Here is a 72,089-nt window from a genome sequence, read left to right as displayed (position 1 = left end):
AAATTTTTAGGCAATTTAGTAGGAGTCATTTTCGGAAAAAAGTCAGGAGACATTTTTTGAAAAATTTCAGGACATTTTCTTAAAAAAAATTTCATGACAATTTTTTTATAAAAGTTACAGGAGAAAAGCTCTTCTGAAATCTCTACTGAAAAAAAATTAATATAATTTAATTCAAATTCAAAAGAATTTTTAAGGAAAATTTCAGGAGAATTTTATTTTCATGTGTGAAACTGAGTGAAAAAAGGAATTACAGGGGGAAAAGAAATATTCCTTATTTTGTGAAAAGATGTGGAAAAAAATTTCAGGAGAATTTATTTTTCAGGGGAAATTTTTCTTCAGGAAATATTTCAAGAGAAATTTCTGAAAAGAAAAAGTTTTTTTTAATTATTTTTGAAAAAAAAAGATTTCAAGAGAAATGTTTTAAAATAAAATCAGTCCTGTATTTATATAAATTATTTAAATAAATTCTCCAGAAAGTTTTTTCCAGGAGATATTGCAGGAGAAATGTTTTCCAACTAAAGAGAAATGTATTAACATGTGTGAAACTGAGTAAAAAAGCATTTTCAGAAAAAAAGAATTTCAGGGGGAAAAACTGCTCCTTATTTTGTGAAAACTTTCAGTGCAATTTTGTTTTTTTCTTTCAGGGAATTTTTATTGTGAAAATTTTTCTCCTGAAAAAAAAAAGACTCAGAAAAAATGTTTGTTTCTCCTGAATTTTCGTCTTTTGAGGTTTCTCACATGAAAAAAAATCTACTGAAAAAAAAAAAGAATTTCACTTTTAAAAATGTTTTTTTTTCTCCTGAAAAATGTTTTTCTTTGGGACATATTTTCACAGATGGAAAAAGATAGATCAGACAATGGATCACCAGAGAAACAGATCCTCACTTGTCCCTCAGGGCTCCTGTAAAGATCTCTAAAAGTGTATAAGTCGTATCAGGATCAAACATCAAACCGATAAGAAAATACTTCGTACTTTCATGCAAACGCTTGACTCTATTTTTAACTTGTTGTTTCGTGTGATCTCGTGTCTTTGCTGCTTTCATTCACTGCAGAGGTGAGAGGTCATCTGAGGTCGTGCTGGGGTTATGAGAGGTCATCGATGGGACTGTGGTGCTGCTGGAGGACCACACACACACACACACACACACACACACACACACACACACACACACACGCTGGTAGAGTATCTCCTGTACTATCAGTGTTTCTCTCACACACACTCGCCGCTACACAAACTATCTGTTCATCTCTCTGCCCTTATTTCTGGTATCAGCGCTCTCTCTCTGTTTATGTGTGTGATGTTCAGGTTTGATAGTGTGTTCCAGCAGACGAGGAAGAGACGAGCGGCTAAGTATAGAAACAGGAAGTCGTTGTATAACGTAGTAGAACAACTTCCTCCAGACTGAGGCAGGTGAAAGAAGAGAGGAAGTAACGTTACAGGAAGAAGTCTCTCACACGTCCTCATTTCATTTCCTCCTTCGTGTCCTCGTTAATATTAGTAGAAACACAAAAACTGTAGTTGTTTTTTTTTTTTTTAATCCAAGAGTGATTCCTTATGTGTTCGTCATTTCTGTTTGCTTTCATGTCTCCATTATAGACAAAATAAAGGGATGAACTCACATTTCGTCTCGTGTTGTCGGTAGTTTTGACTCTAAGGAAAACAGGAAACGATCCGGTCGCCTTTGTGACACCGCGAAACGTGGCGGCGAAGCTTTCAACGCCGCCATCGCTTCCTGGTTGCGGTCTGGTTTGCATATCGTCTGGCTCCTGTGCGAAGAGATAGAGAGTTAAATAATCAGTCCATCAGATATCAGCGCGGTCAACGTTTCTTCCTCCACAAACACAAAGAGAAAGATGAAAAGATACGGAGAGAGAATAAAATGAAACTTTGTGTCTGTTTTTGATAAAGAAACAGGAAGTTAAACTTCGACCTCGTGAGTTTTCAAAGGCTCCAAACGAAACCAAAACATCAGTTACACTTTCAAAATAAAAGCTTTATTTCTGTTCCCTTCATGAATGAATCCTACATGTGTGTCCGCTGAAAGTGTGTGCACAGCGACGTTACTACACACACACACACACACACACACACACACACACACACACACACACACACACACACAGCGGCCTAATGAAGACGGATGAGACAGCACACACACTTCTCCTCGCCTCCTGGTTATTGATGAGCCCGAGAGGTCAAAGGTTACAGAAACACCGACTGTGTGTGTGACTTTCACTTTCTCTCCCTCATCGTCACACTTTCTTCACTTTCTTGAACAAAATCTACTTTGGTTTTCTTCTATAATTTGATTTTTCTTGATTTGATTTGATGTTTTTCATTCGTTTTAATTTAAATCACAATTTCTGTCGCCACTTTGTGACCCTTTGCCTTCCTATCTCGATCTATTCTCAGTAGAATAATAAAGGACTAAAGCTAAAACTGCAGGAAAAAACATTCGCTCCAGGTAAAGTTTCTTTTAAGCTAGCCTTACTGGAGACGACATGTAGCCGAAATATAGGAAAACAAACCTGGACTGGCAAAACAGTGGTTAGATTTTTACTTTAATGTTCCTATTTTCAAACAGTAAACTTTACTTTTACTTTCAAAATGTGAACGCAAACTCAACAGACGTTTTCCTGTTAGCCTGCAGTTGCTAATCTCTGATTGGACGCACTCTTTGGAGGGTTTCCTAAACAAATGTTGATTTTTGTGCGTTTCCAAACTATATACTACACTTATGCAAACATGAACGTTAATAAACACTTGGCTTCTTGTTTTCTTTTCTACAACTACCCTGATCAGCCTGAAATATCGAGTGGTGAATCCAATTTTTCCAGCTATCCTTCCCGAAACAGCTCCTGAAAACCCAGAAACTATCTGTTAAAGTAACTCGATTTAAAAACTGGAAATGTCCTCGGAGCTGCAGGACGACCACATTATTCATGTGCATGTCTGCGGTGACGCTCGGCCCGTCCTCTCTCCTCTCTCCTCGTCTCTTATCTCTTCATCTCTCTCACTCTTCATCTGCAGACAGTTTTACTGATATTCCCCCAAATATAGCTGCGGTTTACTACTGTCTGAGTGTGTGTGTGTGTGTGTGTGTCTGAGTGTGTGTGTGTGTGTGTGTGTGTCTGAGTGTGTGTGAAGCCCTGCCAGTTTTTTCTTTTTCTTTTTAAGTTTCTGACCACATTTGAAGAAAAAGTTGAATTATAATGGAGTCCATTATTAAAGCTGTGTTTAGAGATTGTTATGACGTGTGTGTGTGTGTGTGTGTGTGTGTGTGTGTGTGTGTCCTGGTATTCACGGCGAATACAAAAACATTAAAGTGTCGGGCAGCATTACTGTAATTGCCGTTGTAGATCTGATTCGATACAGACGTCTCCGGGGAAATTTTGGGAATAGTGTGTGTGTGTGTGTGTGTGTCAGCACGTATATGTGTGTGAGTGAGAGAGAGAGAGAGAGAGAGAGAGGGAGAGAGAGGGAGAGAGAGAGAGAGAGAGAGAGAGAGGGAGAGAGAGAGAGGGAGAGAGAGAGAGAGAGAGGGAGAGAGAGAGAGAGAGAGAGAGAGAGAGAGAGAGAGAGGGAGAGAGAGAGAGAGAGAGAGAGGGTTATCCAGCTGGGAAACTGACTGACTGATCATGGTTATGGTTTCTGGGAAATGAGCAGCGTTAGTGAGCACACAGTAACTAATTTGTTCTTGTGTATTATTACTGATGCAGTAGATTAAGTTAACTGTGTTCGGTGAGAAACATTTGCCATTTGCCAAACCCTGCCACCTGTCTATCTTCAAACAGTGTTCTGGACCTTATTTTCCTCTGAGAACAGCTTGTTTATTCACTTATGGAATTGTTTGTATCATTACCTCACTGATGTTGTAAATATCAAAATTCTGAGTTTGAAAAACTGCGTAGTGCCCCTTTAAAGAGAATAATCACCCACTTTCGTTATGACAGTGACGGTAGCTCTGTACTTTTTTTAAAGTTAACTGAGTAAGTTTGAACTTTTCCCGTCACACAATAAAATGTTTGAGACGTAAACATTAAAAGATGAATGAAGGAAACACAAACACACACACACACACACACACACACACACACACACACAGACACACACACTCACACACACACTCACAGCTGAGTCATTGAGCCCAGATGTCTTCATTTGCCTCTTCACCTCCGTACAACAGGCCGACTGTTGCAGTCACACACAAACACTCGTAAATACATGATTTAACACAAACACACACTCATACCAGGCGCCAATTAAATCGTTGTAATCGCGCACACACGCTCGCAGTGATCGTGAACCCGCTTGAAAGTCTTCGACACACTCACCGCGTTGACCCGGTGAACTGTGCGTTTGTAGCTGACGGCGGTGTGTCATCATGGGAAACTGATGCCGCATGTGTTATCTATAAACTCTGATTAACAACAGTGTGTGTGTCAGACAGAGAGAGAGCGTGTGTGTGTGTGTGTTGTGAACATGATGTTTGTGGGAACAACACACACACACACACACACTGTGAATCCCCCCTGTGCAGCACAGACTCATAGTTCAGGGATGTGTGTATCGCCTGGTTGGCAGCGAGCGGTGTGACTGCCAGCGGGAGATCTGACACCCCGAGGACACGCAGACGTTTCACAGGCAGCCGGGTTACGAGCTGTTCGGTGCTGCCCAGTAAAATGCCCGTCTGCGGTCGTGTCAGACGCTCTGTCAGATGTAATCCTTCCCTATCCATCAGAGAGACAGAACAAGAGAGATAAATCTACTTTTATGGCCAAATTTGAATGTTTTGCAAGAAAACAAATGTTGGTTGTTTGCGTGATGTGGTAATGTTGGCTGCTTCTTTTTTGACATTTACATATTTGAAAGCAATGACTGAAACTTTCCACTGATCTTAACCAATCTTTGACAAATTGATCCATTGTTGCAGAAACCAAAGAAAATACAGCTTTTGATAAAAACCAGCATGTTGTGTACACGGACAGCTCGCTCACAGCCCCAAAGCCTTAAAGGGTAAGGTCACCCAAAAGTGAAAATTCAGTCATCGACCCCATGTTGATGGAAAGTCAGGTGAAGTTTCGTAGTCCGCAAAACATTTCCGGAGCTTCACAGCAAAACAGCGTTCTACTAAACAACTGAAGAAGCTGGGGACCTGTTTTAAAACGTAAAAAAGACATAAAGCAGACGGACGGACGGACGGACGGACGGATGGACGGATGGAAGGAAGGAAGGAGGGAAAGAAAGAAAGAAATAAGGAAGGAAGGAAGGAAAGACAGAAAGAAAGAAAGAAAGAAAGAAAGAAAGAAAGAAAGAAAGAAAGAAAGAACAAATGAAAGAAAGAACAAATGAACGAAAGAACGAATGAACGAACGAACTCTTTGTCGTCTCTTTTACACTTTCGCTCATCGTTGCTCGTCTGGTCTGTACGAGATGAATCTACAGAACACTGTCAGTTTCTAACCTCCTCTCTCTTGTGGTGTAATTGCTGTCACATTTTCCCCTCCACGCCTCATTTCTTCTCGTCATTTATCACGTTATTTTGTCTTTTAAAATGCACAGACACACCGTCTCTGTCCTCCCAGCATCACACGTCTTCCTCACCCTGCCTCTTCATCAGAGGTTTAATTTGTCACATCAAAGGAGCGACTTTCATCCCTCAGTTTTCGTTGCGTCATCATGCGTCTCTGCGACAGCTGACGACGGTGGATTAAGGTCTGTCTGTGTCTCTCACACACTCAGAAGCACACAAAGAGATATTTCCTTAATTCAAACCATTCTCCGTCCCCACCAGTAGCGTAATGGTTCCCTGTGGAGCTTTAGAGGGCCAAAAAGTCAAAAACTCTTATGAAAAGGAGGAACCAAATTTTGGGTAAATGACTCAGAAGTCACACAAAAAATGGAGCCAGTGATGACTTCATTTCCTGTCTGTTTTATGTTTGGAAGTTAGAGCTCTCTGAGTAAAAGGTTTTGTTAAAGAATCTGCGTCTCATCATCTTAAATCACCAAGTGTCCCAATAAATTCCTCAAGCCGAAACACATTTCAGCTAAATTAAATTTAGTCGTTGGCAAACGCAGCGTTTTCATCTTAACTTTGTGAAATCGACAGGGAACGAGAGGCGTGATGGTTCTGAACGCAGTCAAGAACTCTTTTGTCCAATAATAATAATGATAAGATTTGAACCCACAGCCTCCCAGTTACCAAACCCACTCCTCAACCAGCTTTCTGAGCTACATCAGCTCTCACACAGATGATTATTAGATCTGGAGCTCAGATGAAAACATCAGATGAGATAAGAATGATAGTCAGACTCATCATACTCAACATGAAGACCTCTTTAGACTCTCTTCAGTTCAGAGATTGAGTCGAGGCCAAGTCCTGTGCAAATGTTCAAGAGACAAAGACGTAAAAGCTTCCCTATTAGGTCCAAATAGGGAGATGTTTCAATAGAAGTTATTATAAGACTAAATAAAGCTCTGGTTGTTTCCTGTTTTCTACTGACAGTCAACGTTAGCGTCTTTCAACCACGACCTGGTTGTTCTCTGACGTTAACAACGTGGTTATTATCGTAACTATCTTGCAAAGCCATGGCTGCACCCATTGTCATTCTGCTAGCTCGTTGGTGTTGTGTTCAACATGTAGTTTCATGTAGCTCGCTAACCCTACTTCATCTCTCCCACTGCTGACCAAGTTGTTTCTGTGCTTAACCCTAACCAAACCTTAACGAAACCATGAAAGGAGTTGTCCATTGTTTTTGTGGCAGCACGAGTTAAAAAAGATGAATTTGTGTCCATGTGCACGAATCATGAAGATGAAATTTTCTACAGTGTTTCATGACCAGATTTTTATTCGCTGACGTTAACTCATGTGAATCCAGTAGATTCAAAAGAAGAAAAGAAAGACTAAACATCCTGAGGCCGTGACCAGCGATACTACAGCCCTGCTCAAGGGTTCATTGATGTTTCTCGGGAAGGGACATTACCACAAAACTGAGGGGTTTAAAACCCACAACCTCACCGTTAGCAGAAACTTTTTATTTCTAAAAACCTGAATGGAGCCGTCTTCTCTGTCATCCCCGCTGCAGACGGGGAAACACACAGTTCGGATCAAATGAATCTCTAATTAAGTTGTCGCACACAAACCTAAACCCACATCCTAGTTCTACTCAGAAGTCTTCCCACAAGTCCCGATCCAGAAAATTTGGCGAGGAAGGGGAACGGCCACTTTGTACTTAATTAGTTCAAGGAATCTGCATGAAATCCTGCACTCTTTAACCACGCTTAGTCACTGACCCCGTATCCTGTGGGCATCAAACCCAGCACAGATAGTTTTCTACTTCCTCGGAAACTCATCGCCAAAATGTGTCTTCTGTTCAGTTTCTGTCTTTTAAAGGCACAGAACACTGCACACTTTCCCAAACTTTTCTAACTGCAATCATTATAAAACGTTATTATTAATTTTTAATAAAAACCAGATTGACTCTCTGAACTTTTACTCTCAACTCGTAAAATATGATCAGTGGCCTTAAACTTCAAACTAAGATGTTGTACGTCCAATCTAGTGTCAGTTTTTTGCAAGTAAATTGCTCTGCAGTTAAATTAGCAAAAATATGTAATATGGGACATCTGGTTAGACTTTCAAAATAAAGCTAGCTGTCAAACATTTCCCATAGCACAAAAAATATTTAGGTGTAGGCACAAAAACAATACTCGGTTATCTTTAGGCACAATAAACTACCGGGTAAGGTTAAGGCTGAAAAAAGACTTTAAAAAAAGGTTGGTTAGGTTTTTGGGACAAAAAATTCCTGGGTTAGGTTTGGACAAAAACAAAAATACTTGGTTAAGTTTAGGCAAACAAAAAAAGATTTATGTAGGTGTAGGCACAAAAAATTCTTAGTTTGGCAAGAAAAGATGCTTGGTTAGAGTTAGTCACAAAAAAAATATTCACTCACTCAACTTAAGGATGTTATGTCATTCATACCTAGAACAATTTGAAAACAAATCACTCTTGACTCTTCTGGTCATCTGGTCTTCAGAGGGAAAGTCCAGAGTATGACCCATCCAACCAACCCCTGACTCAGCCTTTTCTTGCTCTTTTCACCGCTGCACTAGAGGGGCGGTTCAGGAGGCGACTACAGCGTCAAACTTAAATGTGTAGGGCCACTGAGCAGGCAGCTGTGTAGTTCATTAGCAGCATAGTTAATGCATTTGACTCCACGTTCACACGGTGATCCAAAACAAAGAGCACCACGTGTAAAATCTCCATCTGCTCAGTAAAAAAAAACATCAGCCACATCTGTAACTACTGATTGACTGTAACGTTTCTGGTTCTGGTTCTGTTTGTGTGTTCTCTCTCCACGGTGGCTTCTCTGTTGTTTTGTTGTTGTCCTCTGTGGCTCTGCCAGGTCATTTTTATTATTAATCCATCACCTCGGGTCTGCAGCTGTTCCTCAACAGCTTTTATCTGGTAATGACGGTTACCTAAGAGCACAAATTATGATAAAATGTGCAAAAGCTAATTGGCGCAGCCTGATTACACAGCGAAAGATTCACTTACCCGTTTCAAATTAATAGAATAAAAAAAAAGCCGTGCCGATGATCGTCTTTTTCCACATTCACGACTGTAAAGCAGGTACAATTTTATGTTTTATTTGTCTGCATATTTAAAAAGTTATCCAGCATATTTTAGCGCTGAATTCAATCGAGTTCCCTTGCTGCTGCCTGCCAAGCTCACCTAAATTTGTCCTAATTTTTAAATCGCCTGTGCTCCATCAGTAGATAATAGCGACCCTCAGGCGTTGACCGATCGCACTGGCTGTGACTTCCCAGAATCCTCCACCCACCCCCTTTTTTTTTGTTTTTTTGTAAACGCTGGAACACCCACAGATCCAAAAACCCGAAAACAACAGCCTGGTGATACAAATGGTTTCTGAAGAATATAAATGAGTTAAATAGCTGTTTGCCTGTAAGTCAGTGTGTGTGTGTGTGTGTGTGTGTGTGTGTGTGTGTGTGTGTGTGTGTATCTTACTGTAAATCTGTGATTCGTGTGTGTGTGAGGTGAGTCAGTAGACATATGATGATGTCATAGCTCGTTGACCTCATGCGGAGGGTGAGTGCTCTAATGTAACCCAGGTTGTGGTGTCATCAGGGTGCCACTAATGTATGTATGTGAGAATGTGTGTGTGTTTGTGTGTGTGTGTGTGTGTGTGTGTGTGTGTGGTAATGAGGTCGTTATTGACCGTCTTGGTTTTGATTCTCTTCCATCTCAACTCGTATTTTTAAATATTGAGTCGAGTTCAAATTGTTTGCATCACATCTTGACTGTGTTTCCTGATATTTGTTGTTTTAATTGTTTTATGAATTTTACATAAAATTAGTTTGTTTGTACCGTGTTTTGTTTTTGTGTTACGCTCTCGATAAATCAACAACTGTGCAACTTTCTTGGCTGGTTCATTGATGTACTCTAAGATGAGCGTCTCTATTAATCATGTGTCATTAGTGGTACGATAAGAACATCATAAATAAATAAAATGAAGAAATAAATCATGTAGGACTTCACATACATGCAACATAACAAAGAGTCACAAAAAAGCAAATGATTGGTTGGTAATCGCAAATATAAATATAAACAGTTGGAGATTAGAGTTAGAGATACACATCAACATAATAAACAACATATTAAATAAGTAAAAAAGCAAGATATGAACATAAGAACATAAAACAGTAAGAACAATACTAATTATATAAACAAGAAACAAACTCAACAGTTAATATTTCACCAATTCATGCAGGAAAATTATTGATTTTACCAGAAATGTTGACAACGTGCATTAGCTGATTTTTGCAGTGGGGGGGATGTAACTAAGTAGATTTACTCAATTAAAATTTTGAGTAACTTCTACTTCATTTGAGTATTTACATTTTCTGTGACTACAAATCAACCTCACTAATTTGAGAACTTCGAGTCACAAGTTACTTGTCAGATTTCGTTTATTGATACAAAATATAATCAACAAATAAATCATGACGTGATATTACAGATTGAAATTAACAAGCTACCCAGCTGGTAAAACCACCTTTAGCAGCTGCAACATTTAACATTATTCTGAATAAGTCTACCTACTTTTGGTACATTAAGTATATTTTGATGCTAATAGCTCGTACTTTACTTAAACTTGTAACAGAGTCATTTATTCACACGTCCGCCTGTCTGTAGTGTGTACAGGTGTGCAAAGATCTTCTTCTTGTATAACTTTATAAAAACACTTGTTTGCATGTTTTGTGGCTATTTTTGCAACTAAGTCATGTATAAATTTTTCTAGACAGAATAAAACCAACCAACTCTTTCTACTGTCTTATATATGTGTGTGTGTGTGTGTGTGTGTGTGCTCATATTCGCTTCCTGTGTCCCACTAAGCCCCCTAAAGCCTAAGCTAAACACCTCGGCTGTGAAAGGTCGTTCCAGGGTCGGAGGAAATTGAAAATACGTTTGCTAGCAAAACTCACACGCATCATCATACGCTCACACACACTCTTCTCTCCCTCGCCTACTGTCTCCAGTCGGGCTAACTGAGGTGAGCGAGTGTGTGTGTGTGTGTGTGTGTGTGTGTGTTTAGGTAAAGTGTTAAAAGCTTAAACGGACATAGCCAAGGAATGTAAAGATAAGGCGTCTTTGCTTATACAAAGAAACACACACACACACACACACACAGTCGCGCCGTAGCCACACAAAAGCGGTAATTACCTAACTTACACGCATAATGGTGTTAATGGGTTAAGCACCAAGAAATCTTCCTGTCGCTGAATCTGGGATGGAAACACACTGATCGTCTGATACATTATACAAGAGTTCGTGACCTTGTAATGGACTAGATGAGGTCACCTAAAGCTGTTTTCAGGGGGTTTGGCCGTGTGTTAATGAACCTACAGCTACTTGAATCAGAGCTGGTTTGAACCTCTGCTGAACCCATCACCCCCGTCACAATCTGTTCAATCAGAGCTACAGCAGAAGTTTGTGAATCAGCTTTGAATCAGAGCGGCTATTATCTAAATCATCAACTCTCCCACATGACAGTTGTTTTCCTCTACAGACTCTGAGATTTACTTCTGGGCGGGTGTGACTCGTTCAAATCACAGCTCTGTTCATTACAGCTTAACTTGATGCTCTTTGGGGATCAAAACATTTAAACAAGCAAAGTGCAGCTTCAACTTATTTAATATTCTTATCCCCAACATGTCAAATACAGCAGTCTGGTCAGTGGCCCTGTGCTTCTAAGTTTGGCAATGCTGTGGTTGAAGAGCAAGAAAAGTCTGAGTCAGAAGGCAGTGTATCCATTTTTGCTACTTGTCTGGTGCCAGGTCACAGTAGATACAGGACAAGCAAGGTCCCTCACAACATTTTTCAGCTTCCAGCATGTTCTGAATCTTCCCTGTAGATCTTCTACCAGTTGGACGAGCCCGGAAAACCACTAAAGGGAAGCGTTCAGGAGACTTCCTGATCAGATGCTCAAACCACCTCAGCAGGTTCCTTTCAACACAAAGGAGCCAGTTCTACTCCGAAGTCCTGCTGGATTTCTAAGCTTCTTAACCTATTTTGGCATCCTGCATCTGTGGCCTCACTCTTTCGTTCACAAAAAGCTCATGAAGGTAGATCGACTGGTAAACTGAAAGCTTTGCTGTACAGTCCCGCACAACACCCATATTACTGATGATGGCGCACCAATCCATAGTTTTCACGCCGAAAACCATGGCCTCAGACTTGGAAGTGCTCCACATTCAACTACAAACCGCCCCAGGGTATCGCTTGAAGTCACGATCTGATGAGGACGGTATCATCTGCAAAGAAACATTTCTGAGGTCAGTTGCATCTTGAGATCCTATCCATGAAAATCACTGAATCGGTAGTACCGGAAAACCCTGGTGAAAGTCAACTGGAAACGTGCTCGACTTCCTACCAAATATTGACACAACCCTCACTCCGGTTATATAAGGAATGGATGGCTCATAGCAATGACCAAAGTAGCTTAAACTCCTACAGGGACTAACCTGGGGAACCTCCTTTCCAAAACCCTGGCATGAATAGTGTGATACCCTGATAATTGGAGCACACACTGATCACCCCCTTTTATATATATATATATATATATATATATATATATTTTATATGGGAGCCACCACTCCAGTCTGCCACTCTGCATCCTCAGCTTCTATCGACCCATTTCAACCAAAGCAAACCAAAGACTGGTTCTGGGCTCGTGCTAGTGCTGGTTTGGACTTGGTTCAACCTGCATTACTTCAAGAACTAGTTTGCTTTTCCACAGGCATGAGAGCCGACATAGAGTCACAGTCTATGTCTCCAATTTCCCAGCATTGCTAGGAACAGCTATGGCGGACTACACTGACTCTTTACATGTGTTGCTCGTGGCTTTGCATGCCTACATTGGCATCCAAATGGACCACTGTTGCTTAGATTTCGCATCCATAGTGAAAATCTTTTGTGTATTCCCCTGTGTATAGGTCCGGACATGCTACATTAGCTCTGGTTTTTAAAAATGGTGATTATAGTCATGATAAATCCACCTCCAGCCCTGACGTAAGCGGTCCTTTGTTCTAGACCAGTAAAGTGTTGGTGCTGCTCTAGAACCAGTTTTCCTGACCAAGAGCCAGTTCTTTGGGGGTTGAAATGCAAATGGTGCCAGAGTAGGAGCTGACTCCGAACCAGCACCTGAACCACCTTGGTCAAATAGGGGTATACTGCAGCCAGGACATCCTAAAAACGGCCAGAGCCTTCAGGATCACTGGAAGAATCTTGGCAGAGGTCTTTGAGGTTGTTGTTAGATCTTTCATCATGGAGACATTTCTCCTCTAAACATCTGAGATGGTTTCATTTAAACTGTCTGAAGCCTAAAGAGGTAAAATTATCCAAAATTAGACAGCAAACAAACAAAAGACAACCCAAAATCAGCAAACATTGGACAAAAAAGAAAAATGACCCTAAAGTTAGGAACAAAAGACTCAACTTCTGAATTGTATTTAAAGTAGTTAAATGAAGCGCCACTGCATCAGTAAAATGTTAGTTATGTTTCAAGGGCATTTTCCTCTGTGATTATGGTTTCTTTAATGCTGCCAGCGGTGTCTATTACATCATTGTCGTACCCATAATCACAGTCAAGAATTCCTGCTCGGGTATTAGTGATATAATACATGATCGTAACATTCAATCCAATGTAACCATGGATGGCATGTGGTTTTTAAATGTTTGCTGGGAGGCTGAAACAACGTTTGACTGACGAGACAAAAAAAACCCCTAATCTATATTAACCCTATCATACACGGATTTCTCTGAGGTATGGTACAGTATGTAAAAACAAATATAAACAAACATTAAGAGCATGTTTTATCAGCTTAAATAAAACTGCAGTGCAAACAATAAAAAGACTTTGAGTTCAACCATCCAGAGACGGAAGAGCTGCCAAGACAGGGTCCAAACAGTCCGTCCGTCCCATTCTTGTGAAGGCGATATCTCGAGAAAACGCTGAGAGAATTTCTTCAAATTTGGTACAAACGTTCATTTGGACTTGTGGATGAACTGTTTGAATTTTGGTGTCAAAAGGTCAAAGGTTAAGGTCATTGTGACCTCGTGGCGTCCCATTGTCATGAATCGGTATCTCAAGAATGCATTGAGAGAATTTCTTCAAATTTGGTACAAGTGTCCACTATGAGTCAACGATAGGCCGATTTGAATTTGGTGACAATGGTTCAAAGGTCAAGGTCACTGTGGCCTCACAAAATGCATTTTTGACCATTACTCAGGAATTCATACATAAAATTTGACAGACAAATGTCTAATAGGATCAAATAATGAAGTAAAGACATTCGATATCCAAAGTTTAGATGTTAAATGAACTGTGACCTCATAGTATTCTGCACAAAATGTTATGGTCATTATCTGCTGCTGCGCTAATACTCGTTTTTTAAAATGATCAAGCAATCTTCAACTTATATGTCACTCCAAAACCTAAAGATACATATTAAATAGTCAAAAGCAGCAAATCCTCTCATTGAGTGACTGGAACTGGAAAGTATTTGGCATTTTTTTGTCACTCAAGCAGCATGGCTCTGTGATGGTTTGGATTTTTGGTGAGCTATTTCCTGTTTTATTTTGTAAGGTTCATCCTCATGTGTACACATTTTCTTATGAGAATCAGGTGAGCTCAAATATTAACTTCTTCAACTTCTACTTCTGTCTCTCCTGTATGTAGTTATGTTAAAAAAAAGATATACATGACTTGTTTCTGTCTCTCTGCAGTGCTATGATGCTATCCATGGTGCTGACACTCCCACCACTTCACCTAAAGTTCATGTCTATGTAGCTCTGATCCCGACATTTGGAAAACTGTGCGAGTTGAACTTTTGTTTGTTGATCAAAAGTTCAATCCGAGGCCAACATTCGGACTTTTATTGTGAAACCCAAGTGAAACTGACAGAGGCAGGAGAGGCAAACCAGGTAAATGTTTGAGGACTTTGGGAAAAGGGGCCCCGATGTTCACTCATATTAGCACATTTGGCACAAAATGAAAGCCTTGTGTGCTTTGTTATATTGTGCAGTTATTCACAACATCAGACGACCTTTATAAATGCAAATTTAAACGCAAAGTGTATATTTTACCAGGGTGACCAGTTCCTATGTCGTCCCTTTTCAAGGTTTAAGTAACATTTAGCATAATCTGTCTAGAAAAACAGGCTCTTCTGTGCCTGAGTGTATGAATATGGAGGATTGTACCTTAAAGCTGTTCTCCTGGAGGATTTACATACGTTACATACAGTCTTTACTTTACAGTAATCCACGGGTCACTGGCGTGTTGGTGGAGGTTGAACGTGCTTCGTGTAGATACCGTATGTAAACGATGTGCATCTTTCATTCATGTCGAGTGTTTGTGAAGTTGTTATTCCACATTATTTGTTTGTGTTTGTAGTTTCTGCTTTTTGGTTTGATTTCTTTTTAAGCATTTTTTATTTATTTCTGTTTTTGTTTTTGTCTTTTTGTTATAAAAGTACTCAGACTAAAGTTACTGCATATTATGGATGAAGACAGACACAAGTTTAACATTTTAACGTTAACATTTTTAATGCTTTTTTTAGGTCTGGAAATTGGGTTTTTATCTTCTCTTTATAAATATACTTAAACTACACTTAATGATTATTATTAATGTAGAACTTGACAATGACCTAGTACAGGGAGAGGGTTAAAAAAGCACCACAAAGACACTTCTAGTATTTTTCTCGATGATGTTTAACAAAAATATACCTTTGAAAATATGTGTCACTTGGGAAGAACTTTGTGTGTTAAGAGAATAAAGTCATATTTCATCTTTTCCTTTAAGTGCTCTGAGAAATGGAAATGTGAACATCACACTGGGAAACTTCATCTCCCGAGGAAGATTGTGTGATATGATCAAAAAGCTTTTAGATGGATCTTTTGGTGAGACTGTTTTCCTAAAAGTATGAAAGTCCGACCTCTGATCGGCATCGTATCAGATTCACTAAACCGATTTGAACTCACAGTTGAAATCTGAGGCCACAAGAGTCAAGAGTTCTCCCCTTCACAATAAAATAACTAATGCTGCTTCAAGCCCTCTAAACCTCTTAATAACTTCTTATTTATTCACAACTCAATGATCCTTGAAACGAGATCAAGAATTAAAGAGGTCATGGCCAAAAAATCTATTGAGTCACGATCAGATATTGAGCCTCAGACAGTCACAGACGAGCACACTGACTCATCCAAAGCTTTCTGTCATGTCAGCACATCATTTATGAAATATCAGTGTGTGTGTGTTGAAGTGTGTCTCCACCAGAGCTGTAATTCTTGTGCACAACTATAAATTTTCACAAGAGAAGGAAAAACAGAGAGTGCAGACCTTTGACTTAAACCATGTAGAAAATCAAAACAATGCTCTCTTTCTGTTTTCTCTCTCTTCCCTCTCTTTCTGGCCGGCTGCCATGAGTTTCTCCTCCGCTAGGCGGCAGCATTGAGCCGCTGTCAGAGACGCTGAGAAGGAGAGAAGGAAAGAGAGAAAGAGAGAGAAAGACCCGGAGATCTACAGTGAAATACCTCTGAGACTTCTTCCTTAGTCTGTGCTGAACGAGGGCATAAATGAAGAAAAGGCAGAAAGAAGGAGGAAATGGGTGAAGAGGAAGGAGAAGAGGGGGATGGGAGGAAAGAGGAGATGGTGAGGAGAAGCTGAAGAAGAGGCAAAAGTAAACTAAGAAATAATTTGACTTAGAAGTTGTGAAACAAACTGCTGAAACTTAAATTTGTGCTTTTCTGAATGAAGTTCTGCAGACTAAGTTTGAGTCAGCCAGGGTCAGGGTCTCCACCCTGTTACATTCCTGATCACCATCAGAGGACCATATGAAGCCAGTCATTTTCTTTGGAAGGGCTGTGGCACAGCAGCTTGCCGAGAACACCCCTGACTTCCCCCAGCGCCCGCAACCGATTCAACCTGTTTGTGTTCTGAAGAACTGGGAAGACGTGACGAGTCGAACCCGTGACCTCTGAGTCAGGCGGTTCAGCCCGCAGGTCGTCAGAGTTGAAGTCACGTTTGATTCAGAGGAGAGAGACGGGTGATGAACCCGCTGATTGAACTCAACAGTTGTACTTTTGTCTTTCAGTCTGACCTCTGATTTGAAACTTTTACCTGCTGAAGAAGTTTCAGTTTCAGATGTTTGAGATGAATTTTTGAAATCCGACAAATCTTAAGTGTGTTTTTTGTTCAAAGCGATGTTTGTTTGATTTTTATGAGGAATGCAGGAAAACTGAGGCCATTCCTTCATTAATTTGTGTCTGAAACAGTGTGATGAGTGAAAGTAAAGTAGATTTTGTGTCCAGATATTACGTTGGCAACAGTGAAAGTCACATACACCCATTAAAATCTGATTAAATGTACTTTAGTAGCAAAAGTAGAAGTAAAAGTACCTTATACATATTTTAAAATCTATATACATTATAATTCGACTGGTTATAAGAGCCAATATTCAGCATTTTTCTGATTATTTTTGAGTTTTTTAAAAACAAATCTTGTCACAGATTAAAGCAGTTTACTTAAAAATGAGCTACTTTGGCTCATGGAATCTGCAAAGTAACTAGTAACTAAAGTAATGGAGTAAAAAGTACAATATTTTCTCAGAAGTTTAGTGGAGTGGAAGTATAAAGTTGCAGAAAATGGAAATACTCAAGTAAAGTACCTCAAAACTGTACATAAGTACAGTACTTGAGTAAATGTAGGCTACTTAGTTACATTCCATTACTGCTAATCAGGGAACATGAACAGGAGATTTATACCCCTGAAAACACAGAACTGCTGGAAGAAGGAGGATGTTAGAGGTCAGATGATGAGGAGAGGATGCAACAATGTAAAGGTGAGTGAAGAAGGAGACACCTGGGAGGGAGGAAGAAAGAAAGAAAGAAAGAAATGACTCTTGATTCCTCTGAAAAATAATCAAAAAAAGACCTAATGAAGAAGGAAAGAGTCAGAAACAACAGGAATAATGTCAGAAAAATCTAAAGAATGTGACTGGAAAAGTGACTCAAAGTTAAATATGAAGAGAATAAAGTGATAATCCGTAAATGAAATCACTTTCACACTGTTGGACCAACGTTCCTCTCGTTTAGACAGATTTTAGCCTTTTGCCACGGACTCATTTCGGGACTAAATGATGTCAGTTTGGGGTCCGAGGTCCGCGCTTCGTGTCCCATGATGCGCCGGGAACACGGACGTGAGAAAACATGAAGATATTGTGACAAGAGGAGGAGAGTTTAAACTAGAAACACGCGCCAGGCTCCGTGCGTAAAGGCGCGTCTTGGATCCTTGGCGCTGTTTTCATTCTTTAACTAACTACAGTTAAATTTGTTACTGATTTGCAGTCTGGTGCCTCAGCTCGAGGGGAGAAATGAGGCTCCATCAGTCCTGATGTGTGCGCAGCGCTGCTTCAGCCTGCAGGTGATTAGCTGAGCAGTGCGCACGTCCCGCACGGAGACACAAGCCATAAACGCAACTGCAAGCCTCGCTTCTCTCTCACTGGCGCTCTGCCAGCTGCAGCACGCTCCGAGCCTCCTCTCCTCTTGCGCCGCTTGCCGCTCACTTTACACCACCCCTCCTTCTGAGAGGAGAGCGGAGGAAGAGGAGGGGAAAGGGAGGAGGAGGAGGAGGGAGGGAGGGAGGGAGAGAGGGAGAGGGGGGTCCTCCAGGAGTTGAAAGAGGTGGAGCAGAGGGGAGGGATGGAGGGAAGGGAAGGGGAGGGGAGTCTCTCTCGCTCTGTAGCCGACGCTGGAGTGAGTGAGGTGGGGTGGGGTTGGAGGGGGGCGACGGGAGCCCTTGGCTGCCTATTCGCCTTCCAGTTGCCTCCGCACTATATAAACACTCATTGGTGCCTCTGGCTTGACGCACACACACTCTTTTACGCACGCACGCACGTACACACACACATACACACACACTGAGGGTGACTTGTATAGGCAGCCAGAGAGAGAGAGAGAGAGAGAGAGAGAGAGAGAGAGAGGGGAGCGCTCTCAGAAACAGAAAGGTACACAGAGAAGAGAGTGGACGACAGAAAGTAAGAGAAGCAGAAGGAGGACGGTGGCTCCTGAGCATCTCCTGCGCACCTTTTCACTCACGGATCTTAAAAGTCTGCACTCTACTTTATCTTCCTCGTGCTTGTTCCAGACAGAGATTAAAACTTTTTGCAAAGAGGCTCTTTTCTTTTTCTTTTTTTAAAAAAAGAAAACATTTTTTTTTCTGGAAGTTGAGAGGAGAGAGACGCGATTCCTGGAAGACTTTTCCTTCATTTTTTCCCCCCAAACCAAGTCTTTCCATCCCTCGAGAAGTTTTAAAAAAGTAAAGCCCTTGTTAGTTCCAGGGCTCGGCTTCACTTTTTCCACGTGTCCCACGCTGTCCCAGCTTTTGACATAAACGTGTCACCTTGAGAGATTTTTTGTTGCTTTCAGACTTAAAAGAAAGAAAGAAAGAAAGAAAAAAACTTCATTTTAAGTCACTGACCCACAAACGAGACCAAAAATGAGATTTCAAACATCAGGACAGTCCCCAGCCTTGTGTGATTGTTGTCCTCAGTGCTTACATCATTAAAACAAAGTGAGTTTTAATGGTTTTATTTTTTCCACTTTACACGCTGAGGTGTGATACAGAAGACACGGGGAGCCTGGCAGCGCAGCTCACCTGTAGCATCTCCTCCGCTCAGCCGACACTTTGATTTGCACTTTTTTACGCACAGAAACGCCACTTTTGTGACTATTTGAAGAAGAGAGAGATTCAGTCTATCTGAAAGCAAAGCTCCTCACAGAGTTCATTCATTCTGAAAACACAACCGCCTGTTGTCACTTCCAGAGGGCTTTGGAGTGCGTAAAGGAGCGCTGCGCTTTTACGCAAAAAAAAAAAAAAAAAAAAAACTTCTAAAAATCCAACTTGGATCGAGATTTACACATTTTTCCACCAAAGTTTAAAGAAGCTTCAGCGCAGCTTTTTTTGAGAGTCGTCCAGAGCTCCAGAGAGACCGCCGGGCTCTCCATCATCATGCTGTTCGACAGTTTCGACCTCGTCTCGGCTCTGGCCACCCTGGCCGCCTGCCTGGTGTCAATGGCGCTGCTCCTCGCCGTGTCCCAGCAGCTGTGGCAGCTCCGGTGGACGGCGACGCGGGATAAAAACTGCAAGCTCCCCATGCCCAAAGGATCCATGGGCTTCCCTTTCATCGGCGAGACCTGCCACTGGCTCCTGCAGGTAAGCGCGCCCTCGGGGCGGGGAGGGGGGCAGACACGGCGTCTGGGTCAGCGCGGGTCCCGGTGTCTGCGGGGACGGAGCGGGACTCCGATGAAATCAGTCTGATCTTTTAATTTATTTTATTCTTGAAGACTTTTCATACTTTTTTTTTTTTTGCATTTTGAAGTTTCATTCATTGCATTTTTACACATTCTCGCTGCAGTGCGCTCCTGTAACGGATCTATTCCTGGAGTATGGAGTTACTGATGAGTTAGTCTGCAACGGTACAGTGAGATCATGTTGATATTGACCAGCAGAGACTTTTAATCGCTAATATTGCACATTTGTACACATTTTGCGGTGTTTATTTTTAAATGTGTGAACGCAATTTAGTGCTTTTTCCACTAAAATTCGTACATTTTTCACCACTTTTATCAGTTTGGCTCCACATTTCATGACGTTGAGTGTTGAATCTGCTCATAAAGTCTCACCACAGTTTGATTAATCACGATTTTCCTGTAAATTTTGTGTCTTTGAGTCAATTTGAGCTGGTTCATCCTCATCCTGCGCGCCTGTGCCCGCGCACAGCCACACACGAGACTTTCACTTCACTTTTGATTAGTTTAAAAGCCTGTAATCAATCCCTCACTCCACTGTGGCTCCACCGGGCGATCAGATCAGTGTTTATTTCATTATCATCTCAGACGGGAGCGCGTCGGGTCAGCCGGTCGCGGCGCGACTTTCCCTGCAGTCAGGCTGATAGGATATCGCTCATATCTGATATGGAGGCTATTAGTCAAATACAGAAGTGATTGTGAAGTCTTTTTCTCTGAGATTTTCAAATTAAAGTTCAATGTTTAATGTGCAGAAATGACAAGAATGTGCTGATTATCTGGGAAGGTGAAGGAAGGGAGAGAAAGTTTCGTGCGTAAAAGGGTGAAGGGTGAAGGTGAGGGTAAAGTGCGCACCCCCCCTTTTTTTCTTCTCCTGCTCCGCTCCCTGCGGGCTCATCTTTGGCTGCATCCGAGGAAAGTTTCCCAGCATGCTGCATGTTTCTGAATCATTACATGCGGACTGACAGGCGGTGTAGAGCTGCAGAAAAAAAGGAAAACCCCTGAGAGGGATAGTCATCATTTACTGGTGAGTTTGCTCCAAAACTTGAGGATCTGATCTTCTAATTTTCTCCTCATCAGGCAGGAAAAGTCAAACAAGTGTGCAGAAGGAACGATTAATCTTTATTTTTAGAGCAGAAGAAAGAAAGGGACGTTTATCAGCTGAGATTCTTGTATTTTGACCCCACCGGGAGTCCCGCCGCTAAGCAGCGGTTGTCAGCGCGCACTGATGGCTCCCAGGAGCGAGCCGACACTGAGGGTGGAGGGGGTGGCAAGTAAAAAAAAAGAGACAGAGCTGGAGGAGAGAAAGAGAAAAAAACGGGAGAAAAAAGGTCTCTACGAGCGGAGGCACGGGGCTTGAACTCGCGGTGCTCCTCTCCGTTACAATCTGACACCGAGCGAGACGCGTTCCCGGAATGCAAGCGAGGACCACGGCCAAGTTTCTGGAGGGAGGCGGGGTGGAGGGGGTGGAGGGGTGTCAGTCAGATAGAGGAATGAAAGGCTGAGAGTGTCTACACTTATGAGGTCTCCACGAGAGGAATCAGCAGCGTGAGGAGGAGGTTTTTTTTGACCTGATCTGAATGAAAACGCCTCATACATGTTGTCTGTCAGAGAGAGAGAGAGAGAAGCTGGGCTGCAGCCTGATGATCTGCTCTGTGGGAAGAGATGCAGATCTGATGGGAGCTTGCTGCCCAGATGCTGCTTCATGTCTCAGCTACCAGTCTGATGCCTGACTGCGCCTGTAGACGAGATGTCAGAGGGGCTCCAGAGAGAGTCAGAGAGGAGAGAGAGCTCCCCGAGTCAAGAATTTCAGCGGTTGATGTTTTGGTTTCTTTTTGTACCAAATGGTCTTGATTAAGAGTGTCAGGGCAAACCAACATGGCTGCAGACAGACCATGGTATTTGTTTCAGCTCATAACAGCAGACACATCCCCTGAAGTGAGGCGTTAAAGGGCAACTCTACCAGTTTTTACGCATTGAAGTGTGTTTACAGGTCTCGAGGAGTTCAACTGCACACGTGAAAACAGGAGTTTAAAGCCATTTGTGGCTCCAGAGGAAGCTGTGGGTGATGTGATAAACTGCCTCCGGTGATGTCACTAAGTGGCCCAGTTGCATTGTGGGTAATGTAGGCGCCATGTTTTAAAAAGCAGCCCACTGGTCTCCAACAAATAATCAAAATAAACACAGCAGAACCAGAGATATCAGCTGTTTTATTCCACGCATTCTTTTTCCTTTTCAAAACATGGAGCCTACATTACCCACAATGCAACTGGTTGAGTTATCCTTTGAGGCTTGCAAACGTTTTCCGGTCGAGATGAGTGACAAATTTGTCTTCACCGGATTAAATGACGGTATTTGTTAATGAAATTGTGGTTTGATTTGATACTTAAACGCACAATAAACGGATAGAAGCTGTGAACACAACTTTTTATTTTATATTGATACGGCATTCTTAGCACATATCATATTTCCTATCTAGCAACCTCTCGAAATGCTTCACAACACTTCTTCTTTCACCCATTCATTTGCTGACGGCAGAGGCTGCGATGCAACACATTCACACACTGACCGAACAGCCGTTGGGAGCAATTTGGGGTTTGGAGACACTTTGACATGCAGCCAGAGCCGGGATTGAACCATCAACCCTCTTGATTATAGGAAAGGACCTGCTCTACTTCCTGAGGCACAGCCGTCCCAAATCAAGCAATTATGAAGTAACACCGTCTTTATTTAGAGTCGTGTTTCTCTCTCTTTTTGCTCCATTTTTGGTCTCCACCACCAAATCCTGAAGGAAATATCTGACTCTTAAGCTGCTTAATGCTCCACTCTGTTCACCAGCTAGTCGCTAACTGTGTCCCTCTGCTGTTTGGAGCTGAGCAGGTCGTGAACAGTGAGTTAAAACGATGCTGTGAGAGCGGCGAGACTGAGCGACGGTGTTGCTGGACAGCTAAATAATGATGTTAAAACTCACACAGCTGCTTTAGTGAAGGATAATAATCTTTGCTCCTTTGTTTAAAAGTATCGAAACACTAAGTTGCAGATTTTGTGTGAACAAAAGGCAGTTTTGTTGTAGTTGAACATCAGATTTCTGAGTCGTGAAACTGCCAAAAAATACCTTTTTCATGCATCTTGAACGTGTTCAAGCTTCTTCAGTTTCTTTTTCTTTACTCCCTTGTTCTCTTACTCCGTCTCCTCTTTTCCAGATTTCCTACATAAACACTCTTTCTGTTTAAATGTGAGTTTATATACATACGGTATATATTTTTAACTACACACACACACACACACACACGTGCAGCAGCAGCAGCAGCGGCAGCAGAAGCACATTTTTGTGACGGATCCATTTTAAAGCGATCCGCAGTTAGGAATAGTTTTATGGTCACTCCGCCAGAGACCTGTCTGCTCTCATTAGGAGCCGGAGCTTTGTGAAGGGCCGGTGCCAAGCAGGAGCGTTACTACCGAGCACACACACACACACACGCACGCACGTGCACTGAAACACTACCTACATGGCGCGGATTCACGTATATATATATATATGTCGATATAAACACACATTAGTTATGCTTTCCATACAGGTGCATGGACGTCCACATGCGACCTTTAACCGTACGCTCATTTAAATGTTTGATTTATGAAACACGAGCATGAATCCAAACAGTTCTTTACGTTTAAACGGCAGCTCGTACCACATTTTTATAAACTAAACCGAAGAGTGACGTCGCTGCTTTCAGGAGAACTTGTGTGGATTTCTGTTTTTTGCGGATATAACAGCAAAATTCATCAAATGCTGGTTTGTTTAATTCTGTTTTTTTGGGGGGGTTAAAACATACTGTGTAAAAGTTACGGATACAAAGTTTGCAGCTGTTCAGACCAGTAATCGAATGTAACTAAGTACATTTACTCAAGTACTGTACTTAAGTACAATTTTGAGGTAGGCTACTTGTACTGATTTCCATTTTTTGTTACGTTATACTTCCACTCCACGACATTTTAGAGGCAAATACTGTACTTTTGACACTCTACATTTATTTGACAACTTTAGTTACTAGTTACTTTGTAGATTACATGCTGAATCAAATGTATTTTATTAGCAATCAGATTAAAAAAACATTGATAACGATATCAGATCCGATAACGACCCGTACAGTAAATACATACACGTAAATATACGTTTACTTTTGTTACTTAAGTACATTTAATATCAGATACTTTAAGACTTTTACTCGAGTACTATTATTATGGGTGACTTTCACCGATGTAATATTTTACCACGATATCTTTACTTTTACTCAAGTTTGAAGTTTGACTTTTGGGAACTTTTAACAAAACTGTTTCAAACGCAAAGAGACAAAAAATGGATTCAGTTCTTCCTGGATTTTAAATCACGCTGAAGATTTGTCTGATTTGAAGTTAAACGCTATGAAACTTCCTCAGCAGGAGAAAAGCTACAAATCAGAGGTCAGACTGAAAGAATAAAGTGGTTTCTAAAAAAAACATTCAAATTTCATGTGAAATACAGAATTTTCTTCACTAACGTACAAAGATTGATGTCTGAATTGGATGTAGTTACCGCCTGCTGCCACTTGGGGTCACCAACGTGCAAAGTTCCCGGATGTGGTTTCCAATTAATTGATGGTTTAATATGGAATTAAAAACAATCTTGTAGAGTATTGGTATTAATAAAGGCAACTAATGGAGTGCTCTAAGGATTCTGGGTAATGGAGTCCTTCAAACTTTCTTCCCGCTGCAGCGTACATTTCTGATATCGACACACGGACTCAAGGGGGAAACCAGTCAGCTATTCTGGACACAACTTCTCCTGAGCTGGTCCTGATACCTCTCACACAAACACACACACACACACACACACACATTCATACACAAATACACCACTGCACGCACACACACACACACAAATATACACACATGCGGTGCAGACGGGCTGGACTGAATCTGGGTCAGACCAGAGGAAATGAACACATGGCACTGAGACTCAGACTGTACTGTGTGTTTGTGCGATTTAAGTTTGTGAATGAGCCCGAGCCAGACACATACACACATGCACACACACACACACACACACACACACTGCAGATTTCTATGCAGAGGATGCAACATGTCATCAGTGATCGTTTCCTCTTATAATCAGTCAAATTCGGCCTTCAGCAGTTTGGACAAATGCTAGCATCATCACACACACGCACGCACATGCATTTATACTGTACACACACACAAACACACACTAATGCGTTGTCCCTGTGTCTGCCAGCCTGTCTCTTGTCTCTGTCTGTCTGCAGTGATGAAGTGTAAATGACGGTGGGCAGAGTAATAACAGTCCTGCAGAGCAAACACTCTCTCATCTCACACAGTGATGACAGCTCTCTCTCCCCCTCTCTCTCTTTCCCTCTCTCTTCTTCTTCTTCTTCTTCTCTTTTTCTTCTTCTTCTACACCTGCCCCGTCCTGCCGTCTCCGGCTCTCTCTGGCAGCACAAACAAACCAAAGTCCTCAATATCGAACAGGCTGCATCTTAACGGGTGAATTCGTCCTTTAATCTGACGCCACTCGTGGTGCCTTCAAGTGCAGTCGTCTTTATGAGAACGGTTCATTTGAACGAGCGTATAATCGTGTTTTCATAACTTTGCTAGTGGGAAATTTCTGAGAGCTCCAATTATGGATGTGTACTTTAACGTTTGATATTACTTTAAGCTACTTTTCTAGTTTTTTGAGCAAGTTTTCCTCAATGCATCTTGATTTTTCTTCACTATTGTTGAAAAGTCATCATTTGTTTTTGTCTTTAGTCGTGTAGAAACAGTGTTCTCAGGACTGATGACACCACTCAAAGATGCAATATGTAAGATTTAATCGTCTAAAATGTCTAAAAATGACTCGACCTTTGTCGTATATGTTGTCGACTTGTGTACGTACATTATACCAAGTGTTTCCAACAATGTTCAAACCCGGAGAATGCGTAATTGTGCGTTTCGTTCAATCGCCTGACGCTGTAACTTTTAGGAAAACATCAGATTATACGTCAGAGCGTGAGGGAGGAAGTTGGTGACAAAAGACAACAACTCCCATGAACCCACTCTACTTCACAGCTATTGTTTAGTTTTGATTGAGAGACCTCTAGCGGCAGAAATACATACCGAGTGTTTAAAGCAGACTGTTTTGAGTGTTCAGCTTGACATCTACAAAAAATATGTCACACGTTACATTTGAAGGCAGCTTTTCTTCTCGTTGCACTGAAGGAACGCAGTCAAAACGCACTTGTGTTGTAATGTGAACATGTCTCTGTTTGTTGGCAGTGTCACAGCTGATTTACTTTATGTTTCAACCAACTGTCTGGCGCTTGCTTACTTGCATGTTTTGGCATAAACTTCACTTTTGTTATTCTGAATATGAAAACTTGACAGTGTCAAACCGAGGTCGGAGTGATACGGGAACGATGAAGGAAACCAAGATCAAAATAAAAACACTGTTTTTGTCCTTTTGCTGGATGAAAACACAAGATTTTTTTACATCAGATTACTTTTATTTAGCTGATGCTTCTATTAAAAGTGACGTTCAGCCTTGAGGATACGACCCAAAAGTTGCAAGAAGCACATAAAGTACATAAAACTCCACCGAACAAGTATGATGCTTTAAAAGCTATGCTTGAGAGACAAGAGAAGGTTCTTCTTCTTCTTCTTCCAGCTGAAACTCCAAGACAAAGTGCTGATTTAACCAGTAAAAGAGACGACTGGTTGTTCTCTTGGAAAACAAAAATGCAATCCAGTCCCTCCAAATATAACAAAATGTAACAAACGAGGCAGGAAATATTAAAAACCCTTTATTAAAGTGGCTAAATCATTAAAAAAGCCAACACGAGTCGACCGCTGAGTCTTCGCCGCGGCTCCAAATAAACAGATTCCACCATTTTGAATAATTAACTGTTTGATTTAATGGTCACAGCTTCGAACGACGTGACTGGAAAAGATCCGAATCCTAAACCTCCTTTTATGACGAGCCGCTCTGTTTCTCGCGCACACGGTCGTAAAAGAAAACGCTCGTCGTGACCGAATCGAGGTTGGTTTTCCAGTCCGACTCGAACATGTGGGATCTTTGTTTTCTAGGCGGATTGTTCCTTTAACCAGCTCAGACAGAGCCGGGATTGTGAGGCCCGGTGGCTTCATCTGTACCGAGGTTCCATTACTGCGGTCCAGCACGCTGTGTGCTGCATAGCTGCGGTTACACAGTCCTGACGCACACACACACACACACACACACACACACACACACGGTAAATGGAAATACTATGAGTGTATGAGCACATATAGAGTATGTACATGCACACAGCTACACACACACACACAGCGCACGTGCACAGACGTGTGTGAGCTCAGTCAGATCATATTACAAATGATTTAACTCTTTCTTTCTTTCTTTCTTTCTTTCTTTCTTTCTTTCGAGTGTGTGTTTGTTGGGTGATAGGTACGTAGTTCATTGAGCGGGCAGCGTGCGTGCGTGTGTGTGTGTGTGTGTGCGCGCGTGAGTGTGTTTGTGGTGTAACAGTGTTAACATTCAAGGCAGGACCCTTGAACCTCCGAGGACTCGTCTTCTCACAACCCCTCGAACCTTTAATCCAAGCTTCTCTCCATCTCGTCTGCACGTCGGTCTGATTTTTTTGTCCCGTTCTTTCGCCTTTTTCTTTCATTTATCGATCGATAAACAATATTTCGGCGTGTTTCTGTGACTTTTCTTACTATAAGACCTGTTTTTTGACCTTTTAAGTCTCACAGGAACGTTTCATCGTTCCTCTATCGCCATTTCTTCTGCCGTCCTAGTTTTCTTTAAAAAAATGACACATCTTCTTTCCTCTATCCCTTCAACAGCCTCTGCCTTCACCTTCCTCCATGTTTTTATCTTCCTCGACTCAGAAAATTGTGCTGAAGGACAAATCGGCCGCTGTAACTAGATATAATCTCAAAAGAACCTGGCGACAACAGCGACAAATCAAAACAACCTGTTTTGGTAAAAGTATCGCTCCCCATCTCGCTTTTTATCTTCCTCCCTCTCCTCCGTTCTCCATCTGTCCATCCATCCCTACCTTCCTCCTCCTCCTCCTCCTCCTCCTCCTCTTGTTCAGATTAGCAGGAGGTGCTGGCAGCGCTCTCCCTTGCCCCTTCTTTCACCCCGAGAACACACTGCTCCCTCCTCCAGCCCTGTTGTCCTGGGCCGAGTATAGAGCACAGCGCTAAGCCCTTCTTTCTCAATGAGTGTGTGTATGTGTGTGAAGCCGAGATCCCATTTTCTTTTTCTTTGACCACTAATAAACTTTGTATATGTGTGTAAACGCTCAAAGGACAATGGCAGAATTATTCCTTTTTATTCCATCGTCAACAAATCAGTCCTCAACCTGTCGACTCAAACGTCTACTTTCACTTTTTAAAGAAGTTATTCCCTTAAAAACCTCCTCAAGTGGAGTAAATAGCGTGTTTGTTGGAATTACAGCTGCAGGATGGTGCGTGTGTGAAGCTAAGATCATATTTTTTTGGTTTTTACTAGTTTAAAACTTTGTATATGTGTGTAATCGCTCAACGGATGAAGCTGGAATCATTATTTTTATTCCATCATCAAGACATTTCAGAAAAAGACCAAGCTGAGGTGTCAGTCTGTCCCCTAATGCATCGATCCTAAACCTGTTCGCTTTAAAGGCTCAGTGACACCTGGGTGTTGTAGCTTTTAGCAAACTTTACACAAATTGCAGTAAAACATGCGTTTGTTTGGGGACTATTTCATGCAGCGGATTAAAACAAATTACAGCTGCAGAACGGTGCATGTGTGTGAAACTGAGCATTTTTCTTCTTCTTCTGTTTATTCTATTGTTAACAAATTTCCTAAAAAGACCAAAGTGAACTAGTCCGTCTCTTAGTCTCTTAGTCCGACACTTAACACATCGGTCCTAAACCTGTTCACCCAAACGTGGTCAGTATTTACCTTAAAAACTTGGGTGTTGTAGTTTTTATGAAACGTTGCTCAAACTGGAGGTAACACCACGTTCGTTGGGGACTATTTCCAGCGGCGGATGAATCCACATTTGCTGCTTTTTTTTGTGTATTTACAGATCTAGACGGCGGTTTTTGAGATTGAATCGCAATAAACTGCAGATGGAGCTCTCTGGCGCAGCGGAATCAGACATAAAGTGGTTAGAAGGTGCATTATTTGTCGTTTTTGTCGACAATAAGAAAAATATCCAGCATCACCAGATCTCTACGTGAGTTCGTTGAGCTCCACACTGTGTTTCTGTATTCACTTGTAGTCCTGTGTGTGTGTGTGTGTGTGTGTGTGTGTGTGTGTGTGTGTGTGTCAGGGTATTAGCTGGGGTCCTGGGGTGAGTGCTTAGAGAGTTTTGAACAACCGTAATCTCCCTCCCTATAATGTCCCCGGGTCAGGGGCCAACCCTCTCTCTCGCTCTCTCTCCCGGCTGCTCTCTCTCCCTCCCCATTCTCCTCGTTTCTTGGCTGAACTATCCGAAGCCCTTCTCCGTTAATCCTTCCTTTTTGAAAAACGAGCACCCTTCCCCATCTCTCCGCCTCCTCCGCCACGCTCGGCGCTCGCTTTCTCTCGCCCCGCTTTCTGGCGCTCACCTCTTTCACACTTTTTTTTCCTTCCTCCTCCTCCTCCTTCATTCTTTATCTCTCCTCCTCCACCTTCTTCTCTTTCTCCGTCTCCTCCCTTCTTTTTCCTTTTCCTTTTCTCTCATCCTGCTTTCTTATTCCTTCCCCTTTTCGTCTCTCCCTCTCTGTCCTCTCTGATGTGGTGGCGTGACCGCAAAGGGACGGGGTTCATTGTCAAGTCGAGGACCTATCGTACCATTCAGACGCACAATCACACACACACACATATTAAAACTCACACACTGGTTCCTTGGTATCTCTGGCACCGGCTGAATGATTGACGGCTGAAAAGAAGGAAGGAATTCCCTCACAGCCTTTGACCTCGTTTCCTCCCTCTCGTCCTTCTCTGGTGCTGCTGCTGCTTTCTCACTTCTTATGTTTAACCTTTATCTCAGTTACAGTCTCAGTTTATTAGATATATCTGATTTTGGGCACTGTATTTGTGTATCTGCACTGCCTTCCCTGAGAAAATCACCTGTCAGTCATTTTGTGGACACGATCGTGACGTTATTTCGTCGAAGCACTTTGAGTTTCGGCGGTGAATCAAGTTGTTGTTTAGGTTTTTTCCCAGACACCATTAACGCTACTGTTGCTCATGATAACATTTGACTCACCTGCTGCTTTTGCGACCGTCACACCGAGCTGACGGAGATGCCTCGTGTTGTTTCGTCGTGAGAGGAAATCACCGATCCGTAACCTGCATCTTTTCATTAGCGTTTGATTGATTTGGTTTTAGGGTTAAAGTAAATATGGAGAGGAGCAAAGAAATGACTCCATATTAAGCTGAATGTGACCCATGTCTGAAGTTCATTTGTGGCCCAAAAGACGGCCGTAGTGGACTTTACAGGTGATCGTTTTGACGTTTTTCAGACGAATTCTCGGTTTTTAAACAAATAAAACAAAAACAAAATCAAATCTACGCCAGCGACTTACAGAAACGATCGCTCCAAAACTCTAAAAAATTGGAGATCCAGGTTAGAAGAAGAATTTAAAATGAAATTGCGAATTATTTGAAAAGTAGAATTTAGAGGATGGCGCCCAAAGTGGGGCGAGGATCCATTTGTCTCATATTTTAAATACATTTTAAAAACATATTATTTGGTTTAATGTTGTTTCATTTTTTTGTGAGGTTTGTGTTTATAATCTGAGCACAAAGTGACACATTGCGGAGGACGTCAGTCAATTAAGGGAACTTGGGATCTTAGTACGTTGATTTTTAAGTCTCAAATACTGACGGTTTGGGTTTGTAGGACGGGTCGGTCGGCATCCCAGAGCGTCAGTCTTGTCGAGCTGGGAAATGAGACTCAAAGGGTGTTTTGTTAATGGCTCGTGATCCAGCGTTAAGTATTATTTTTTACTCCAAGAGAAGAAGGGAATATTTTCACGTGGCAGACACGTTTTCAGACACATGTTGATGCATACATACAATATAACCAGAGTACAACACTTTACATTCATGTGATTCTGACTGAAGTTCTGAGGAGTTTCAACAAGACGACGACGGCGACACGAAAGAAAATCCAAACGTGTTCCCTCTCTGCTCGCCTCCTTTCTTCGTTTCATCATGTAATCTATCGTCTACCTCTCCTCGCTCTCAGAAAATGACACTTCGTCGTCTGCTTTGTCGCTGTCGTTCACTTCCTGCTACTGTTTTCCCATCAGCCTCTGCTTCTCCCTCTTTACCAGAAAACCCCTCTGAGCTCCGTCTGAGCAGTCACCCTAATATTTCTCTTTTATAACTGCAGCTCTCTCTCTCTCTCTCACACACACACACACTTGCTGTCCCCCCAGCTCGCCCCATGTGTGTGTCAGTGTGTGTGTGTGCTGGTGGAGCGGCGGCGTTGATCTGAGTAAACATAATTAGCTGTGTTTTTTTGTCTTGCCCTAATAAAAGAGTCATTTGTTGGACATTTCCACTGCGCTACAAAGAGGACATTTATAAGCCCGGGCCCAGGTTCGCCCCCAGGCCAACCCCAACAGAACAGACGGGGGTATTTTTAGCACGCCCGGCGCGCTAGCTAGCTCTGCTCGGACAGTGTGTGTGTGTGTGTGTGTGTGAGGAGTGTGTGTTTGTAGAGAGAGAGAGAGAGAGAACAAGAGAGACAGGGAGATTTTATAAGATTTTCTGTGATCACAGTGGCGTTTGTCAGAAATATTGAGTGCATGTGAGTGTGTATTGAACCGGTTAGTGTGTGTGTGTGTGTGTGTTTGGATGGTGTGTGTGGAAAATCCTCCTCGCTGCCTCCTTTATTGAGCTACTTGTAAAATATCTGATAAATCTGTGTTCAAAAAATATAAAAGGGAGTCTGTAGAAGCTGACATCGCCGGCTACAAGAACAGGCCTGTCCAGACTGCAGAGACACACACACACACACACACACACACACATTGACACAAGATGAAAGCGCTCTACTTTAGGATTATTCCCTTAATTCGATGTGTGCACGACCTTTAACCCCGACATCACCTTAATCTCTCCGTCGTTCTGACCTTTTACACCTGATGACGCCTCGGGGTCACGTTTGAAGCGTCAGTCGCTGTTCTCAACCTGCGACGCCGCCGGTTTTATTTTTTACCTTAACGTGAACGGAGAGTTTTGGGCTGAGACGGACAGAGAGGGGTCGACAGAACAGACAATTTTAGGAAGTCAGGACAAAGGTCATCGTATACCGTTATGACAGACCAAAAGGCAAAGAAGTGGAGGAACGATAACTCTGAGGTTATCGTTGAACCTCGAGATCCCTGATTTGAAAATGTCCTGCAGCTTTTTTTGCACATCAACCCCCTGGTGGCTCGTTCTCCAGAGGAAACTCACCATAAATACACCTAAAAAGACATTTAAACCGCAAGTTTAACGGAGACTGTAGCAGCTGTTACAGCTGATAGTTTGTTTGAAGAGGTTGATGAAGCTTGTTTTTGATGAAAAACACACTCTTTAATACAGCCGTCATGTCATTAACAGTCACCTAACGACCCCCTGATGACTTAATGCTGAATAATGGATCCAGTAATCGATCGACCCATGATAGTATTTACTTCTGATACTTGAGTACATTTAACATCCGAGTCTTTAAGATTGTTACTCAAGACTTTCATATCTGACCACGATATCTTTGCTTTCTGGTATTTTTATTACTTGCTTCACAAACAACAGCATTAAATTCCCGTGTGGCTCAGAAACTGTGTGATTCGGTCTTAAACTCTCTGATTTCTCTGATTTCTGGCTTCGTTCACGTTTACAACCAGCGAGAGCTCGAACACATCCACACATCATGTTTTGTGCCTCCGCAGCCGGCTCGTACTCCTCTTAGTTGCCTGGTAACACATCCACAAGAAGAAGAAGAAGAAGAAGAAGAAAAAAAAAAGCTCTTAAACTTTATGCCCGCCATCATTAAGAGAAACCTCTTTATGGTTTTCAGCTCACATCAGAGTTTGTTGCCTGTGACCTCGGCGGTTAAAATCAGCCGTAATGTTGTGGCAGCAATTTTGGTTTTGGGGTTTTTCTTTTCTTTTCTCTCTGAGCGAGTGTTTACAGTGACGGCTCGTCCGCTTCACTGCAGTTTGGAGGGAAAGTGTGTGTTCAGCCTGCGCAATCAGTGTGAAGCTGTGACGCCTGCGTCTCCTCGGCGACGTCTGTGACTCTGTGTGTGTGTGTGTGTGTGTGTGTGTGTTGCGATCCCGGCGTGTGCGGTTATGTACGTGTTCTCCTGCAAGAGAAGTGTGGCGTCATTACATCACAACTTTTCCATGCTTTTGCTCTGCGTGTGTGTCTGTGTGTGTCTGTGTGTGTGTTTTGCCAGATTCGGGAGGGAGAGGGGGGGTGTACACTTCTCACCTTTTATGCTAAATGTCATCCAGACCACACCCCTGGCACGCACACACACGCACGCACACACACATTATTTTAGTGTAACTTTTTGTGTTTTACGCACAATTTTTTTTCCGTTTTCAGAGACAGATGAAAACCTTCAGGGTGCTGCCAAAAAAGTGTGTGTGTGAAAAGAAAATAGAGAGAAATGGAAAAGAGAAAATGTAAGAGGAGATACACACATAATGCACGTAGCTGCACGCACACACACACACACACACACACTCACACACACCACAAAAAGTACACAATCGGTCCAATCTGATGCTGTATCTTGGAGTGTGAAAGGGAGCCTTGTCTGGCTGCCTGAGGAACTCCCTTCGAATTGGACTTTGTGTGTGTGTGTGTGTGTGTGTGTGTGTGTGTGTGTGCGTGTGTGTGAGAGCAGGCCTGCCAGGCAGACATACTAAACCACTCTACATCCATGTGGCAGCAAAATGTAGCTTGGAAAACAAGCCCACTCTTACACGCACACACACCCCCCGAGGGCTCCAGAGGCCAGCCGGCGACCTGGTGTATGTGTGTGTGTGTGTGTTAATGTGTGTGTGTGTGTGTGTGTGTGTGTGTGTGTGTGCGTGCCACAGTAAAAAGAGGAAGTGTACAGGAGCTGTGAAAACAGTTCAGGTCAACAGTTTGTACCCAGACAGATCGACACGGAGAGAGAGAAAGAAATGTGGAAATGTGAAGGAATGAGGGATAAAAGACGGAATGTTTCTTTAAAAATACACCCTTAGAAAGAAAAATCAACACGATAGGCCACATTTAGGTGGTTATTTCCAGTAGCTCTGATGAAAGTCTGTGGCAGAAAATAGTCCAGTATTAGTTTGAGCCCCTAAAAGTCAAAGAGAAGTTTGCTTTCTAGTCGTAATCCTGCATCGTTTGACAGAAAGTGCATCGTGGAAGCAGCCGAGATGCAAGAAAAGATGCAGATTGAGTAAATCTAAATAAAATGCACTGTGTATATATAAAATAGTCTTAATTGTAGCATCTGAAGTAGCTTAACGGCGCTGACAGACGTGGTGGGGCGTGTTGGGCCTGAATGCTAATTAGCAGCATTTTTCATCTATAAAAGCAGTCTGGCAATCAGAGTTTTCAAAGCGACATGAAACGGCGAAACGGAGAGCTGCAGAGAGGCCGAAGCATCTGTGCTCAATTTAGGCCGAGTTCACACACAGAGGAGCGACGCTAAAGATGTGAGGTGCGTCGCGAGAAGGGGAGAGAGGGATGAGCTGCAGGGACGACGCGAGGGGAGAGTCCGCGGACGTCTCGCTTTCAGCGACAAATGAAAACACAGTCGACTCGAGTCGCACCTGTCCGCTGAAACACGTGGAGATGAGACGCAAAACGATTCATCTTTGTGTGGATAAAAACCTGCAATAAATGAGTTCATATAACAAGAAGAAAATAAACCAATCACAGCAAACTGCATCCAGGAAGAGGAAGAATGTCAAGATCAGCCGATTCTGCAAAACCATGTGTTCAACGCAATGTTTGCAGTGCAAAAGGAGGACGAGAAGAGACTGAAGAGGCGACCAAGTGTCGTAAATGTGCCGATAGACATGGACGTGTTCGGCTAGAGCGTCGTCAAACTTCGTCATCTTTCTCTTGCTGTTTCACGTTTTAGTGCCCAGACGGCAGTTACAGTTTTCAGGTGACACTCCAGGACGCATCATGGATCTTGTGCAGATAAAAACGTCTCCTTTTGCGAACTTGCATGGGCCGTGTTTCTGATCGTTTATTGTGGGTTAATGTGTGTTTCTATTATTTATAGCACAAACTGTAAAACAACAAGAAGAAGGGACTGAAAGAAGACTTTGAACCGCAACGTTACCTCCGTATTTATGAATTAACACCAAATTAACGTTAACGATTCATCATCACAACCTTGTACATGTTGTTAAAGGGGCACTCCAACTTCCTGTACGTCTCTATAACCCTGATGATGTCACAGTGATGTCATCACATCGGCTTAGAGACGACTGCACAAATGTTTAACAGGAAGCCTGTGTTGCAAACTTGTGATGTGGAACCTGAGAGGCAGAAGTGTTGCATTATGGGAAGTGTAGGATTGAGTGTTTCTTGGAGGACACCTCCACGTCTGCTGCCTCGATTTTGACCACGATTTCTTAAAATTCATGGAAGTGCGACGCTAAAACACCGGAGTCCTCCTTTAACATGTGTTCCTACCTCATAAAAGCACCACGACAGAAGCAGATATTAATCCTACGATCGGCAGATGTGACTGAACACGAACGGCCAAGTTTCTGCTCATGCTGCAGTTCATACTTTCACAGCAGTTAGCAGGTAGTGTTTCCTTTAGTTTAACAGTTCTTGGCGTCTGAGGCGGTTTCTGATTCGATTGCGTTGAACGTGCTGTACGAAGGCCTCGCTGCAGGACTCTGAGCCACAAATTACAGCCTGAGCCGGCATCACTGTGAGCTCCAGTCAGAGCAGCGCTCACACCACCGCTGTGAGAGGTGTGTCTCGAACAGGAAACAAACTACCTGCTAAAATTAGTCCCCGAACACACACATAAACGTGTGCTTCACACACTCAGAAGCTCTCTCTCACACTCTCACACACACACACACACACACACACACATCCTGTTGGTTACAGAAGCTCTTAACATTGATTCACATCAGAATAAAGAGGAAAGAGAAAGAAAAACGTTCACTCTTCTGCAGAAGCGAAACTGTTTTACAGCACCTCATAGTGCTGCTGCTGCTGTGGTGTGTATGTTTTCATATGTTACCCGCGTGTGTGTGTGTGTGTGTGTGTCGTACATATCTCTTTCCCCAGGAGTAAACTGGGGTCAAACCAGTTAGTGTTGTCACGGCAATTTGCAGTTAGGCCTCTGCGTGTTTGTTTGCTTTGCACGTTCTTTTTTTTTTGGTGAATTTGCAGTGTGTGTTTTCACTGTATGTGTGTGTCTAACGGTGTGTGAATGATGTGTTTGTCTGCGACTGTGTGTGTGTGCGTGTGTGTGTGTGTGTGTGTAACACAGTAAGCTGCCCTCCGGCTGATATATATTCTTTTCACTCAAACAGCCCATTTACAGTTCTGGGGTCGGCTCCCTCTCGCTCTGCCGTGACCCGGACCGCTTAGAGGTCAGCGTCAAAGCTGAACCCAGGTCAGCTCGCTAACTGACTCCAGCTCCGGTCCTCTGGGGGTTTACTGACAGCCGGGCGGCTCAAACTGCGGGGCCGGGCCCTGAAGTGGGCTGTGTGGCTTGTTTTAGTGGGTTCCGACGTGTAAGAGGCGTTAAGATCTTTTCTGTTTCGTTGCAGCGTGGACATTTGGGCAACTTATGATGCATTACTGCCTCAGAGCGCTGAGTGCTGTAGTGTTTCTTTGCTGTAGACCAGCTATCGATTCTGTCTTGGATTATTTGCAGGTTCAGGTTGAGTTTCTGTCCTCATCTTCACCTTTTCAGCCAAAGGACTGATGGCTGTCACTGCCCATTTGGTTCCTCTTCTTCTTTTCACTTCAACCAAATTAGAAACATTAAAAAATATCCAGTGGTTTCACGCTTCCTAATGTCTACAACAGTAGTGTCTGGCTTCACCTTGCTGTAACGCTGGCCCCATCCGCTCCACCTCTTGACGTCGCCTCAAGAAAATCCGAGTTTGTCACCACAGTCACGGCTGAAAATTGTCCCGATGTTTCAGTAAAAATATCCAGTGGTTTCACGTTTCCAAATGTTGAAACGCAGGCTCGAACAGTGGTTTCTGGCTCGGCAGCCCTCTCACCTAGCTGTCATGACACCGACACCTCCTGACATGATGGTCAGCTCATATTCGTTTAATCTGATCGTGATACGACACGTATTGTAAGCGTGAAACCGCTGGATACAGTACTTTGATGAAAAGTTTTAAGGCATATTTTCTTGTTGATATGATACGTATGACGTGTTAAACAACAAAGCTCGAATCTACATTGAATGCTTATAACTTCGTCCAGTAGATACACATCTAAAATGTGGAAAACATTTCAGGAGACAGCGGCTGAAAAGGGACGAGCTGAGGCTGAACTTGATGGAGATCTTTTTACATCCAGTCACTCTGCTCCTTCTGGATGAGAAATTACATTTACTGTACTCGAAGCTCGAGCTGAAAATGTTTTGAGAACCTTTAACCTCGACTATCATCGGCTGACGTTAAAGCTGAACTCGGATCACATCCTAAAGGCATCCCTAAATCAGCTTTCATTGAATTAACCTGCTGTGTATGAGCTCCCTAAACATCTGCAGCATAAAGTTTACTTTAACATGTGGAGACTCGGCTGAAAATGGTCTGTTTGGGCCCCAAACCACAAAAAGACCGAGGAGAAAAAAAAACTCACTCGGAGCTTTTAGAGGTGAAGATCAAAGCTGGAGTGAAGGTCAGATCCTTAAAGGCTGTTTCAGATTAATAGAAAGCGTTAAAATCAGTCTTAAACTGGAAGGGTTTGGCATCCTTAGCAAGTTAAAGGAAAAGTTCACCTAAAATTGTTTTCATACATTTACTTCTTCTGCAATATTTAGGCGTTTTCATATCACATTTCTTGCATGTTTCATGTGGTTGTCTTCTGCTCAAAGTCAAACTGAGCTTAAAAATAATTGGAGAACAAGAAAATGAAAAGAAAGTAGTAGAAAATCTGAAGCAGGAGATGAGGGGGGGATCTCCATCAACCGAAGGGACAGGAAAAGCGTTTCTCTAACGGCAGCTGAACAGGGTGGAGTGTTTGGGGATTTCCTCGAAATAAAAAGTCCTCTTCACACCTTCTGCGCTACGTCTCTGCCGCTGAAGGGATAAAGGGAAATTCCACCTTTCAGCAAAATTCACATCATTTCCTCGACAATCTCTCTCCACCCAGCCGTCCTTTAAAACAGCTCCCTTCAAAGTTTTAAGTGTCCCCTCCTTCTTACATGAATATAAGTCTTTATAAGGTAAATATGCAGTATGAAATACAGAACATGGTGCCGAAATAATTAAAATTACATCAAATATTGGGTCGATTAAGATTGAATAAGCAGCAGCTGAAAAAAGTAGACGTTTGCTAAAATTAGTTAATATTTGACTGGAGTTTGGTGGGCTAAGAGAGGACATCTCTTATGACTTTTATGTTTTAAGTCCCATGCTTTTCAGATTGATCCTCATGTCTCCTCTCTGTCTTCTCCTGTCCAGGGTTCGGGCTTCCACGCGTCGCGGAGGCAGAAGTACGGCAACGTGTTCAAGACCCACTTGCTGGGCCGCCCTCTGATCCGGGTGACGGGCGCCGAGAACGTGCGGAAGGTGCTGATGGGCGAGCACACGCTGGTGACGGTGGACTGGCCTCAGAGCACCGCCACGCTGCTGGGGCCCAACTCGCTGGCCAACAGCATCGGAGACATCCACCGCAAGAGGAGGAAGGTGAGGACGCACAGATTTCACGTCAGAAAAGGACAGATGTTGTAGAATTTGGACTTTTTTGGGGGGTTTCGAAGCTTCAACGAGGAAAGGGCTGTCGTACTCTCCTCAAACGTGCGCTCACAATTTACTTTTAGGTTACAGTTTGCTAATTATACGACTCTAATGAGCAACAAGGACAGGTTTAAGGTTTTTTTTTGGACGTCTATTACCATGGCAACGGTCGAAGCTTCGAAGCTTGGAAACATTTGGGTCAGCTCGAACACAGACGCACACACCGAGAAGAAGAAAGAAAGAAAGAAAGAAAGAAAGAAAATGACATCCACTACATACAGCACACACACACACACTCATCAATATTCATAGTGAGACAACACACACACACACACACACACACACACACACACACACACACACACACACACACACACACACATTCGGAGTCCTCTGCTGCACAATGAGGAAGGTAGGACACACTCTCTCCTCACAAACAGGGAGACAGAGTATCAGTGTAAAGCTATCCCGTCCTCTCGGCCTTATCAGCAGCGTTCTGGCTGCTGAAGCGTGAGAACGAGCCCTCCGTCGCTCCATCCTCTCCTCCACTCATCTGCATGGAGAGAGAGAGAGAGAGAGAGAGAGAGAGAGAGAGAGAGAGAGAGAGAGGCCGACCCGTCTTCCTGTCCCTCATCCTCTCTGTTCAGTTTCTCTCTCTCTCTCTCTCTTTTCTGTGCCAGGACCATTTCAGGTAATCAGCCACTTACCTCTCCTCCTATTATCCCTGAGGCACATACCTTCCCTCTCTCTCTCTCTCTAACACACACACACACACACACACACAGATAAACACACACACACACACACAAAGGAGAATGAGACGAGCGAGCGGCAGAGTCTGGTGTGTTTTCCTGTAAATCACTCTCTAGTTTTCTCTCTCTGGATCATCCGTGGAGGAGGAGGGGGGGGAGGAGAGGAAAGGAGGAAGGGAGGTCTGGAGGCGGGGGTCAGGTTTCGTTACCGTGCTGCCCGGGGACAGTGAGGGGTCGGCTGGGTCTAATCTGGGCTCTGATCCCCTCTCCTCTCCCTGGAGACCCCCGCACTAACCTCATGTAATGACCCCTGATTAGGAAGGCTGCCTCCAACACAGCACAAAGAGGGGCTTTCTGTGGGGGCCCAACACACACACGCACACACACACACACACACACACACACACACACACACACACACACACACACACACACACACACGTATAACAGTACACTATAGCATATGTGCACGCACACCTGAATGTTTCCCCCTCGCTCAACCCAAACAGCCAAAAACAGAGACGGAGGAGGCTGACGTTACCTTATAGTTGTGGGTTTTGCTAAGTTACCGTGCTGCTGAAGTGCCTTTGAGCAAGTCAATCTGCTGCCATTCTCTCCATGACCTTTGACCTTCACGAGGAGGCAAACGGTCAAAAGGAAACAAGTTTTCTCTGCAGATATCAACTGATTTCAAGCGTTGTTTTACAGAGTCTGAGTAGATTTTAAATTACCGTATTGGCTCCAATATGAGAGCCCCAACACTTTTTTTTAAGATGCAACACTCTCTCACACTCGCCTCGGGAAAGTTTGCCTTGAGATACTATTATTCCGAAAGTCATCATCGCTTAAGTTTTTCCTCTCAAAAAATACAATAATACCATTAAAGCAGATGGTAAATTGAACATTTGTGTAGCTTGTCAGACTCTTTAAAAGTCAAAACTATTTTCTCCGGCAGTTCGTATTTTTCTCGTTAAGGTCCTGATCATCTTTGACAGCAGTATTTACAGGCTGCTCGACTGATGATGAAGACTTCCCCTGCAGCCTGGATCACACAGACTCGTCACTACAGGCGCTTGTACCACCTCGATAACACCTCGGAGAAGAGCGACAGGCAAAACGTCGCAGTGCCGACTGTGTGCGTGATTGTAATTTACAGAAAAAACTTGTATTTCCTGCTTAAAATCAGCCTTTACATCCAGAAGATACAGGTGTTTTTTGGGGAAGAGACAGGAGACAGAAGAAAGGGCAGATTAGCATGAGCACGTTAGCTAACATGAACAGAGGCAGATAGAGGGCAGAGAGGTCAGCTGTGTGTGTGTGTGTGTGTGTGTGTGTGTGTGTGTGTGTGTGTGTGTGTTGGCAGCGCTCCGTCCTGTTTTCTGGGTAATAAAACTGAGTCAACAGACAGAAGCGAAACAACATCAACTGAGAGAAAAGAATGAGCGACTGGCTTACTGTCTGACCCACTGGACCAGAAATGCTCCTCTGTGTGTGTGTGTGTGTGTGTGTGTGTGTGGTTTTCGTATGGAAAAACAATCTTCACACAGCACATTAGCCTTCGCTGGATCGACACAGCCAGCCAGTTTCCATATAACCCCGTGTTAAGCTCGGAAACTAACTCCGTCGGAGAGCCACAGCAGCCTGGTTTTCCACTACGGGCCGAGCAGGGCCGAACGGGGCCAGCCAGGGCTTACGCACCATCCTCGTCTCAAAACAACACCAGGCTCCCTTAACAAATTGCACAATTCTGAGAACTACTGAATCGGAAGAAGCTTTATCAACTTTCTGAAACGATGTCATGACAAATCTACAATCATCTGGGCCTTCTCGTAAATTCGGCGTTAAAGGACATGCAATAAGTAACTTTCTTTGAGAGAAACACATTGTGTCTGTTTGTTCGAGCGTGTTGGCTACTGCTGTTGGGCTGCTGGAGAAAATCCAGTCAAACTCTATAAAACGATGCATCATCACTTGATATCTGCAGGAAAACTTGTTTCCTTTTGTCCTTTTTGCCTCCTCATGAAGGTCAAAGGTCAAGGACAAAACCAATCCAGACTCCCTTAGGAAATTGCACAATTTTTGAGGGCTACTGACTCAGGAGAAGCTTTATTAACTTTTGGAAACGCTGTCTATGACAAATTTTATAATATTTTGGGCACTTGTCCAAGAGATTTGTCTGCTACTGTCGGGCTGCAGGTTAAAAACAACACTGCATGTGTTTATCTACGTATAGAGCGGGGAGCTGAGATCTGATCACAAGTGGTCACTCGAGGCGCCTTCAGTCAGGTGTGAACTGATGTATTTAACATTCACAATGACTTAAACCAAATAATATTTGACCTCTGTTCCACTCAGCTCTACACAGTAAGCAATAGATATGATTAAGGACCCTTTCTTCACCTCACCCGGCGTATAAACTGACATATACACAGTAGTAAACATGCTGACATGCCCTCAGTAAGCCCAAGTGGAAAAACGCTCCTCTACACTGAAATAACAGAGGGTGAATCCAAGTTACACACACATGCAAATACACAGTGATGTTGACAGTGGCAGCTGACATACCTCTGTCTTTTCTGTTCCTCCGCTATTTAAAATCCCTCATCCCACCTCTCTCTCTCTCTCTCTCTCTCCACATTTTCCTTTCCCTTGTTATTCTTGTTTTTGGAGCCGTCCCTCCATCCCTAAATTTAGGGAGGAGGAGAAAACAGAGGAGACGAGGCGATGACCTCTACCTCACTTTTAACATGTTTTCTTACTGTAGGTTTTACACGCAGTCCAACTTTCCTTCTCCCTTTTTTCTCCTCTCTCAGCCCTCATGTTTCTCTCTCTGTGTGTGATGAGTGTGTTTCCTGTGCTTCTGCTCATCACCAGTAGAGGGCACTGCCAATTCTAACTGAGCTGAAGCCCCATGTTAGTCAATCCCCTCACTTCTATCAGCCTCTGAGGTCAAATTTAAAGAAAAAGAGTCACGCATGATGTGTTGTAGCAGAGTTTAAACATCGTTGGCTGCAGAGAAGAAGTCCACAAAGTACAGAGTCAAAGTACTACAGTAACAGATGCAAAATACTGCAAAGGTGACACTGATTCTTTGCTTAAGTAGTAATATTCTCTGTAACAAAATAATCAGCATTGCACCAGAGCAAAAACACATCAGTAAAAAGTATTCATAATGCAAAATATCCTATTTTTTGGGATGTTATTGCTGCTGCTTTATAACTTATAACATTAAAATGCTGCTGGGTAGTTTAATCTATGAAAGTACTTTACATCTTATTTGTCAATCACATGTTTTGTGTCAAAAATCTGAACTAAAGATGTCAAATAAAACATAATATTGCCTCTGAAATGTACTCAGGTAAGCATGAAATACATATAAATTGTATATAAAGAAGTATTTCCCCGCTAGAAGGATGGATCGTGGATTAAACCAGGCCGTCTGCAGCAGAAAGACACCAAAATTTCTGACATTGCTGCTACATGACCGGAGAAAACTGAGAAAAGGGGGCTGTGGTTTTGGCGATGCTTGAACGGGATCGTGGTTCATATTGGATCAGCACCGCCTCGTTTTACAGTTTGATCAGAGTTTGGAGAGAGGGGCGGGCACTCTGTCTTGATCCTGCAGTTTGACATTACATTTGCATGTACCACCAACAATGTAGTGACACAAAGATATCAATGATACACCTTGATTAAGAGCCAAAAATTATACCACGATGCGGTTTTTGTTTTACTTCCTATTTCTGGAAATTCAAAAACAGATACATGTAAGAGAAACAGTCGTGTAAATATTAAGGAAATAAGTTGTTTTTTATTGCTGGTGTGATTTTGTTATGTAGCTTTAAGTCATAAGCTGAAATAACGACATTAACCTCACCTGGCCGCTCACCTTCACACCTAAAGAGCTTTAACTCGTGATTCCTTTTCTGATCCGACGTGCTGATAAAAGCGCAGGAGGACGTATGGATTGGTAAAAAGAGAGAAAAGGGATAAAAAGTATTTTAAAGAAGGATGGATGGAGGGGCAGGGAGAGACGGGAAGAGGTGGGAGTAAAAAAACGAGGGAGTAAGGGAGAGAGAGGGGGAGGAGGGAGGGAGAAGAATAAAGGAGTCTTTACATGTCTGTGGAACCAGCAGCTCGCAGCACTTTCACATAATTTAAGACATATGGACGTTATTAGGACGACCATGTCTGTGTGTGTGTGTGTGTGTGTGTGTGTGTGTGTGTGACTATATCAGTGTGTGTGTGTAAGAGTCTGGGAGTGTGTGTGCGACAGTGTGTGTTAGTGTGTGTGTGTCTTTAAGCCTGTGTCTTTGCGCTGCAGGCTACAGAAGACAGTCACGTTTTTGTGGTGCAGCAAAATGACTGTTGTACTGAACAACCCCCCCCCCTCCACCACCTCCACCTCCACCTCCACCCCCGTCCTGTGTGAACGTCCCAGAGTGACGCTGCATAAAAAAAAAAGTGTTTGATTGGCAGCAGGGCCGTGTGGGGAGATACCCTGCTCATGTGTGTCCGAGTGTGTGTGTGTGTGTGTTTGTCTGACCTGTAGTTACCTTTCAGAGTGTTGGCGACTGACTGACTCACTGGTCCTACAGTAGCTCAACCCTGCTGTGTGTGTGTGTGTGTGTGTGTGAGTGTGTGTGTGTGTGTGTGTGTGTGTGTGTAGGAAGAGGCAAAGTACTCACCCAAATTGACCAATTATGCGTAATCCAGCGCAGACGGGTTAAATAGCTAAATTCACGACGTTACACAACCTCTTCTGGCTTAACATATATTTTTGCCCAATCACCTTTCGGCCTCTCTTCCTCTTATTAAGGCCGCGCTGAAGATTGATGAACAAGTATAAATAGTTCAGTCATGGACTCAAAGATGTAGAGACCATTGAAGCAAACAGGTGATTGATTAGAAGCTAATTTAATCACCAAATGACCAATTAACCAACCAGTTATCATCCAGTCTATTGATGAAAAACCACCTGAAATGATTGAATGGGTCGCCAACTGAACCTCTTGGATGTTTCCACAGGAACACGTGTGAAAGTCTTTTATATTCAAGCCATTGCGACATGAGTTCACACATTGCTGACACCATGATACCTCTACACCGGAGATGGCAGCCTTTTGACTGACAGCTTGTTTGAGCAGATATGAGCTTCTAAGCCTGCCCTAGAGCCAACAACAGCCAATGTGTGATCGTGTAGACCAGTCTCTTTCCCCTCTCTCCTGAACCACTTACACCTCAGCCTCCAGATGACTGATGCATCATGTAGCCAATGAGATTTCAAATCCAGCAATCTATAGTTCATAACAGTTTTTAAAGCCATAAACTTGGAGCAGTTTTACGTGTCTGGAGACTTGGATTACGCCAGACGAGCTGTATGGAGCCATTTTATGACAGTCCCCATCTACTTCGGTTGTTTAGGAGAACGCTGTTTTGCTGTGAAGCTCCAGAAATGTTTGCGGACGACAAAAACTTCACCCGACTTTCCATCTGCGTGACGGCTGAGTAGATAATGACTGAATTCACATATTTGGGTGAACTGTTCCTTTTAAACCAAAACACCCATAGGACAGTGTATTTTAAAAAAAATACTGGAAGACAGTTTAAATACTTTCATCCAAATCCAATTAGTGGTCTCCTCATTTACCTAACCCAATCGATCATCCACTGACATTTATTTATCCTCCGAACAGGCAAAACCGACTGCCTGCTTACAAAGAAAGGAGCGGTCGTGACAGCCTCGTGTTTCTCCTCAGACTGTTTTGAGGTCAGATAGTGTGTGTAATCCCCTGTGGTCAGGGTTGGAGAGCAGGTCATGTAAGCTGATCTGTGACCAGCGGCCCCAGGGTGCGGCAGCAGAGGAAATGTAGCGCTGCTAACGTCTTGGAGCGCTCTGTGATCTGCACTAACCACTCCCTAACACACACACACACACACACACACACAGCATATGTATCCATACAGTACGTACACGTAATTCACACATGCACACAGCAGCAGCAGCAGCAGCTCAGTGGACTATTGTTCATTCATCCTGAGGCCGACGGAGGGAGGGAGGCAGGGTTTGGAGGAAGGGAAGAGGGCAACGGAGGAGAGAGAAAATGAGAGGAAAATGAGGTAGAAGACAAAATAAGAGTATGAGTGCCCAACTGATGGTTTGGTGGCTTAAACATCGACCTCAGGAACCACATGTACCCTCATTGGCCTGGGCGCAAATCCCACTAGAAGCTCCTTTCTCCCCTCTCTGCCTCCATTATGTCTCAATGAAAAGAAGCACTTTCAGTGTGTAAACATATGGAAAATAAAGTCATTTTCTTTGCGCTTAAAAAGCTTTAAATTCAAACACTTTGGTGTACTTATACTGGTTTTCCGAAGGTTGATTCTGGACTATAAGAAGAGTTATTCAGAGAAGACTAAGTATGTACTTTTGCAGACCTGGTATAACCATCCATTCTGAGTGATCCCATCAAAGGTGGGCAGCTTTAAGCCCGTCACTTCACACCTGGCATTTAACATGCGTCTCGAGTGACCGCTCATGATCGGATCTTAATTCCCAGTGGCAAGAAGAAAGAAAGAAACATTGTTTTGTTTAACATTTGCCGAATTAACAAGAAGGCCCAACTAGTTAAGAATTTGTTGTACACAGTGTCTCACAAAGTATAAAAAGTTTCTCCTAATGCAACACCTTTCAAAATTGAGTGATTTTTGAAGGGAGGCTGGTGACTTTCTCCACAGGCGTCAAAGAAGTAGCCTGTATTAGTTTGTTAAGTTTCTCCTCACGCAACAATTCTTAAAATCAGGCGATTTGTTAAGGGAGTCTGGTTGTATTGCAGTTACTACTTTGGTACTTAGTTGAAATAGAAACATAGAAACAAACATCTGCTGCCAACGTTGACAGGTCAAGTAAGCCAAAACGTGTACTTTACATTACAGTGAACCAAATCTAAACCATACAGCGTGCAGTCCATTGTGTGTAAAGCATTGTTTAGTTTATCTGCATGGTTGTAAAAACTCCAAGAAAAGTCATAAAATGTACCCATAGTGATAAAATAAATGGAGTAAAAACCACAGACAAGATGCAGTTATGAGTTTGTGCAGGTTAGAAAATAAAGGAGCTCATAAAAAGCACAAAAAGTACTTTAAAATACACTAAAGAAGGAAAGAAACTAATAGAGCGAAACAAATCTACATGCAAATGCTCAACCCACATCTTAACTAGCATTTCCAGAATGATCACAAGGCTCTCAAAGTAAATTGAGAGGCTGATTGACCAGCCAATAACCATCATTAGACAGAGCTATTCATGTCTAATGTAAAATTTACTTGTTCAAATGTTCCAGACCTATTTCACCTGGCAGAAAATGCAAAACATGTGTATTTAGTCTCCGTACTCAACTCTATTGCCTTCCTGTGACTGCTAATTGAATCAAACCTAATATTGTAACTTCTGTGACACTTAATTTAAAGAATTAGGCGGTCCTCGACGGTTCGAACACTGTACTCTTTTAAACGTTGACATTTCGTCCCAACAAGCCGTGACATTAATCATTCTCCTGCTCTTCTTCTACTGTTTTGGAGGGGGAGAGCACTAAAGGTTAAGTGCACAAGTTATTTATCCAAATACAGCTGAGTGTTAGCGACTGATTCATATTAATATAATAGACCTATTCTAGTCCAGTCGGCTCGCTTCTCTCCATCGTTCTCCACTTCTAAATCATTCCCCGAGACTGTTTAAAGGGCAGTTTTGGAGGTTAAATCAGATGGAATGTTATTTGTCCAAACATCACTGACGACTGGTGACTGATTCATACTAAGAAATACTACGAGCAGCCAGGAAAGACTTAACTCCCCCCTCCTCCTCCTCCTCCTCTCTTGCTCTTTTCTGCCTGTCATTCTGGTTCTGCTGACTACAGGGGAAAACCTCCACAATGTATAAGTCTCTGTGAAGAGGTAGGGAGGAGGTGGGGGGAGAATTTGAGGGTGAATAAGAAATAAGAATCGATGGAAAGTCTTGTCGAGGTATATTTTAACAGAGAGGAGACGGGGATTAATGGATAGAAAATGTTCTCAAGATATGACGGGACAGAGAAAGAAGGTTAATATTAGGAAATTTGTACAAGGATCAACTGTGCAAAATGTCAAGTGAGTCAGAAGCACAACTATTGAGTTAAAGCCACTTTTTATACCGCTGTAAGGCCATCCATAGGTGAAACACTCAGCCTGTCTTCACCAGAAAAAGGGCCGTTTTAGTCGTCTGTGCAAGCAGCTTACTGCGACCCACGTTCATGTTTATTTCCAGGCAGCGACCTCTAGTTGTCGTACAGGGAAGTCAGGTGTAGTGGTATAAAGAGCGACAAAGTCCGCAAAGGCAGGAGGTTGTGATGGATGTATGGCTCAAAACGAAAACAGGACATTTGTCCAGGAGACTGTTGATAGTGTCCCATGTGAAGCCAGAAATCAATATTGACTTGTTTTACTTATGTCCGTAAGCTAACTTACATATTGAACTTGTCACATACCTCCTAACAGCTCTGACAAACCTGGCAGATGGTTGGCCACTGGCAAGTTGGGGCTGTCAGTGAGCATCTGTGGCTTCAGTTGTTGTGACGTGTACCACACCGTTGGCACTAGTTTGCAATTTTTGGCGACTTTTGGCCAATCAAGTCTGTTTTCTAGTCTTCTAGTTGCCCTTTCTTAATGGCGAGTACAGACTAGCACTATCCGCTGGTATGGAGAGGTATTTCCTCTTGCAGACACAAAACGTACAAAGTAGTTGGCTTTCGGCTGTAGTCTCTGCGGTGTTTTGATGTGAGGTCTTTTCCAAAACCTAACCAAACTAACTGTTTCACAACGTTAACCACATGTTTATTATTGTTATCATGACAATAAAGGTCACCTGAAAATGAATCGACCTGACGCACGAGAGGTTCTTAAAAGTGGCGTGCTATTTGAGTTTGTAGGAGCGGTGAAAACTGACTCATATAGAAAGTTATGTGTTTGACCAATAAGTTCTTCTTTGTGTCACATTTTAGGAGTGGTTAGCAAAGGCTAAAGTGCTCTTTTAAATGTCCAACTTGAAACCAAAAAGGAATCCATTTGCCCTTTGCCAATTGGATGAACTTTTCCATCAAATTATTTTCTATTTGAGATGTCCTGAAAACTGACAGGCAGTCAAACACACGGGACTGAAAGCCCTCCTTGGTGGAGTTAATAAATGTTAAATATTATAGCAGAATAATCCTGCCATCTGTTCACACAGCCTGTCAGTCAGGATTTGTCACGCTAAGAGGTTTCCTAAAGATATTCTGCTGGTGTGCATGCTTGTACTCACTGTCAGAGGGATGTATACCAAATACAGTGTATTTGCTTAATCAGTGCTTTTGTCCTCTGTTTGGACTTGCATTGGTTCCAATGCCGTCTCCTTGTGTGCCAAGTCATACAATTTATGAGCATTTAATGAAAATCTGGGTTGATCTGAGGTCATCAGACAAGTACGGTCACATTCTGCATTTTAAATGACACTACATGCCTTTTGCTCTGTCTCTTCAGGTGTTTGCCAAAGTGTTCAGCCACGAGGCCTTGGAGTCCTACCTCCCGAAAATCCAGCAGGTCATCCAGGAGAGCCTCCGGGTGTGGAGCTCCAACCCTGAGCCCATCAACGTCTACAGGTAAAGAGGAGGTCCTGGAGTAGAAATGCATTCACAAGAGAGAGAATTTCATTGTTATTACATCTTGAAATTGGAGGCAGGATTATCATCATATCATCATGTACCTCGAAACGATTCCATTCAAGATTGTTGCGTTTTCTGCAGTTTTGGGTGGATCCATTGTAATCAAGGGTGCATCATCAACAGAGAGTGTTGCACAATTCACAACAACCTGTAGAGTATGACACAGCCACTTCAGTTCAGACTTCAAGGTCAAGGAAAACCATTGTTTTCTTTTGGTTCCAGCTGGGATCGAACTTTTTGGGTTCTGAACTAATTTAATTTTTGGTCGAAGTGCTTTTTAAATTCGTTTTCGTAAACCGAAACCCTTTCCTTGTTGGTTGAGAAGGGCCAAGTGTCATGGGGCAGAATATTGTACAAACATTGTTTATCTTTTGTAATGTGACCCAAATAAACAAGTGAAATAGTATTATAGTATAATAGCATTTTGTCCTTTACTTGGAAATTTTGTTGGACAATTTGTTGGAATACGCTTGCTGGATTTTTGGGTCCAGCACTCAACTGAGAGTCCCCCTCTTCAATTCATTGTACAAACATTAGTACTACACATAGAAATGCCAATACATTGAAGAAACCCCATCATGACGGGAGAAACACAATACACAATTACAAATGAAATCAGTTAAAACACAACTCGACTTGAAATGTTAAGAGAAAGATCATCACTAAAAGCAGAAAGGCTGCAGTACCAGCGTTACTACGAGAAGCAAGACTCCTTTGATATAGAAACAATATATATTTTTAAACTGATGTGTTGAAACAAAATTTTGTTCAAGGTTAGCATATGTTCAAGAGGTTAATATCAGTTTCTAGGCATTGCAATGAAGTGAAACATTTGTGTGGCTAGAAACATTCAATCATCAAGTTCTTGATGAAGATAACACCGTACGAATTGTGGTTCAAGAGCGCTTAAGAAAAATTTGTGTTTTATCATTGGTCAAGTGTCGCAATTTGGTGCACAATGCTTCTTAATACCAGATGTAACTGAGGTCCTGATTGATTGTCTTTCCACAGGGAGAGCCAGCGGTTGTCGTTCACCATGGCAGTGAGGGTGCTGCTGGGATTCAGGGTGTCAGAGGAGGAGATGAGGCATCTGTTCTCAACCTTCCAGGACTTTGTCGACAACCTGTTCAGCCTGCCTATAGACCTGCCATTCAGCGGCTACAGGAAGGTATGTGTCTTCCCTTATCCTCATTGTTGTTGCCAAATAAATTGTGCTTTACCTCTGATGCATAATGAACACCTTAATTGGCTTTTACACTATATTTATTATTTCACATTCATTATTTGAGTTCTCAAGACCACAAGCTGTTTTTTGTGTGCTAAAATGTATGAGGAATTGGTTTAAATCAATGGCTCCTTTTCAAAAAATGTAAAATTTAGATAAAGTTTGTAAAAAGCTAGTAAGTTTGTTGTGGACTAATTTCCTTTGTACGTGTTTGCAGGGCATCCGTGCACGAGACACACTTCAGAAAAGCATAGAGAAAGCCATCAGGGAGAAGCCGCTGTGTTCCCAGGGGAAGGATTACAGCGACGCGCTGGACGTCCTGATGGAAAGCGCCAAAGAGAATGGCACCGAGCTCACCATGCAGGAACTGAAGGTAACACATCTACCCTCATGAATCACCTGAGTAGGAAGAAAAGGTGTGCAAACACACGCTGGAGAGAAGCCAGACGCACGAGAAGCCACTAAATCGCACAAGGGAGTGTTAACACACACACTACAGATAGAAGTCTGATGCGTATGTGTTCAAACATACACACACTCACTGTTTACCCAGTAAAGTGCTGCCAAAGGAAACCCATCTTGGCTGACTGAACGCACACAAACACATCAATAATTATCATAATTTGTCCGACAAATCAGCCTGGGATTGTAAGCAATGAAAGTGACTTATGATACACATCTTTATGTAAAATATGACTGCAGGGATGCTGAGCTGATGCCCGCAGTCAGACAGTTACAGTATAACACACACACACACACACACACAGTCGAGGACAGGCACACCCTCTATTTACCTATTAAAGTAATTCTGAGGAATTCTGTGGAAACTCAACTCTCTCTGGCTCTCTGTGGTTTCTGGGTTAAGTCCAGGGCCAAAAATAAGTCAACACTCCCCCTGCTAGGGGTCTGAAAGAGGCCTCCTGTACGCACACACTCACACACACACATATATAAATACACACTCAAAGTGAACTGGGGAGCCCCTGTCGCAGAGGCCCAGGCTGAAGCACTCTCCTGCAGTTTTCTGACGCACGCATATATAACACACACATGTCGGGGCGAGGCAGAGATGTGTTTTGACACAGATGATGGCAGATGAGAGGTTTATAATGAGAGTCGTGCTGCCCAGCCTCAGTGTTATTTATTCCACTACCTTAATAATGGGCCCGGCACGGCGCACTGAATGTTGTTATTGGATACGAACGTCACTTTCCAAACACTCTACTTTTCAGGAATTAAAAACAGCATACTTTTATTATGCACTGGCATTTTTTTTGGCCCTGTGTCATTACGAAACAAATGGCAAGCTTGAGGTGTGGGTTGGTGGATTTGTGCCCGAGAGGAAGGGCAAGGTCCCAGGTTGAGTTTGCTCACAATCTGGCTAAATAATTATTGACAACAATGATTTTAAAAAGAATAAATCACAAATGCCTGACACATCTAAAACATGCAGGGTGAGAAAATCTGTTGTTTTCAATCATAAATCTCATAATTTTGTGTTTCGACTGCAGTACAAACTGTGATCGTGGCTACACTTGGGCTATTACCCTTCGGCACATAATACTACCATCTATATTTCCACTCTCCGGACCTTTTATTCAAGTGACAGGCAATTAGGCCATCAGAAGCTGAGGGAGAACTCAGCTGGCTTGCCCACAAAGTAAAGACAAATCAACTTGGACGACCCAATATAGTTCTGCACACACTGTAAGTTTGTGCTCATGCTAAAATTACGCTTTACTTTCCATATCAGTGACAGGCTTTTCCAAACTCTAGTAGGCAGAGTAGTGAAAACTGACAGGTAGGGAGACTGTGTTTAGAGGCTGCACATGGAAAGTTTTAAATTTTATAAAACCCTTTGTGGAGAAGAATCAAACACATTTTTTCAGAGAACATGAAAACAAAGGGGGCTCAGATGTTGGCATTACTCATCACAAGCCAAAACATTTGGGAACCAGTGCGCTGATTCACCATCTTGCCTCTCTGCCATCCCACAGGAGTCAACCATCGAGCTGATCTTCGCTGCCTTTGCCACCACGGCCAGCGCCAGCACCTCGCTCATCATGCAGCTCCTCCGCCACCCTGCCGTCCTGGAGCGCCTGAGAGAGGAGCTGAGGGCCAGGGGTCTCCTCCACAATGGCTGCCTGTGCCCTGAAGGAGAACTGAGGCTGGACACCATTGTGAGCCTCAAGTACCTGGACTGTGTCATCAAGGAGGTGCTGAGACTCTATACGCCTGTCTCAGGGGCCTACCGAACTGCAATGCAGACCTTCGAACTTGACGTGAGTAGCCCAAGGATATTTCTCAACTGAAAACATTAGACACATAGTTCTTCTTTTAAGTGAAATATACTCCCCGTCTCTGATTTAACTGATAATATAGAAGCATCTACACTAGCTTCTTGAGGAGCTGCCATTGTTGTTGTCAAACGAACAGTTGCTTCTCATGCTGTAGCTGCCTGTAGTTCCTCAAAAGATGCAGATTGTTTCAACCCTTGTGTGTTTGGCCCCGTTCACATAGCTTGAAGCTTGGTAAGATGGATTTGCGTGATCACTGGATCTCACAAATCCGACTCAAAGTCAGGTTTTAACTGCAGTTTCTGTCTTTTTTTCTAAACAATGGTAGTTCTGTTTCTTTAGGAATAAGAACATAGTCCTATCAAAGTACAGGGTATGCCCAAAAATTCAAGAAAAAAACACCATCTCATTTGAGATGAAGGGTTCATTAGAAGTTACAGCATAGTCATCTGAGATCTTCATGAAAGGTTTGATCAAACCACAAGAAGCCTCTCATGCTTAGTCAGAGAAACAAGAACTGAGTCATATGTTTGACAACTTCCCAAATCCCTGGCCTTGGTGCGCCAACTTTTCCAGCATTGATTACAGCAAGAAACCTACTTGCACCCTTTCAAACCTGTTCACTGGCTTAATTTCCCCGTCTATCTGTCTCCAGGGAGTCCAGATCCCAAAGGGATGGAGTGTGATGTACAGCATTCGGGACACCCACGACACTTCAGCTGTCTTCAAAGATGTGGATGCCTTCGACCCTGACCGCTTCAGTCAGGAGAGAGGAGAAGACAAAGAGGGACGCTTCCACTATCTCCCCTTCGGTGGCGGTGTCCGGTCTTGCCTGGGCAAGCAGCTCGCCACCCTCTTCCTTCGCATCCTTGCAATTGAGCTGGCCAGCACCAGCCGCTTTGAGCTGGCAACCCGGCAGTTCCCCCGCGTGGTCACAGTACCTGTGGTCCACCCTGTCGATGGGCTGAAGGTCAAGTTCTACGGCTTGGACTCCAACCAGAACGAGATCATGGCCAAGTCGGAAGAGCTGCTGGGAGCGACTGTTTGAAGGGCAGAGAGTTGACGAGTAAGGGGGGGTGAGTGATCGAAGAAGTCTTGAGGGAGAAGATTGAACGAAGGAAAGGAAGAATTTCAGAGTTATTTTTTCTTCTCTACCTTTTGCTCTGCCAAGTTGGAGGTTCCTTTTCAGACTAAAAGAGAAGCAGAAGTCTTCGTCTCTTGTTACAACTGATGATGATCGGGACTTTCCTCTGAGAAAGGAAGAAGCTGCCAAAAAAGTTCTTAATTATGCTCTATTCTGTGTATTTTTTTAAAGAAATATACAAACAAAATGTATGTACAAAAAAGCTATGTAATATAATTTGAAAGAGAATGTGGGTTGTGCACAATGGGAGAAAGAGAAGTATGGTGGTACTTTTGGGGAAATGAAGTGTTGAAATTAGAAAAGTAAAAGCAAAGACGGTTGTGGGAGGAAGGCGAGATGGAAGAAACAGGGTATAGGATGAAAGAATATGATATTTTAGCATTTTGCTTGTGCTTAATCAAATGCAGTGAACCATTTCAGTTGTCTAGCAGGGTAAAAGAGATGGATATATCGACTGAAAGTCCAAGATTTTCTGGTCAAAATCTGTAAGTTTTGGGCCAGAATTCTTCGGTGCAACCCAGATTCAACTTGTGTTTTCTGGCTTTGTGGTTTCCATCAATGATCCATCAAGATTCAAATTGTTTACTAGCTCAGAGATGCAGTCAAAGGGATCATAGCACATAGGGTAGCAGGTTGTGGCAAAGATACACTGTTTTGCTGAGCCTGTCAGATTGCCGTTGTACCATTGCTTCAAGGCAACCGTATCATGATGCAGTAAATACTTTGGCTTAGATTTGCATTGCAAATCAAGTCAAGAATCAGTTCAGGCAGTGAAGGAAAGGGCGGCGCTTACAAATGAGCGATGTAGTTCTGATGGTTCTGATGATTCTGATTATATTTTAAGGGGAAGAACACAACATTTTCAACTTTTGTTAATGGGCAACTTGTTCAGTTTCTATTTAAATTCCGTTGTAAAGGAAGTTTTTAGATCAAGTAACTCTTCAGGGTAGTTCTGGAGGAGGTAAATCCTTGTTGGGAGATTGATGCTGTAGTTAATGCTTTTACATTCTCCAAACTTAAAATTGATTCCATCTTGGGGTTCAAAAATACAAACCCTAAAATGGATTTAGAGGCTATGTCTTCCTAACGTGTCTTATTATCTTTACCTCTACTGAAAACCTTGCATCAGTCTCTTCCTTAGTATCTGCTACCCGCAGGTTGCCCATTAGCATCAACTCAGAATGTTGCCCACATTCAGTATATCCCATAATCTTTAGGGTATGAACTCAGGTGCAGAGAAGACATTGTGGTGAAAAACGAATAAGCCTTTTCTTTTTGATATTTAACTCTCACTGACTGCACATAAATAATGTCACTTACTCACTGTTGTAGTTACAGAGCTGGACCAGTTACTTTTTTTCATTTACTCTACTTTCTGTCCACATAAACAAAAAAGATATCAGGGGTTTCCAATAGCGCTTGCTCTCACTTGATGTATTACCTTCTGCAACCATTTTGTGTTCCCCTGAGGAAGCAATTTTGGTGGTGCAAGCAGAATCAAACAACAGGAATTCCCAATTGGCATCACACAAGATAAAACCTACCGAATCAAGGTCAAACTGTAATGTGGTCCAGGTCTGCTTTGTAAACTCTCTGAACCTGTGCTTTGATACGTAAACTGAACTTTCAAGTTGCATTGAGATCGTACTCTCTCGGACGGCATCGAGGATGCAATAAAGAACTCGCTCTCACGAAGCGGCGCAACTTCCTGAGCTGGAGGAGGAGAAAAGACAGAAGAGGGATAAGGAGGAGGTAGAGAGGAGAAGACCTACATACATGCTGCTTGAGTGTTGCTTTGTCATTTTGTGTTTGTTTATCTGTGTTTTATTTTTTTCCCGTCTCCTTGGGGCAGCCATTTTGAGTTCTGTGGAGAAAGTGACATTCTGTCTTGCTGCTCCTCCAATCAACGCTAAGAATGCAAAACAAAAAGAAATTCCATGGTTTAAGCAACTTTATTAGCTGAAAGAGATTTATTGTTTGAGGTGATTGCACAATCAGAACTCTCAGAGCTTCGTGTGTGGGAAGAGGAAGCTTGTTTCCTTGTTGCCCATATATGGAAAGCAACGGAACTCTGGGACTTGTCGGCGGAACTCTCGGACATTCTAGAATCCTCAAACAGAGTTCCAAAGTTCCAAACTGAGGCTCGCGAGAGAGAGACGGACCAATGAGGTTTCAGGGGAGGGCAGGGTCACGCTCAGAGGGCTTTTTTCTTATTGGACAATCCTGTTGTCCAATAGCATTCCAGATGGACTCTGCCTGTGCTAGACATTGTTCACTCTTTCTACCAACCACACCACTGATTTCTTCATGATATAAAAAAAAATATAAAAAATAGAATTTTTTTGCTGCTTTTCTTGTGTACATTTTCTAATTGAGAGTTCTAGTTTGCAATAGTTTGTATCGAGTGAGATTTGCTATTTCTTTCCCTTTTTTTATATATTATATAATTTAGCTGATTAAAATATTTGCATTTTGTGAAAGCAAAAAAGAGCATTAATAGGTTATAGTGTATATTAATTTGTACAATATTCCTTTCTTTAGCAAGCCATGGGGAAAATCAGCTATTTACGTCTACTAATAACCTAATATTAATGTTATTGTACGATTAATATTGTTGTTATAAGATATTTGAAATGCTATTTTTTATTCTATTACAGATTTAGAGTTTTTAGCCTAAATGAGAAGGTCTTTGGTAAATATTGGATGTATTTAGAATGTTATGTATTTCAGTTATATTGTAAACAGTGATTAAAATGTTAATATTGTTGATTTGATTACTGTAATAATTATTATTTTGTTTTGTTATTCAGACTTATTATCACTGCATTTTATTTGATATTAATTATGGAAAACAGAAAGCACTTGCGAGGTATGTCTATTTTTTAAGTGCCATGCGACTACACTTCCCCTTCCTCTCACCTGTTGGTTTCTCTGAACCTGTCTCATGTCAATCTGTACATAATATTTGTATTTCTTTTTACAGGAAAAAAATGTTCATTTAGTTTAAATATGAATGTCTTGTTCTACTTTCTTCCATTCCTTTTTTGTTACCGTGATTGTTAAATGTACTCCTGTAATAAACTATAAAGTAAAAGGATATCTGAATGGTGAATTTTGTCTTCCCTTCTTAGAGGTATAGCTAAAGAGAACATGTTTAGAGAAAATATTGAGGTTGACAAAAAATTTCAAGTGTTAATAAATCAAGCCTGTTGACACTGTATTCTGATAAACTAAAAACTCAAAAAGGCAAATAAGATCCAGATATCCAAACCAAAACAGGAACAGTTAATTAAGTATAAAAGAAACTCTGTGTGATTTTATAAACCACATGAAACAAGCACACAATCATATAAGTATGTGCACAAGCGCATCCAGTCCAACATGCAAATGAAACAGATGGCGGCAGCCTGTATATGTTAACGAGCTTGCAGTACTGAAAGCACTAACATGTAAATCAAGAATGGTCAGAAAGTGAGACCAGGTGCCTTCTGTCAGGTTAAATAAAGTGTTAATAGCAGTAAACGCACCATTTAATTGATCGTATTTTCTATGATGCACACACCTGCTAAAGTCAGTGCTATGTTGAATATTAATTCCAATATCTGCAGATGACAACTACAGTATTACTAAATGTTTACAGCCAGGCAGCTAAAACAACTGTGTTGATGTTAACAAAAGGCAAAGGAATAATTCCTATGTTCCCCAGATTTATGACATGTATGGGAACATGACAAAGGGTCCTATGTTCCCAGGGTCCTATGTTGTCAAGATTTAGCTGGCAAAACGGGAAAGTGACAAAGGTAAAATGTTCCCAGGGTCATATGTTCCTAAGGTCCTATGTTCCCAAGGTTTTTATAGCACATCATGGGAATATGGTAACAGAAATATGTTCCCACGGTCCTATACTCCGGGGTCCTATGTTCCCCAGAATTTTCTAGCACATCATGGGAACATGACAAAGGAAATATGTTCCCACAGCCCTATGCTCCAGGGGTCCTATGTTACCCTATTTTCATGGCACATAATGGGCACATGACAAAGGGTCCAATGTTTCCCAGAGATTAATGCTACATCATGGTAACATGACAAAGGGTCCTATGTTCCCAGGGTCCTATATTCCCCAGATTTTGATGGCACATGAGGAATCATGGAAACATCAGACAGTCAACAGAAGCATTGTTGCTGCTCAGATTGTTTGAGATATCTGTCAAAAAGAGGAGCCCTTTCAATCAAACAAATGATTATAAACTATCAGTTTCTCAACATAAGTGTCTCTGACTAAATGTCAAACAAATATGAAATAATCTCATCAATCATTTTCCGGATATAGGATCAGAGGAGAACACAGATGTGATTATGTTTCCTGAAGTCTGGCCCTGCCTGATTGCTGTCTCCATTAAAATATCATTAGGAAGCAATGCATAGCTGTGAATAAAATTAAACTGCTTTGTGTTGTCTTGTGTTTTTTGTTGTAAATATTGACTATTGTGTTATTGAACTTTTCAAAATGAGTCCAACAATGGGACTGAGACTCTTCATGTGGGGAACACACAGAGTGGTGGTCTGGTTCAGAGTCCCAGCAGATTGACTGACTGATGTCTCAATGCCTCTGTATCTGTTTTTATTTCCCGGCCAGCAGATCGCTGTGGTTTGTGAACATCAAGGAGAAACCGGCTGTGATGTTCGCCTGGAGTTTTCCTTTAGCTTGATGGAAGACAGAAACAGAGACAGAAAAGGAGAGAGAGCTAGAACAGTGATGTAGAAAAATACACACACTTCAAAGACATAGTTAGAGCATGAAGACACACACACACACGGAAATGGACGAAGATATCCACACAAATAACAAGAATATAAAATATGACCAAAGAAACACTTGCTTAACAGTTTAGACATGTGCACTTGCGAATGCACACACACACAAACACACACACACACACACACACACACACACACACAGCTTGTGAAAGGAACACAGAGTTCAGTTCTGTTTGTTTGTAGTTTTGCCGCCAGGAGAGACTGTTTGCCGCACTAAGTACTCCAAGATGAGGGAACCTGGTGGGTGTGTGTGTGTGTGTGTGTGTTTTAAGTTGGTGTTGATGGTTGATGGTTTTCATGAATGGATGGAAGTTCTGTGATCACTGACTGAGTGGTCTCTTTTTTATCCTTTCAACAATTTGAATATGTAAAGTATATACTGTATTGTCGTGGGAGTGTGCTGCAAACGTTTAATGTATATTTACAGTGAGCAGACATGCTTCCAGTATACATTAAGTGAGTATCGTACAACAACAGTTGGACTTTATCCTGGTGGCTCTTTGGAGGTTAGGGTTTGGTGAGTTCAAATAATATTCACAAAAATAAAGATTCCAGATTCATAAATAAATACATAAATACATAAAACTCACCATTTGGGAATTCAATAATAAACAACAAAAAGGGAGAAATTCAGTTCCTTTTACAGTTTGGTTTCTTAAATCTGTCTTCGTCCGGCTTCCCAAAAAAATCAATAATGGATCTCTAAAAAAGAAAATAAAGCCAACATCTTTGACGTTGTGCACACAGGATAATTGTCTGAAAGTGCAGCTGCAGGGTAGCTAGCTGTGTCCTCTTTGAAGTGCTGTTTGGGAGAAATGCAAATCCTGCTTTTGATTTGATGGGCAAAATTAAAAGCTCATTTCGATCAATTTTCGATACTTTCAAGTATAAAAAGTTCTTAACTCTATTACTAAAAGCATACTTTCATCATCACACCAGGAAGTCTTTTATCCAAACTTTTATTCAATTAGAAAACTTAAATTAGTTCTAAATTTCTTTTGGAAAACCTGAAATTTTCAAAATAACTTTTCCTGCCAAGAAATCTTCTTACATAAACAATAAAAAAAGGGGTATTTGTCAAAAATTAGGTTAATAACAAAGTTTGTTAAAGTATCTAAAGTTATCTAAAGAAAGTAGGTTTCTGTTTAAAAAAGAAAAACGTCTATCTCTGTTAGAAGTATTACTGTGATGTTGTCAGACACTTAACAACAGTCTCAGCCTGTGAGTGGTTAAAACAAGCACTTTAAGTGGACATAACTTTGAAGGTCAGAATTACACTGCAGCCATTGCAACTGTGTCGCAGCTGCCGACTGAGGTGATCTACTGGACCGGTTTCACAACATTTAGTCAGTATGAATCATTTACACAGAAAAATATCTCAAAATAGAGCCCGGCTCTGAAAATACCGGGATTTCCCTTTCAGGCAAGTAGAACCACTTGGCCGATCAACTTGATGTTGGTCACCCTAACTTTGTATTCGTCACCTCCGGGGAAACAAGACCCACAGACTTCTGGGTAAGCTGAGTGAGCCACCCACAGCTTTTCTAATAAGAATGATTTATTGCATGAATCATTTTACACTTGTCCCTCGGTCGAACTGAAATTAAAATAAAATGTTATTTTGCATTTGAAGCTGAGATACAAAAGTGTTTTTTCACACAGCTGCAAGATCTGGAAAATGGAATGATTTAATGTTTTTTTTCCAGATGAATGACCACTACTATAGTTTTGTTTCTGGAAATACCAGTCGACGTTTCTGTTCTTTATTTGTGAAGAACAAAAGGGGGAAAAACTAGGAACAAAGAAAAACAAATGGCAGAAAAGACAAAGAGAAAGTGATAGAGGACTGTAGGGACAGAGCAGAAAATTGGAGATTCCCCTCAGCTGTGACTCTCATCTTAGTTGAAGGATTAAACCAGTTATTATCCACCAGATTGGATGCAGAAGCACACATCTGAACCCTCAGCCGCAGGTACAAGGTATCATTAGAAATACTCGGGACAGGCAGCAACCAGTCGGCACGCAGACTGAGTCAACAGATTGAGACTGTTGTGGGAACAGAAGTGTGACGGTCCATCTGAGGACAGGATGATGTGGTGAAGATAAAAGAGAGAAAAATCAGAGAAGAGGAAGTGAATAATGCTAATCACAGCTTCATGCCAGGACTCTGATTTAATCCAAATCCTGTGGCTTTGAGCAGTTTACTGGAGGTCAGATTAGTGGAAGTGGCTCTGTACAGAGACGAATGAAGAAAATGGAGAAGTTGAAGATGGAGATGAAAACATTTTCGGTTCGAATCAAACTAAATCCTGAGAAGCTGTGCAGAAAATCTTGTCTCTTCTGCGCTGTTTTTACTCGTTATATGTTGGCTCCAGGGATGCCAACACTGGAATGTCAATCTGTTGGACAGTCAGTCCAACTCTTTGGTCCAAACTGAAATACATCAACTGTTCGATGGATTGCAATGAAATGTTCTGAGACATTCAGAGTTTTCTTAGACAATGCTATACACGACTTCTGTGGGGCTTCTTCGCACACGTGCTGGCTCGGTCTGACTCAGTTTGACTCAGCTGGACAAAGGAGCATCTGTAAATATTCTTCCTCTCTGCGGTTTTGTTGAAGAATCACCACTTAGAAAGCTCTACTAATTCAATGATTAATACGTTTCATTTACTATAGATCCTTCACAATAAAAGTCCCTGTTATTTAGTTATTTAAAAGCTGTTACTATGAAGCCACAAAATCAAGAAATGTTGGGCTTTCTCCATCAGAAACCTAAAGTTCCTATTTGTAAGATGGTTTATTTTTCAGTCTCATTCCCAACTCGTCAAATACTGACGGTTTGGGTTGGTGACCGACCCAACCTACCTACCCAAAGCGTCCCAAAAATCGACTTACAAATAGGAGCGTTAACATAACTCCTGAAACAGCTGATGGTGAACATGATGAAACAGTAACAGGCTGTAAAGCAGATGTCTGAAAGTACAAACAGGGACACTGGAGAAAATCTGAAGACAACCAGTTAATAGCGACAAAATTACTGAGAGCTGATCACACAGAGTCTCCTGCACAGACATGAGTTGAGTCTTGCAACACATAAGTTTGCCTTGGTCGCAAGAGGTCACTGCAGGCCGCTTGAAGGCGGGTGGCGTGCACTTTGACTCCCCTCAGGAGTCAGCACAGGCGTACCTCGGTGCTGAAATTGGTAGTGGAAACGCAAATCAGCCGGTATCGTTGAACACGGCGCTGCCTAAAGTGCCCATACTGGTAATCCACCGACTTTTCCACTAGGGGCACCCTGAAGTTCACATTTGAGTTGTTTTAGTAAAATGTCTTGATACATGTTGGATAGATTTCCATGAACTTTGATTTAGACATTAATGTCTCCCTCAGGATGAAACTGTTGTAACTTTGGTGAGTCCAGGGCTGGTTATCTAGCATCATCATCAGGGGAAATTTTAATTGTGGCTTACCAATGCTTTGGTTTATGACCAAATATCTACAAAACTGAGGACATTTCCATCAACACACTGCCGTTTATTATTTAGTGTTAAACATAAACATAACTTACTGTGTTGATATAAACAAGTAGCTATAAGCACTGCCTGCAACTGAAAGTAAAGCCTCACACAGCCTCTAGCATGGTTCTAGAAAATATTTAATCTGTCTTCTATTTCTGGGGTTCTGGTTCTGGTTTTGTTGAATTATGTTTGGAAAGTTACAGCTCGCCATGATTCAGAGTTGCCTTTGTCAACAGTGACAATTGTTTCCTGATTTGATAAAGCTACAGATGTTTCCTGGCAATCGATGCACACATGGACACACAAAGAAGTTAACTGGATAACATTTAGGTTATATTTGACTAGTGAGGCCATATTTAGTAAACAGCTAGTTTGGGACTAACTAGTGTGTAAGAGCACCCTGTAGTAATGCATTATGAAGAGTTGGTGTGGTTGTAGCCTACAAGTGTGTGTCAGGCCGGTATGAACGTGCTGAAGTGCAGGAAATAATTATAAGGAGGTGTCATCAGTTGTGTACACACATGTTGAGGGAAAATTATTTTGTATTTCATCTAGTTTCATTTTCACTTCCTGCAAGAGAACCTGAGTGTTTTTCGTCAGAAAGAAAACCGTTGGCACCAGGATGCGGGCAGAAGGAGGAAATGTCAACCTTACATGTATCGGTACAGAAAACAAGCAATTATACTTAATTAAATACTGAGAGTAGAGGAGGAGGAGGATTGATTCTTTGAGGAAACTGAAATCGTGTACATGCACTTTATTTGTCCTTTCATTGTCTGCGTATGACTTGGCCCACAGGTGTTTCCTCGTACAAGTGTCAATATTTCCTGGAAGGTAATCTGGCATTTCACCAGGTATGAGGTGTCTGATTTTCCTCATTGCACTAATGCGGGGTTTCCCTGCGTGATGGCCTGTCAAACAAGTGTGAACTGCTCCTGGTTTGCAGTTACATTTTAAAACTGTCTACCGCTCGGACAGGAAACACACATCTGCGCATCCTGCTGTAGTCTGTGGATGACGAACTTCCAAAGAAAACACGGATGACAACCGAGAGCTGCTACTTCAAGAGCTGAAACTACTTTTGCAATCAATATAAAAAGAAATGAGCCATGATAGTATTATTTGGAAGTTTGACTTCATAGTCTCTTAAAAAAAAAACAAATGTAGACAGTTCCAGGATTTGTCAGGTCAAGGACTTTCGAGTTGATTCATGTAATATTTTGTTAAAAAATTCCCGGTTGAGGAGTCGGCACCCTCTGTCCATCCATCACTCCACAGTCTGTGTACAGCCAGACATACAGGGAATGAAACTCAGACAGAAAGTTCTTTATTCCTCTAGTTTTTCAGTTGTGGTGCACAAAATCTGGACATTGCCAGTTCTTCCATGAATGTCAAATGATAAGGAATCTTAAGAGAAACCATCAAAGAAAGAGGTTCAATTTCTAGACAAAGAATACTTTATTCTACATCAGAAAAAAAAGCTAATTCAATCTTGTAAGTAAATGAGATAATTGGCAAGAACATGGTGCGATTTTGTGATATATCAACTTTTTTGGTAGGCAGGAATGTCATAAAATAAAAGCGATGTAAAACAGTCATATGCTTGGTACTGTTTATCATTTTTCATTGTTTACCACTGTTAGATCCTAGTTTACCTTGCAAGCAGGCTAATATTTGTTAATTAGCACAAAGTACAGCAGAGGCAAATAGGAGTTTCATTAAGTTTTGAAGGTGTTTGGTCATAAACCAAAGAATGTATTTTAATTTTGACCATATGATGGTGCTACATGAAAAGTCATGGGGTCACTAAATGCCTAAAGCCTCACTCTTAGTGTTGAAGGATTAACTCAGTGATAAGGATATTTTTAATGTTAGGATGCATGTAGAGGATTTTAGGTTTTGTTTTTACTGATAAGGAAATTTAGGAGTCATTTTGTTGAGGCCCTGCCAATGACCCCTAGAAGTCCCTTAACTGTTGAGTTTTTTAAACTTTTGCTTTGACCTCGTTCACATACCGAAGTCGTGTTCTGTTAAAAATTCCTTGTTCATGGGATCCTTCATTTCCAGTAGAGAAATAAAAGGGAAAAGAAAGTGAGAGAAAAGGTGTGACTCATTGAGAACTGGAAAGAAGACAGGGAAGAAACTCTTGCATAACTTAATTGGCAGAGAAAAGAAAAACAAAACATAACGACAGAGTAACAGAAAGGGAACAAAGACAGAGAGAAGGAATGAAAAGGAAGAAGCGCTTTATGACACATCGAAACAAGGAGAAGCGAAAGAATCAGTCACAGGAGAAGGTGATGACAGGAAGATAAAATCATAGATAAACTTTGGGGATTCTCACAGGTGTGTGTGTGAACTTCAGTTGAACTATCAAACGCCCAGCAGGTGCAAGAGTCAAACAGAGTTCAAGGAACAAGCACAGACAAATGCATACTTTAGTTTTTCTCTCTATGCTTGTGAGATCTAAAATTGCATAATGCATTTACTGGCCCCTTAAGCTTTGTCCGAAAGTGTTAACCCTCAGAAACCATTTGAAAATGTATGAAATGGTGAAATGTCCCCACTTTCTAAAAAGGTCCTCAAAATGTCTTAAATTCTACTTGGTCCTCACAAAGCCCAAAGGACAAGAATAAAACACACACACACACGAAGACATATGCAGCACAGTAGCATGAACAACGTATAAAAAAATGTATTCCCTTTGTGTGTGAAGTGAATCCAACAAGTGCTCTTCCTTTGAAGTGGATCCCACATGACCTGCAATGAAAGCCACCTGTCAGTATTCATCACCTTATTACAACTCGCTCGTATTCTTTCACATTGACACGCAGTACTCCAGGATTTCCTTATAGTGTATAACAGCGCCACCTAGCTCCCAAATTGTAATGTGAGTGTACAGGGAAGATAAAACAGCACAAGCAGATGAGTAGAATATAAAATTAGGTATTTATATGAGCATAAAAATGTACGAAATGTGTAAATATAAGATAAGAAAATACGTTTTTTTTAATGATTGATTAAAAAAAGACTGAATACAAGCAAAGGAGATTGTTTTCCGTAATATTTAAGGTAACAAAAACTTGGAAAAAATGCAGTTAAATACTATACTATTACTACTACTACTACTACTACTACTACTACTAATAATAATAATAATAGTAATAGATCCCTATTGATTGTATATGTTTTATCAAAATTGAAACTGGGCTGTACAAATACAGTTGTGTGTTGTTTTAGGAGTTTAACCTCAGAGAATGTGATTATGAATTATTGATGAAGGTGGTCATGAAGTCTGTATCAGGTTCAGACAGTGTATGACATCACTCTATCGATCGCTGGCACAAGGTCTTAATGTGTGTCCAGTTTCTGCATATCCACTTACTCATATCCATGTAGCAGTTTATTCTGTTTTCAGCTATTTTTGTTTTAATTTCCTCCATTTTACAGCTTTCATGCCACACATGTACAATGAGCCAGATCATATCAAGGATTGGTGTTCTGGTGAATGAACATGACATGATGCTCTCCACTCAAACCTACCAGATATAATCAGTTCGACTACAATGATCAGTTTACAGAAAACATGACAAAAATAGTAAATACCTCACTCTGAATGTTTTGATATTTCAGGCAACGACCTTTGGTTTCAGATGATATGATAATGATACTGAAGGGTCGAAGAACCACAACAATCTTTTGGGAATACGCATGTTTTTGCTCATATCCAGGTAAAATAAATTACAATTAAAGTGTTTATTTGGCATTTTTTACCTTTATTTCACAGCTGACAGAGTAGACAAAAGGCAGGAAACGTGTGGAGAGACACAAGCTATGCAACAAAGACGTTGGAATTGAACCATGGATGTTGTGGTCCAGTTGTAGGCTACGTGTGCCTTCGTCGTTACGATATCAGACACTGAACAGTTTTTTTACAGATAGGAAATACTGACAAATCCTAAGCACCTAGGCAAGATGGCTCCGGAGGAAGATACCACTATTCAAGACCTGTTTTAGACGACGTTTCAACCATATTTTTAACAAAAAGTTGAGACACTTTCCAGCCGCGTTTTTGGTGATGAAGCCAAGTAGTTTAAGCCAAAACTTGATCTTTTCCGAACCCTAACAAAGTAGGAGAAGAAGAAGAAGAAACTTAAGTCGGTTAAGTTGGTTTCAATGGCTAAAATGGGGTCTTGAGATCAATGATGACACTTTGACTCAAGAGTAAGAAAGAAACATGATCTCTTCATCTTAATGATGGTTCTGATGACATCACTGTAACCCCAAACCTTAAGAGGAGAGTCAGATGCATCCATAATCAATAGAGTCGATTGATAATGGAAAGCCGAACCTTCTACTAGTCACATATCAGCAGAGATGAGGGCAGCGCTGACCCATAGAGGTGATTGGTCGATATTTTCTACAAAAACTTAAGTAGGGTCTGAATTTTTAAGACCTCCTGTTGCATCATCGGGAGTCAATGGAGAGGACTGAGAGAAACATTTGGGGAGAACAACTGTTGGGTGATGAATTCATGAAGGGAAAAAGTAAAGAGGTGAGAAGAAAGGTTGAAGGGAGAGAGAAGAGAGTAGGAAGGTGAGGAGAAAGACGGAGGATAGTAGAAGGAAAAAAGACGAGAGGAGAATGGGAAGAGGAGGTAAGAAAAGAGAGAGGTGAAGTGAAGATAAATATCAGGGAGAAGAGCTGGAAGCAAAGATGATGGGATCGAAGAAGGAGGCTGAAATGAAAGGAGGGAAAAATAAAAGAAAGATGGAGCAAGGCAGGAAAGAAGATGATGAAAAAGAGAAAAGAGAAGGAGATAAAAGCGTGGAAGGCAGGAGGAGGTGAGTATCAGATTTGTGTCTTGCCTCTGCCAGCTAACCTCCCCTATCAGCCCATTAACATCTAAATTGTAGAGGAAAACTCCATTTCGTTATCGGTGCCATCACACACACACCACTGAGTATTTTGACTACACTTGCCCTCCAGTTCTTTGGCCCTTATCTGTTTTTATGAAGGAACAATGGCTTCTTTCAGCCGTCTGCCCTCCCTCTCTGTCCAACTCTCTCTTTCTCCCCTCGTCTTCCTCAGCCTCTCTCCATCCTCGGAATGCAGATTTTCCGACCACAGGGTTTGAAGTCGGGCTGGAGGGGAGCTAATTATTATGGAAAAGAGAACAAGACACGGAGGGAACGAGGGAGGAAAAAGAGATAGAGAATCGGGAGGGGGGGAGAAAGAGACAGACAGATGTAGGAGAAGAGCAGCGCTGTTGTTCATTAGCAGAAGAAAGACAAAAAAAAAAAACAAAGAAAGAAACACACAGAGAAGTGAAGAGTTCATTTCCCATGCTTTATTTGTACTTTAAAGGGATGGTGGGCAGCTGGGGCATATCCCAGCATGCTCTGGGCACGAGGCAGGGAAAAAAATTTTGGTCCTGATCCACCTGACTTGGTGGACTTAGTCATAACCACTGTGATACAACCACCATAAGAGAGCCCAAAAATACCAAGACGACTTGGTTAAAGTTCTGGGTAAATATCATGGTTTGGGTAACAAGAAGAGTTCAGACCTTTGTTGTAAACGTGATATAACTACTAATAACCTTTAATCACACACGCTTTTCATGTGTCATTTACCACCGTCCACATTTTATAAGTTTTGTACGAGCATGAGGACGTCAGTTGGAGTGGTGACAATATCAAACGTGGTTAATGTGAAACGGGTGGTGTTTGGTTGGGTTTAGACACCAAGATTAAAGATGAGATCATGGTCTGGGTTAAGAAAAGTTAGGTTATATACATTATGCAGGTTAAATATGTTATTTAAGACGACTTGCAGACTAAGTCAATCGACTTTGCTTTCGGTTTCACACGGGACGGGAACATCTGCATCGTGCTTCGTACTCGTGCACAAGACAGGCGGGAGGGGGAGCTGCGGTAATGGCATTAAGTGAGCAATCTCACTGGCTGCTAGGTAGTTGTGCCTTGTTTAATGAAGATGGAGAGATGGCTGAAAGACCTGTGTCAACATCAGCAGGGCTTTTCAAAGGTGGAGAGACCTCAGAGAGTTGAAGGGGCTGACGACGGATGCAGAGGTTGCTGTGTTTCTGCTTGCCTGGTGGGTAGTGTTGCTATGTTTCGCAGAACCATTAGGCCAGTATTATTTTGTCTGTTGTGATGTTGGCTATAGTAGAAGGGGAGTTGTGAGTAAAGGCGTCTGGGGGGTGGAGTTTCCAAATGAGCACTGATGGGATGGGTGTGTTTGGCCGCAAATTCAAATATCAACAGTCTTTCCCCAGAATCGGTGACTATCCCTTTAAGACATTGGCATGTTATTCATACGCCATTTGGTGAGACGTGGCTGGCGTTGTTAAGTTGGGCTGAGTCAGACTTGTTTTCTTCTCTGGTATGATTTGGTTATGGTGGATCTGAACAGCAGTTTTGTGTAGACCAAAACAACCAGATCAAGACCCTTTTAGTGGAACAAATTCAAGAGCGGTTCATTGTGGTGGAAATGTAATTTGACCTCGATCTGATCCAGCTGGACTTTAATTTTTTAAGAAATGTCATTTTTGAATAAAACTCAAAGGTGGGAGAAAACAAATGTGAGGGAAGAGGCAGAAATGTGTAAAGGATACTTCCTATCTCTGTCACAGAAACATATTTCATGTCCCAACTGTAACAGCTGATAATTCAATCTCTTTTTGCAGGAAATACTGGATTAAAAGGTGTCGACTGACTGTCGTGACGGCTACTGGCTGCCAAACAAAAGGTGTAATTGAGACAAAAGAAGAGGAAATATTCCCTCCCTCAACTATAGACGACCCACATGTGCTGACACTTGAAGAGTTCATTAACAAAACCAGCATTTCCCATACGGAGCTAATATCCAGGCGGGCTGCCCAGGTAAATTAACAGAAGCCGAGCACATAATTCAAATACATTTTGGCCTCATTGATCCATGAAGCTGGTGAGTCTCATCAATACAGATTTCAAGCAGTCGAGATCTTAATGCTGCCAAGTGCTGAGAGCTTGTCTTCGAGCGACATGTTCATAATTTATTTCACTGCGTCTGTGCTGCTGGTGGTGTCTGTGCCAACACAAACTGAACGGAGAGACAGTTTGAAACTCTGTCGCAGGAAGTAGTTAGCTAATGTTGCTGCGCAGCCATTAACTAATACAGCAAAGTATAGCTGAATGATTTAAAGTGGCTAAAGCACCATTTTAGTAAAGGAAGCGGGAGAAGGTTAGAAGTTTTGTTCACAGGCTGTGGCTATTTCCTGCAAACAGTGTGTGCCAAAAAAGTCTAATTACATTAATGAATTTTTTCTTAGCATTACTTTGTCTACCTCTCGTATTACAGGTGAGCTCAGGGATGTAAAAATGTGGCCTTGCACCTGTAGAAAATATCACTTCAGGCGTAAATGGGTGCAAATGTCTCAGGTCACTTAAAACTACACAAACCACACGGGGGCCTGTACAGCTGTGACTGCTCTGGACAGTAGCATTAGCATTTGGTACTTTAAATATGTAAAAAAAAAAAGAATAAATAAAAAATGCAGAAGCCAATAGAGGACAAATGAGAGACTGTATCCAGATTCTCTCCAGTGTTCGTTCAAAATGCCACGTAACAACGAAGCTTCAGCAAATCTCTGCCAACCTTAAATCTCATGGATTCTTATTCCTGCTGTCACTGACTACCACAAGAATCCCTGCCTGCCATTAAAACTCTAAAATCCCCGATCTTCTGCATGTATTGTTGGGGGGAAGAAAGCGATGGGGTAAAATATTATTGTTGTCATATTGTTGGCTGGGGAGCCGGACGATTACGATGGTCTTTAATGTAGTAGCCTAACTGGGATGTTGGTTTGTGTCCCAAACCTCTGCTGAAGTTCATCTGATGCCACGAGCGACTGGAGGGGGGCTTAAGATGCTGGAAAGCTGGCGAATGATGAACACACACACACACAGATATTGACATATATATGTAACTACGTGGCAAATATCAGTAGTAGACTCTAAAAAGAAAGATTTGTATGCAGACACAAAGATATATACTGAATATAACTGCACAAATTAAAAACACACATCTGTATGGAAACTAAATGTGCATGATTTATACACCCGAACACACATCCATCAGGGAGTGTGTTCTTCTGAAAGTCACCACTCATTTTTCAGGCTGACCCGTTATTCATATTAGCGCTGGTAAAGGGGGAGAAGCTGCTCTGTGACTGGTCCACTTCAGCTGGAATCCTGGTAATGACTCACTGAGGAAGGGAGGGAAAGAAAGATCAAGTAAAAGAAAGAGAAAACGAAGTATATAAAGGGTCGAAGTAAAAGCCGGAGAAAGAACTAGAGACCATCTTGAGATGGGAGCACAACAGTTGCAAAATCCGTCCTCAGGTAAAAAACTAGTATACTTAATTGTATCAGAAGTATTATTAATGTCTATAAAAGTTATAACAAGTATACTTAAACTTTTTTGTGCTTAATTTAAAATTTACTTTTAAAACAATACTTGAATGTACTAACAGTAAACTTACTTAATAAATAATAATTATATTGTAAGTGGTATTTTAGTATACTTCTAAAAGGTGTACTTTTTAAGTGTAATGTAAATGGGACACAAGTGTACTGTAGAATTGTAAAAAAGTGTAATTACAAGTACTCATGTAGTGTGCTTTCTTAAATCACACTTTAAGTTCACTTCGTAAAACTTCAAATACTTCAAAAGGGTATTTTAAATGTATTTTAAACTAATGCATTTGAATTACACTAAACATTCTTAAAGTTAGTACAATAAAAAATACTGCTATTACCTTCATTTTTAACTTAAGCAGTTCTTAAAGAGCACTAAATATACTTAAAATAACACATTTTTTCAATGCATGTTGTATCTTTATATTACATGTACATGAGCTGACAATTTTTTTTCTTTCTCTGACGTAGCATAAAGGGATAAAATGACAAATAAATGAAGCTTTAACCTGTCATGTCAGGAGGTGTCGGGGATGGTGGCGGCATTACAGATATGCGAGAAGGCTGCCAAGCCAGACACCACTGTTGGAGTCGGCGTTTCCAACATTTGTAAGTGTTAAACCACTGGATATTTTCGACATGACTTCAGGACCATTTGACCATTTCCAGCTGTGTTTGTGGCGGTGAAACCAGGTATTTTAAGCCAAAACATCCTTTCTTAACCCTCACCAAGTGTTTTTTTGTGCCTCAACCTAACTAGACCACAAACACATCGTTGTCACAACACAGAATAGAAAACTTAATGTAAAGATACGAGAGTTACAACATAAATGAATGTCAAGTGTCAACATTTGAGGAAAGGTACAGCACCAACATTCATTCTGGCAAGCGGTTATAGAGAGGAAAAAATAAGTGCAAGAAATGAAATGGAGATGATGCGTGACCATGTAAAGGCAGGCTTTAAAAGGTTTTACAAGGAACCAAGATACTGCCATGCATGTAGCCACAATTTTATACTTTGGATTTGGTCGCATCAGAATTTATAACAGCGCAATTTTGGACTGAAAAAAGTTCAGCGGATTCTTGCACTGAGTTTAACATTGGCGAACTTTCACATGTCAATTCGCACCATTAGAAAATTACAAACCATCCTGACAGCACTTAAAAGAGCCAAGAGAAGAAGTCCATAATGGAGGCAGCTCAATATAATAGTTGTGTCACAGCAATTTCAAGCATCACTTCGTCACCAATCATCAAGAA

The 72,089-nt window shown here is 41.9% G+C and overlaps 1 protein-coding gene across 1 annotated transcript; it reads left to right on the top strand.

Annotated features, from left to right (window-relative positions):
• The first annotated feature begins 18,536 nt into the window (after positions 1–18,536).
• cyp26b1 (cytochrome P450, family 26, subfamily b, polypeptide 1) lies at positions 18,537–57,109 on the top strand. Its single transcript, XM_073474821.1, has 7 exons — positions 18,537–19,794; positions 38,583–38,807; positions 49,163–49,281; positions 50,356–50,512; positions 50,787–50,942; positions 52,567–52,851; positions 53,522–57,109. The coding sequence occupies exons 1-7, from the start codon at positions 19,591–19,593 to the stop codon at positions 53,912–53,914; spliced, it is 1,539 nt and encodes a 512-aa protein (XP_073330922.1). The 5' UTR covers positions 18,537–19,590; the 3' UTR covers positions 53,915–57,109.
• Positions 57,110–72,089: the final 14,980 nt, after the last annotated feature.

This window comes from Pagrus major, chromosome 10 (assembly GCF_040436345.1).
Source record: "Pagrus major chromosome 10, Pma_NU_1.0".
NCBI classification, from domain to species: domain Eukaryota; kingdom Metazoa; phylum Chordata; class Actinopteri; order Spariformes; family Sparidae; genus Pagrus; species Pagrus major.
Note: the sequence above shows the minus strand (reverse complement) of the source record. Positions and strands in the feature narration are given on the sequence as shown.

Coding starts and splice junctions, on each gene's coding strand:
- cyp26b1 (XM_073474821.1), top strand. CDS start 19,591: ATGCTGTTCGACAGTTTCGACCTCGTCTCGGCTCTGGCCACCCTGGCC. Junction 49,282..50,355: donor GAGCCCATCAACGTCTACAG/GTAAAGAGGAGG, acceptor GTCTTTCCACAG/GGAGAGCCAGCGGTTGTCGT. Junction 52,852..53,521: donor TGCAGACCTTCGAACTTGAC/GTGAGTAGCCCA, acceptor ATCTGTCTCCAG/GGAGTCCAGATCCCAAAGGG.